Source organism: Pristiophorus japonicus, unplaced genomic scaffold, assembly GCF_044704955.1.
Source record: "Pristiophorus japonicus isolate sPriJap1 unplaced genomic scaffold, sPriJap1.hap1 HAP1_SCAFFOLD_134, whole genome shotgun sequence".
In the NCBI taxonomy this organism is placed as follows: Eukaryota; Metazoa; Chordata; class Chondrichthyes; family Pristiophoridae; genus Pristiophorus; species Pristiophorus japonicus.
The window spans coordinates 74,597-135,544 of record NW_027251008.1 but is presented as its reverse complement, the minus strand read 5'-3'; the positions used below and the strand labels follow the sequence as shown (position 1 = coordinate 135,544).

General features: G+C 47.5%; 2 non-coding genes across 2 annotated transcripts; both read left to right on the top strand.

Annotated features, from left to right (window-relative positions):
- Nucleotides 1–22,251: 22,251 nt before the first annotated feature.
- trnai-uau (transfer RNA isoleucine (anticodon UAU)) lies at nt 22,252–22,346 on the top strand. Its single transcript has 2 exons — nt 22,252–22,289; nt 22,311–22,346. It is a non-coding gene; the product is annotated as a tRNA-Ile (tRNA).
- A 22,237-nt stretch (nt 22,347–44,583) lies between these two features.
- Nucleotides 44,584–44,657, top strand: trnaf-gaa (transfer RNA phenylalanine (anticodon GAA)). The gene has a single exon. It is a non-coding gene; the product is annotated as a tRNA-Phe (tRNA).
- The last annotated feature ends 16,291 nt before the right edge of the window (nt 44,658–60,948 follow it).

The window sequence follows — 60,948 nt, the reverse complement described above, 5'->3', positions numbered from 1 at the left end:
CTTTCCTTCCCACAGAGCCTTCCAGTGCAAGCGCAGGAGAAGCAACACGTGGCCATTTTCTCCTCCCGTCCCACAGTCCAGGCCAGTATAGGTGAAACAACCACTTACTTGCACTTCTTTCAACATAGTATTCCTTATCGACTGCAATCTCCTCTACATTGGGGCGACCAGGCACATATTATGTGAGCAATTTACCGAGCAGCTCATTTCAGTCCGCAACAAGAACCCCAAGCTTTCGGTCGTCTGTCTCGTCCTCCTACACTGTTCCCATGAAGCTCAACGTAAGTTCGAGGAACAGCAGCTCATCTTTCCATTAGGCACTTTACAGCCTTCCGGGCTCAACGTTGAATTCAACAATTTCATAATTCTAACCACTGCTCCCATTTTCTCGGACAGTAGCTGTTAGTAATGATGTTGCTATTCTCTCTTACCCTTTCTCTAGACGCATATTATTTTTCTTGAAGTGTCCCTTTATCATGCCCTTTCGGTTTTGTCATGAAATCATTTCTGCTTTCCACCATGTGACAGGATTTCCTTTTCGCTCTTTCCTGCCCTCCACCTCTCCCTGCTTAAGTACGTGCTTAAAATCTGTTACACCTCCAACTTCTGACAGTTTTGATGAAATATCATCGATGTGAAACATTATCTCTGTTTCTGACTTCACTAATGCTGCGTGTCTTGTTGTATATGTTCAGCAATTTCTGTTTGCATTTCCTATTCCCAGCATCCCCAGTATGTTGCTTCAGAAAAAGTAACATCAGTGCTATGGATGAGAGGTTTTGTTATCAAGTGGTGATGAGGCGATCCTGTCAAACCGGAAAGAGCGGGTTCAACCTCTGTCTGCGCTTTCAAAGAAGTCCCCGTCGATCTCCTGTTGTTACGAGCAGTCCATAATTATCTCAAATAGTAATAGATCAACAGGTTCACTGACCCGGGAGTTTGAAAAGCCATTGAATGTTTCTGAGTCCGTTAATGTTCCCAATCTTTTGGTAAATGTATTCATCTGAAGTCACGTGCAGAACATTATTATCCGTTTCCCACAGGACTAAAAGAACCACACCGATGTAGAGGATGATTATCCGAGAATGAGAGAGTACTGAAGGAGACTTTTCGGCCCATCATGATTGAGCCGGCTTTGTGAAAATGCTATCCAATCGGACCCACTTTCCACATAGCCCTGCAATTGGTTCCCAGCAAATGTTACCCAATTCACGTTTGATGGCAAGCATTTCAAGAAAATGTCATAATTCGCTACAATGTACATTAATTGAAGGAATAATAACACCAAACTAAAAATGTTCAAACCGTGGTTAACAAAAGAAATGAAAGATATAATTAGATTCAACGAAGAGATTTATAATATTGCCAAAATAGTAGTAAGCCTGAGCATAAGGGAGTTTTGAGAATTTAAAAAGCTGTGTGCTGTCAATCCCGGATCACGCTGTGTCTGTTTAAAAACGATCTATTGTCAGCCCTGAACCTTTCTTTGACTGTGTAAATGGGACGTGCTATCAGTCCTGGATCATTATGTGTGTGTGTAAAAGGGACGTGCTCTCAGTCCGGGATCATTCTGTGCCTGTGTAAAAGGGATATTCTCTTAGTCCAGGATCATTCTGTGTGTGTGTAACAGGGATATATTCTTTGGACTGGGTCATGCTGTGTGTGTGTAAAAGGGATATTTTCTCAGTCCAGGATCATTCTGTGTCTGTGTAAAAGGGACGTGCTCTCAGTCCTGGTTCATTCTGTGTTTGTGTAAAAGGGATGTGCACTTAGTCCCGGATCAATCTGTGTGTGTGTAAAAGGAATGTGCTATCTGACCTGGATCATTATGTGTTTTTGTCTGTATCAAAGGAGCGTGATTACAGTTCTGATTACCGAATATTTAAGATTATGTGATCGAAAGCGCATTTGGATTACCTGCGTGTGTGCGGACCCACTTTGCAATTCTTCTGTTCTGTAATTCAATATATGTTTATCTTTACGTGAAACACTTTTTGTCATAATAGTGGCCCTGAAAAAGTTCACAATTCTCTTCACACAAATGCATATCATTACGTCATTGCATTTCATAGTATGGAAGGAGGCCATTCCGGCCCATCGTGACCACGTTTGCCGAACAGGAGCTATCCAGCCTCATCCCAATTTCCAGCTCTTGTTCCGTACTCTTGAAGGTAACGGCACTTTAAGTGCAAATCCAGGTACTTTTTGAAACCTGGGCAGGGTATCTGCCTCGACCATCCTTTCAGCGGTGTGTTACAGATCCCTCTGGGTGAAAGATTTTCTTCACAAATCACCTCTAAACCTCCGACCAATTACAATAAATCTTTGCCTCATATTTGTTGACCGCACTGCTAATGGAAATAGGTCCGACCTAACACCTCTGTCTAGGCCCCTAGTAATTATATTTCCATGATTACCGTCTCCTCTCAGCCTCCTCTGTTCCAAAGAAAACTAACTCACCCTGTCTAATCTTTCCTCATAGCTCAAATTCTCAGGTCCAGGCAACATTCTCGTAAATTTCCCTCTGTATCCTCTCCAATGCAATTACATAATTCCTGTAATGTGCTGACACAGTACTCTACCTCTGGCCTAACTAGTGTTGTATAGAGATGAAGCATAAACCCCCTGCTCTTAAATAATGTGCAATGGCTGATAAAAGCAAGTATTCCATATGTCTTATCAACCACATTATCAACCTGGCCTGCAACGTTCCGTTACACTTCTTAGTGTCCTACAATTTATTTTGTATTCTCTTGCCATTTTTTCTCTTTAAGTATATATTAATAATTTGAGACATGTCATGAGCTGAGTGTAGAAAGCTAGGTAAAAAAAGGTGTATTAGAAATGAATTTTCAGGTGATTGACAAAGAGCCACATACATCAAATATTTAACAAAATACCAAAGAGGATGGGACTGGACCCACGCGTGCAGAACACAATGGATTCATAGTCCCCCGCGTTATCAAGTCGGCCACCGAGTGCCGCAACACGATCAGCCATCTCGTTTACTGATTTTTACATCCGAACAGAACTCCCTTGCGAAAACAAGCCTTCGCCGCTTGTCCTGCCCGTGCACCCAAATCGACAATATTCAAAAAATCTACAATCAGCTTCTGTAAGCAAAGGGCCTTCCGTTACGTCAGGTGAGGGAATGTCAGAAATGGTCGGTTTTGAGACAGATTCAGAACGGAGAAAGACATGTTTCGCCCGGTGAGTTAAATGACCATGACAGGACTTCGTTACTATTGAAGTAAATCACCTTATTCATTCTGCCTCGCGCCAGTGCCATCACCAGAAAAACTGTTGCGGGGAGAATTATGAGCAAAATAAAGGAGGGTTATTGATTATGGAAGGCAGAAAAGGTGGGAGAAGATGTTGGTTTGAAGGAGTAAATAAGTTCAACTGCTATAAACGTAATATCTGTTTCATTTAGTAAGGATAAATGTTTCGCTGTGTTCTATCAGCAGGTGTAGAAGTGAATAAAAGATATAAAGCGAGATGTGTCGTGAATCGGATTCAAACCGAGGTTGCTGCAGCCACAACACAGCATACTAATCACTTTTCGATCACGGCGCCACACACCAGCTGCCACAGCTTTCTTCTGACTGCAGCAAAGTTACACACGGCGGTGGTCAGGAAATATGTAGTTTATGTGATTAAGCAAATTCAACCCCGCCAGAAATTATAGCAGCGTTGATATGCGACCAAGGCCCCGCACCATCTCGGGCCTTACTCCAGAATGGGAACTAGTGCAACCCCAGTTACGTTTAAAATGATTGCAGCTATATCACATGGCAAGAAACTCACCCTTTGTGAACCATGAAGACAGTAATTGCCAGCCCCGCTGTGAGGCAAACCGAGAATCTTTGTTTACTCGACAGGCGCTTTGACTAGATAAGCCACGGAGTGAAACCACGCCTTTGAACTATCGCCTCCACTCACTCATATCTATCAGCTACCTGTCACTTCCATTTGGAGTTTGAGTCTCTTTTTTATTTAAGCTTCTGCCTTATCTATTCATGTGTGCCAATGCTGCCTGTATCTCTCGCTGCATTTATCTCGATGACAATCTGTGCATTGATTCTGAATGGATACCTATGTTTGCCTCTAACATGAAATAAATGAAGGACTCAGACAATTCCTCCTCTGATACTAGGGACCTAAAAAGCCAAAATTTATAACAAGATACTGTTTATTGTGATCCAGAAAATACAATATTCCATCTGGAACGATTTAGATTAAATTCTGTGCGATCGAGATTATGACACACCATTATAGCAACCATTTTAAACAAATAGAGAATGAACCCGGACAGACGGCTCATCCCCTTAACAGGGGAAACAGAATGAATAAAACACAGATCATTACGTAAAACTCAGCAGATTTTGCAGATTCTGTGGATGAAAAACTCGGTTTCACGTTCTGTCGGATAACCATTCCGATATTTTAGGAAAAAGTTACAGATTATAGATTTATTCAACAAAATTAGCGCCTGTAAAAAACACGCAGCGAGAAAGGACAAAAGTGAACGTCTTTGATACAGTGGAATGCAGGATCGATTAAATAATGAATGGCATAATGGGGAATTGGCAAAGTGTGTGGGAATCGGCTAATAAGGTAACAAACGATGGTCTAGAGGAGGTGTTAGTGGGAACACCAGAACCATTACCAGACTATGATTATGATACAATATGTTGAACCTAATGTTAAGGCCAGAAGACTATAACATGCCAAAAATATTGGGTGTCAACGTCTTTTAATCAGACCACGCAACATGGCCAGCCCGGATTGATTTTCTGTCCGGTTTGTATTCGGCAATCAAGAGATTAATTCAAAAGACAGCTTCTCACATTTTTTCAGCTCGAGAGAAAGAGGATGCACTCACATTCAGAGCAGAGGTGGACATTGACGCTTAATGTATGCTTATTCCAATTGAGGTGAGTTCATGCGTCCAGACAGGAAGATATACTGATCAAGTATTGGCCGGAACCAAACACGGGTTTAGGTTATCCAACGAGACACAGAGTCGAGTACCTTTGAGGTACTTTAACTTTACTCAGATGGGTGAGTTTCACTTTGCTCTGGGATATGGACGCTTTGGGAATATCGGCGCAAAATCACACGTTTTAACATGAAATATTTCTGTTTTCTCACGTCGACCGGCTGTGAGAAGCGGAATATTGAGTTGAAAATGGCGGGGCTGGTCCGGGATTTAGACCCAGGTCCTCTCACATTTCAAATGTGTCCAATCCAAAGCGAGAATCATAATCCTATACCAACGAGCCGCCGACAGAAAAGAAGGGATCTCTCAGATTCTGACAGTAGTGAGAAATGACATTCGGCCCATCGTGCTTGCGCTGTCGCTCAGAGACCTATCTAATTAGTCCCTCTCGCCAAAGTTCTACAAGTATTATCCCTTTGACGAATATATTATTAATTTGAGACATGACATGACATGAGCAAAGTGCAGCATTGTCAGTGAAAGGGGAATTTGGCAATGAGGTTAATTGTGATTGACAAAACAACCACGGTGGGCAAAGCTGTAACACAATAACGACGAGGCTGGGATTCGAACCCATGCGTGCAGAGCACAATGGATCAGCAGTCTATCAACTTAACGTCTCGGCTACATCTTCTCTTTTTCAGAGCACTGTCAATCAGTCAATCTCCTGCGTTTTGTATGCAAAGAGAAATAATGTGCAAGAAAGTCCACTTTGCAGCTTGCTCTGCCCGTGCAACTAGATCGACAATGATGAAAACGTGCCATTAGATTCTTAAAGCAAACAGCCTTCCTTTACTTCAGGTGAGTGACTGGAAGAGATGGTTGGTTTTTCGGCAGAATCACAACAAAGAATATAATGTTTCACGCAGCGAACGAATTGACCGCAGTAGGACTTGAACCTACAATCATTCTGATAACGTCGAGGTTGTAATCGAAGTCAGACGCCTCATCCATTAGGGCACACGGACTCCACCATCAGCGCAAAATTTGGTATTGTGTAAATTTGGAGTGTTAAGTCCTGACTCATATGTACTGACTTCCACGAGACACATGCTGAAGTCAAGTTCACTCAGGACCTGCACCTTTAATTCACAGCTCTCCAGTGCCGCACTTGCCTGAGACCTCCCTTTATGTACCTCAGTGGGACAGGTATGGAGATTCTCCTGCAAGTGCACCCCTGGTGGTAAGGTATGCTTATTGTTACAGGTCATATCCAGTTACAATCATGTTTCGCATGGTAAGATACAGTTATATACAGCAATGTGAGATACTTGACATCAACCTCCCCCAAGTTCTTATTGCCTTTATGGATTCAGTCTCGGAGGTGGTCTACGCTCTCGCATGGAGTGTCTCAGTTGTGGTTCCGTTGTTTGCTTGGTGCCTGTGTTTTGTTCGATGTGATTGCTGTTATCTGGCCTGGGCTGTCTGTCTCGTTCGGTGTAATTGCTGGTATCTAGCCTGGGCTGTCTGTCTCGTTCGGTGTGATTGCTGGTATCTCACCTGGGCTGTCTGTTGAGACTGCCCTTTCCTCAGATTGTTCCACCTATCTGTCCACCAGGTGTGGTGTGAATTCCACATTGTAGTCTGCCTCTGGTATTTCAGTGAAATGAGTGAATCTACGTTTTACTTGGTCTACATGCCTCAGGTAGGTTTGGCCATTGTCCATTTGTACAACCAGTAGCCTGTTTCCCTCTTTGTCTGTCACTGTCCCTGCAAGCCATTTGGGAACCCGGCCATAGTTTAGCACGAACACTTTGTCCCCTATCTAATTCCACCCCCCTCTCGAATTTCGTTCATGGTACTCAGTTAGCTTTCGACGCTTAGCCTCAACACTTTCATGCATGACTGGGACGATTAACGAGAGCCTGGTCTTTAAGGTTCGTTTCATCAATAGTTGCGCGGGGGGAACCCCAGTCAACGAATGTGGACGAGATCTGTATGCCAGCAGCAGTCGCGACAGGCGCGTCTGCAGCGTGGGACCTTGGATTCTGAGCATGCCTTCTTTAATGATTTGCATTGCTCGCTCCACCTGGCCTTTGGAGGCCGGCTTGAAAGGTGTCGTCTTAACGTGATTTATACCGTGGTCAACTATAACTCGTGAAAATCAGCACTGGTGAAGCACGGACCATTATCACTGACCAATATGTAGGAATGCCGTGCATTGCAAACATGGCTCTAATGCTCTCCACAGTGGTGGAGGTGCTGCTCGTTTTTAAAATGGTGCATTCGATCCATATTGAAAATGCATCAACGACCACGGTTTGGTTGGCTAGGGACAGGGGCTTAGGGGGGGAATCCCTGGGGGCATTACTGAGTTGGGCACTAATGGTGCACCGATGGACGCAGAGCTCCAAGTCCGCGTCAATGTCAGGCCACCAGTCATGAGATCTGGCTATGCTTTCATAAGGACAATCTCTGGGTGCTTGCAATGGAGCTCCTGGTAAAATGCCTCCCTACCTCGTAAGGGCATAACTAGTTGTCCGGCCCACATCAGGCAGTCTGGCTGTAGTGAGAGTTCATGCATGCACCTATGGAAGTGTTTGACCTTCTTGGGGCAGCCATCGCGAGCCTCTGCCCAGTCACCGGTTAAAATTCATCTTTTAATTAGAGATACCGTGGGGTCGCTCCTCGTCCAGGCTCTGATTTGGTGAGCCGTCATGGGTGAACCTGTGGATTCAAAGCCATTGATTGTCATGACCGTCTCAGAGTCATTGTTCGTCGGAACCGTCTGTGGTCGCCAGGTGTCGCCTGCTAAGCGCATCGGCACAGTTGTCTGTGCCTGGTCTGTGCCTTATCGTGTAGTCGTAAGCCATCCGCTGAATGCGCGCCGACGCATTGGCTGCCTTGCACTCGGATAGGAGGGACGTGAGAGATTTGTGGTCAGTTTCTAACGCAAACTTGGCCCCGAATGATATTGCTGCATCTTTTTGACACCATACACGTACGTAAATGCCTCCTTCTCAAACATACCGTACCCGCGCTCTGCCCGCGAAAGTGACCTGGTGACATAAGCAACGGGCTGCATTTTACCCGCATCATTGACGTGCTGTAAAGCGCAACCGACCCCGTATGCTGACGGATCACACATAAGGATTAATTTTTACCGAGGTCAAAAAAGGCTAAAACGCTCTTGGAACATAGGAGGTTGCATGTCTTATTGAAGGCACGTTCTTGGGCGTCCCCCCAAAACCAATCGCACCCCTTTCTGAGTAGCACGTGGAGAGGCTCCAGCAGCGTGCTCAGGTTCTGCATAAAGTTCCCAAAGTAATTGAGCTGCCTGGAGAAAGGCACGCAGTTCCGAGACATTCCAGGGTCTGGGTGCCAGGTGAATCGCTTCGGTTTTAGATTCCGTTGGGAGGATTCAATCAGCGGCAATCCTTCTGCCAAAAAATTCAACCTCAGGCGCGAGAATCAGACAAGTGGATTTCTTAACTCTTAGGCCTACCCAATCCAATCGACCGAGTATTCCCTCAAGATTACGGAGATGAGAGTCGGTGTCCCTGCCCGTGATGAGTATGGTATCTTGAAACACAACCATCCCCGGGATAGACTTGAGCAGACTCTCCATGTAGCGCTGGAATATAGCAGCCGCCGACCTGATGCCAAATGGGCATCGATTGTAACTAAAAAGGCCTCGATGTGTGTTGATGGTGGTGAGTAGCTGAGACTCTTCAGTCAGTTCTTGCATCGTATATGCAGATGTGAGGTCAAGTACGAGAAAGGTTTTCCTCCAGCCAATGTGGCAAACAGGTCCTCTGCTCTGGGCAGCGGGTATTGATCCTGTAGAGAGACTCTGTTTATGGTAGACTTGCAATCCCCACCGATTTGCACGGATCCATCAGACTTCATGAATGGGATGATGGGGCTTGCCCAGTAGCTGAATTCCACGGGAGAAATTATGTCTTCCCGCAGAAGCCGGGCCAGTTCGGTTTCTCACTTTCCCTCATCACGTATAGGTCCTTAGTTTGGTGTTGATCTTTGTGAGTTTTGGTCTGTTGCTTTTGTGCGGCCACAGCTGTTTAAATTTTTGAACGCTCATGAGGGATTGACTGGCCCCCGTGTCCAGTTCCATGTTGACGGGTATCCCGTTGAGTAGAACCCTCATCATAATTGGAGGCGTCTTGGTCTAAGAACAGTGGACATTGATCGTGTTAACCCGCTGTATCTCGGCATCCCGTGCACTATTCCAACCATCTTCTGGTCCGCTTTTCAACCCTTCCGATTCGTACAGCAGCCGAACGGCTGTTCTTCTGCAAATGCGAGTCAGATGCCATGTGTAGTTGCAGTTTCTGCAAACGGCATGCTGAAATCGACACACCCTGGTTGGGTGCCTTCCCCCACATCTCCAACACAGACCGCTTCCATTAATTCCGAAGGATGTACTGCGTCTGGCTGATCTCCCTTGAGCTTCTCTCAATCTGCTGTTGATTGTTCGCATTGTGGGTTGATGAGGTGTGATCGGCCGTTCATGTGGCCCTTGATTTTGATGGCTTCTGGCGCCACTGCCTGCTGTTGAAGGCATGCTCTCCTGCCTTTGACTGTGTGTGGGGGTAGTGGGTTGTTTCACAATGTGAATCCCTTGTTCCGATGCCTAGTTGGTTGTCATACCCGAAGTATAGATCAGCCTCGTTTCTTCTTCGCATGCCAAGAACATCCGTGCGATCAGTGCTGCTGCCTTTAGATTCCAGTTCTTAGTGTCTATAAGCTTTCAGAATATGCCTGCGTGGCCTATTCCTTCAATAAAAAAGTCTCTCAATACTTATCTCCTTAGTTAATCGGGGAACTCACATGAACTAGCAGCCTCCGAAGTTCCACCACGAAGTAGGATATGCTTTGGCCCACACAGCGTCTGTAGTTGTAGAACCTGTGTCTGGGAATGTGTAGGCTACTCGCTGGCTTCATATGGTCTCTCACCAATGCGCTCAACTCCTCAAACGACTTGCTTGCTGGTTTCTTGGGTGCCAGCAGTCTTTCATTAAAGCATATGTTTTCGATCCACAGCTGGTCAGGAGATGGGCTCTTGTCTTGTCTGCCTTATCTTCGCCCAGCCAGTTGGTAATCGGGCAACAACGTAACAAAGGATGGTCCAGAGGAGATTTTCGTGGAACAGCAGAACCATTTCCAGAAAATGGGAACGATGCTTATGATCCGATCCGATACGTTGAACATAATGTTGAGGTCAGAAGCCTATAACATGCCTGCAATAGATGGTTCAACGGCTTTTAGTCAGACTGGGCAGCTTGGCGACCCCGGATTGATTCCCTGTCCGCTTTGAATTCGGCAGCCAAGTGACTAATTCAAAACCCAGCTTCTCACATCTTTTCAACTCTAGAAAAACAGGACGCACTCATATTCAGGGCAGATTTGGAGATTGAGGCTGAATGTATGCTTATCCCAGTTGAGGTGAGGTTATGCGTACTGACAGGATTATACACTTATCAAGTATGGGCCGGACCAAACACGGGTTCAGGGTATCCAACGAGACACAGAGGTGAGTACCTCTCAGATACGTTAACTTTACACAGTTGGGTGAGTTTCACTTTGCTCTAGAATTTGGACGCTGTGGGATCATCGGCACAAAATCACACGTTTTAATGTGAAATATTTTTATTTTCTCTCATGTCGACCGGCTGTGTGAAGCGGAATTTTGAGTAAAAACTAGCGGGGCTCGTACAGGATTAGTACCTGGGATCTCTCGCATTTCAAATGTGATCATCCCTCAGCGACAATCAGACACCAACTAGAACGAGCCGCCGACAGTGAAGGCATTAGCTCTCAGATTCTGACGGTATTGAGAAAAGATATTCGGCACACCGTGCGCGTGCTGTGCTCCAGAACTATCTAATTAGTCCCCCTCTCCATAGTCCTACAAATGTCATACCTTTGACGAATATATTATTAATTTGAGATATGACATTAGCAAACTGCTGCATTCTTGTTAGCGAAAGAGGAATTTGGCGATGAGGTTAAATGTGTTTGACAAACGACCAGCGGGGGGTGGGTCAAAGTTGTAACACAACAACGACGAGGATGGGATTACGAACCCATGCGTGCAGAACACAACGGATTTGTAGTAGATCGCCTTAACCTCTCGGCAACCTCGTCTTTTACTTACCGAAGCGTCAGCCATTCAATTTCACGCTTTTTGTATGCAAACATAAATAAAGTGCAAGAAAATCCACTTCAAAGCTTCCTCTACCCGTGAAACCAGATGCACAATGATGAATACGTGCGATTAGATTCATAAAGCAATTGTCCGAGATGGTTGTTTTTTCGGCAGAAACCCAGCAAAGAATATCAAATTTCACAGAGCAGTCTAATTGACCACGGCAGGACTCAAACCTGCAATCTTCTGATAACTTTACGATTAAGCCACGCCGTCTCTGCCATTTGCGCCAAATGTGCTGTTGATTACATTGGGAGCAACTTCGGGCAAACTGCTATATAAAGGAGTGGATTTCGAAAAAGATCAGCATATTTCGAGTAAATGAACAGATGCACTGCGATTTGGGTGCGCACCGTCGCAGGCAACCCCATTTGGAATAGAACAGTTTAACAATTCGGTCACTGCAGCTGAAATCACACTCCTTCTAAACAATACAACATGATCCAGGATTATGAGAAAATCTGTTTTAAAGGGACAGATTGATCCTGGACTGACAGCAAATCGGTTCAGACAGACACAAACTGATCCGTGACCTCTCGCATTTCCACTGTGAAAATCACAAAGAGAGAACCATATCCCTGGACCAACGAGCCGCCGACAGTAAAGTGCGTAACCCATTCGATATCAAAAGGAATTAGGAGTTCCTCTAACAGAGGGGTAAGGAGCTCCTGAAACAGAGGGATAAGGAGCTCTTGAAACAAAGGAATTAGGAGCTCCTGCAACAGAGGGATAAGGAGCTCCTGAAATAGAGGGATAAGGAGCTCCTGCAACAGAGGGATAAGGAGCTCCTGAAACAGAGTGATAAGGAGCTCTTAAAATAGAGGGATAAGGAGCTTCAGAAAAAGAGGCATAAGGAGCTCAGAAACAGAGGGATAAGGGACGCATGAAACAGAGGTATAAGGAGCTCCTGAAACAGAAGAATTAGGAGCTACTGTAACAGAGGGATAAGGAGCTCCTGAAACAGGCATAAGGAGCTCCTGAATCAGAGAAATTAGGCGCTCCTGCAACAGAGGGGTAAGGAGCTTCTGACACAAAGGAATTAGGACCTCCTGCAACAGAGGGATAAGGAGCTCCTGAAACAGTGGGATAAGTAGCTCCTGAAACAGAGGGACAATGAGCTCCTGAAACAGAGGGATAAGGAGCTGCTGAAACAGAGGAATTAGGAGCTCGTGAAACAGTGTGATAAGGAGCTCCTGAAACAGTGGGATAAAGAGCACCTGAAACAGTGGGATAAGGAGCTCCTGCAACAGTGGGATAAGTAGCTCCTGCAACAAAGGGACAACGAGCTCCAGAAACAGTGGAATAAGGAGCTCCTGAAACAGAGGGATAAGGAGCTGCTGAAACAGAGGAATTAGGAGCTCCTGCAACAGTGGGAAAAGGAGCTCCTGAAACAGTGGGATAAAGAGCTCCTGAAACAGAGGGTTAAGGAGCTCCAGAAACAGAGCGATAAGGAGCTCCAGAAACAGAGGGATAAGGAGCTACAGAAACAGAGGGATAAGGAGCTCCAGAAACAGAGGGATAAGGAGCTCCAGAAACAGAGCGATAAGGAGCTCCAGAAACAGAGGGATAAGGAGCTCCAGAAACAGAGGGATAAGGAGCTCCAGAAAGAGAGGGATAAGGAGCTCCAGAAACAGAGCGATAAGGAGCTCCAGAAACAGAGGGATAAGGAGCTCCAGAAACAGAGGGATAAGGAGTTCCAGAAACAGAGGGAAAAGGAGCTCCAGAAACAGAGGGATAAGGAACTCATGAAAAATAGGGATAAGGAGCACCATAAACAGAGCGATAAGGAGCTCCAGAAACAGAGGGATAAGGAGCTCCAGAAACAGAGGGATAAGGAGCTCCAGAAACAGAGGGATAAGGAACTCATGAAACAGAGGGATAAGGAACTCATGAAACAGAGGGATAAGGAGCTCCAGAAACAGAGGGATAAGGAGCTCCAGAAACAGAGCGATAAGGAGCTCCAGAAACAGAGGGATAAGGAGCTCCAGAAACAGAGGGATAAGGAGTTCCAGAAACAGAGGGAAAAGGAGCTCCAGAAACAGAGGGATAAGGAACTCATGAAAAAGAGTGATAAGGAGCACCAGAAACAGAGCGATAAGGAGCTCCAGAAACAGAGGGATAAGGAGCTCCAGAAACAGAGGGATAAGGAGCTCCAGAAACAGAGGGATAAGGAACTCATGAAACAGAGGGATAAGGAACTCATGAAACAGAGGGATAAGGAGCTCCAGAAACAGAGTGATAGGGAGCTCCAGAAACAGAGGGATAAGGAACTCCTGAAACAGAGGGATAAGGAGCTCCAGAAACAGAGCGATAAGGAGCTCCAGAAACAGAGGGATAAGGAACTCATGAAACATAGGGATAAGTATCTCCAGAAACAGAGTGATAGGGAAATACTGAAACAGAGGGATAAGGAGCTCCTGAAACAGAGTGACAGGGAGCTCCTGAACCAGAGGGATAATGAGCACCTGAAAGAGCGGGATAAGGAGCTCCTGAAACAGAGGGATAAGGAGCTCCAGAAACAGAGCGATAAGAAGCTCCAGAAACAGAGTGATAAGGAACTCATGAAACATAGAGATAAGGATCTCCAGAAACAGAGTGATAGGGAGCTCCTGAAACAGAGGGATAAGGAGCTCCTGAAACAGAGTGATAGGGAGCTCCTGAAACAGAGGGATAAGGAGCTCCTGAAACAGAGGGATAAGGAGCTCCTGAAACAGAGGGATAAGGAGCTCCTGAAACAGGGGAATTTGGAACTCCTGAAAGAGAGGAATAAGGAGCTCCTGAAACAGAGGGATAAGGAGCTCCTGAAACAGAGGGATAAGGAGCTCCAGAAACAGAAGGATAAGGAGCTCCTGAAACAGAGGGATTAGGCGCTCCTGAAACATGGGGATTTCAGAGCGTCGGCGAAGGGATTTTATGAGTTTCACAAACAGGAGCATTTGGTGTTCAAAAGACAGGTGAATTATGACCACCAAAAACAGGGTGATTAGGAAAGATTTCTGTACTTGCACCCGTAAATATCATTGTCAGGTACAGTTTCTAACTATAATGTACTCTGATCCATCTTTCTTAGGGTCAATGTGGAAGAACTTACACTTCGCCACAGGGACCTATATCTACACAGTTATTTTCGCAAACACTTAATTAATGTCTCTTTGCAACTTTATGTTCCACGACACTATTTGCAGTGCCAGTTACATTGTTATTCACTAAAATTGGACGAGAGAGCGGGACTGGAAACAGTCTCCCCGTTTTTTTACTTTCTCTGTCTTCTCACGTCTGTCTTTCTTTCTGTCTCCCCATCGGTTTCCAAAACTCTCTCGCCCAACATTTCACTCCACCGTCTTTCTCGCCACTTGTGTAACCCCCGTATGTCTTTCTCTGTGCACCTCCCGCCTGTCTCTCCATCTGACTTACCACTGTCTTTTTCTTTCGTCTGCTGTTATCTCTATTTCTGTCTCCCCTTCTGTGCCCATCAGTCTCTCCCCCTCCATCCCTCTCCCGTCTGTCTCTCGAGTCTGTCCCTTGCAGTTCTCCGTCCGTCTGGCCGCGCAGTCTGTCCACCTATTTCTCTCTCTGTCTGTCTCTGTTGTTACCTCCCTGTCTCCCACCTGTTTAACTTCGTCGTTTGCACCCTCTCTGTCTCCCCATTCTGGCTCTCCCTCTCCATATCTTTCCTGCTTGCCTGTGTCTGTCTGATCCTTCTGTTCTATTTCTGTCTTCCCCGTTTCCCTCTGCTGTATCTCTCTCCCCTTCTACATCCTCCCGTCTGTCTCCCAACATCAGCCTCGCCCACTCTGTCTCCTTCTTTTACATTTCCAGTAGGACTATCTCCACCACAAGGTCTGTCGCTCTCTCTCTATCACCTCCTGTGTGTGTGTCACTCTCTGTACCTCCCTCTGTATCTCCTTCCTCTATATCGCCCGTCTTTCTCTCACCCTCTGTTGTCCGCTCTGGCTTACCAGTTTGCCTGCTCCCGTCTGGCACCGTCTCTGCCTTTGCCTTTGTAACATATCATCTATCTACCACAGTCTGTCGCAATCCACCATTCTTCCAGTCAATCTCTATCCCAACACACCCAATGTGTTGCTCTCTCTTCTCTGTCTCTCGCTCCCCCAGCTCTTTTTCTTTGTCTATCGCGTCGTTTTCTCCCTGTCTCTCCGTGTCTGATTTCTGCCGATTTCTATCCCACGTCTGTCCCATTCTAACCCGCCTCACGTGTACTCACTTCTGCATCAAACCCGTCTGTCCCTGTCTATCCACAGCGGTCTCCCCATCTCGCACTCTCTCTGTCACCCCCAAATGTTTATCTCTCTTTGCTCCGCCGATCTGTCTGTCCGTCTCACTCTGTGTCTCGGCCTTCTCGTTCTCTCCCTCTTTCTCCCCACGTCTGTCTCCCTATCTTTCTCACTCCGTTTGACCCATCCATTACCCCATCGACTGCCTCTGTCTAGATATCTCTCTCTTTCCCTGTCTCCAACGTGTTTTTTTGAATTAATTCAGAATTTTGGGCATCGCTACTAAGGCCTTCCTTCCTTATTTGTCCTTCTGAAACTGCCCCGGAGAAGGTGGTGGTGAGCCAACTATTTGAACCGCTGCAGTCTGTGTGGTTAAGTTACTCCCACAATGCTGACATTGTCGCAGCGGTTTGATTCAACTGAGTGTCTCGCTGGGCCATTGTAGAGGGCATTGAAGTGTCAACCACATTGCTGTGCATTTGGAGTCACGTCTCGCCCAGAGCAGGAAAAGACAGTATATTTCATCCTTTAAAGGACATTAGTGAACCAGCTGGATTGGTGCGACGATCCAGTAGTATCAAGGTCAGTTTTGATACTAGCTTTTTAAATCCAGATTGATGTAATTAACTGAACCTAAATTCCTCAGCTGTGGTGGCAGGATTTGAACTTACATCTCGGGACCTTTAGTCCAGGCCACTGGATTAGTTCAGTAACATTCCCACTCTGCTACCGGAAGGTTTCTCTCGTTCTCTCTCTCGGTCTGTCTCCGCCTTCCTTCTCCCCCACCTGCCTCTCTCTGTCTTGCCATCTGCCTTTTTCCACCGCCTGTCTCCATCCCTCTATCTTCCTCCCCACGCCCCTACCCTTATCTGTCTCTCTATCTGATCCCCCGTATGTCTCTCTCATTCTCCCTCCTCTTCTGTCTTTCTGGTCTTGTCTCTTCTGTATGCCTCTCTCTCTGTCTCTGTCTCCTCATCTGTCTGCCTTTGCTGTCTGCCCCATCTGTATCTCTCGCCGACTCGCCCTGTTGGCCCCGATTGTTTCAACCAATTCTCCATTTCTCTGTCCCTTACACTTCTGTCTCACCCCCTCTCTCTCTCACTTACTGCGTCACCCCACCGGCTCTCTCTCTCTCTCTCTCACTCTCTATCCCAGCCCAATCTGTTATCTTTCTGGCTAACACACTTCTGCCTCCCCTCTCTGCCAATTACTGTCCCCTTCCAGCATTCACCCCTGTCTGCCCCTGTCTATCGCTCTCTGTCTGCCTTCCGTCAGTCTTCCCTTTCTGCCTCCCCTGTCTGTCAAGCACTTCCCACTTCCACCATTCACCCCCGTCTGCCCCTCTCTGTCGCTCTCTGTCTGCGTTCCGTCAATTTTTCCTGTCTGTCACGCACTGCCCCCTTCCATTATTCTCCCACTTCTGACTACACCCTTCTGTCTTCCACGTCTATCTCTCTCTTTGTCTCCCACCATATCTCTCAGCCCCCCAGTTTGTCTCCAACCTTTTCTCACCCTGTCGGTCTATCAAGCCGCCCCCTCCCCTCAGTATTGTCTCTCTCTATAACCCCCACCATAATTAACTCACTCTTTCACCCCTCCCCCTCTTCTGTCGCTCTGTCTCTTTCAAAATCCGTCTGTCTCGCATTCTGTCTCTCCGGACTGTCTCCTCTCCATCACAACCCCCTGTCTGTCTCTCTCTTTCTCTGACATGCACATAACTGTCTCCCCCTGCCTGTTCATCTCTCTGTCACGTTTAGCAGGCGTAAGATTTTGAAGGAGATCTTCGAGGCAAGAGTTGGGCAAATAGCGCAAATCTCCGACCGCAAAGACCCTTCTCACGGGGATGCGTTGGATCTGTCAAAAGCCATTTTGATTGTCCCAGTGCCGATTTTCGGCACATGCACATCGCGCTCTGAGAAGCACACTTGAGGGGCCTCGACGGGTGCGTGCTGACAAGTTATCAATGGCGATTGCAATAATTATTCATCTTTCACAAGAGTTATGAAATTAATTTAACAAGCTTCATTTTAATTTAATAAATCCCGGAACGGGCATCGAACCTGTGCCGACCAGGAGAGAGCGCAGCATCCTAACCACTAGGTGGCGCTCACAGGGTGAGTAAACGTTGAGGCCGAGAACTCGTGAGCCAGTCAGACGGCCTCTGTGAGAATCTTCAAAGCAGAATGTTCAAAGTAAACTAGTCGCAACAGCATTGAACTGCAATTTTAACAAAACAGCCAAAGCCTGTGTATTGCCCTGGCACACATGCCGGAAATTTAACGGCGCAATTTAACCGTTTTGAAGATTGAATGTCTTTTGGAACTGGCTCGTTTTGTTAACTGTGAAACATATGATTTATCTTAAAGACTTGGATATTTTATTGCAGTCTTCTGCTGTTGCGACTTTACAAGAACAACAACATCAATTTAGCTCCCAGATTGATGTGCGGTATCCAGATTGGTTTCAATACCCGCAAACTGGCGCACTGGGATTACATCGGGCAGTATCTGGATTGCATTGTTGACGCTTCACGTCAATGACATTTAAACACAACCTCGTCATCAGAAATCTTTCCAGAGATGCTGCCTGAATATATCTAACATTTTCTGATGTCATTTCAGATTTACAGGCTTCGCAGTACTTTGCTTTTGAAACTAAAACGTTATGTAATTTGACATCATTGAGGATTCGAATGTCAGGGCATTTATTCAACGGCAAACTTGAGATGTGCGTGGTGTGTATCCTCCCTGCTGTCAGGTACAGAACATCACTGAGTGGTGAGGAACATTTCGAGGTGTGAAGGGGATCAGAATAACCCTGATCTATGTGCTAACCAAGACATAAGGAGATAAGGGGATGAGTTCCTACAGTCAGAGTTTCAGGTGTAATTGAGGAAAATAATGAGCAGGACCACAAAGGTATTCCATGGATTAATCCCAGTGCCCCGCGCTATTGAGTTTAGAAGAAACGGTGCACGAGGTTGGGCTGCAGAAACCTGGGACATTGGGACCAGTTCTGGCGCAGGACGGACCTGTTACAGTAGGTCGGGTTGGACATCAACAGAGCTTGGACCAAAGTACTCGCGGGAAGATTAACTTCTGGGTCCGGAGAGAGATTGAACTAATTTGGCAGTGGATTTGTGTATCAGGATGAAACATCTGTAGATGGTGTAATTTTGCAATGTATACCCAAGTCCAGATGATTAGTATATATCAAATATAGCAAATAGATGTTAACAAATATGATGTGATTGGGATTACGGAGACGTGGCTCCAGGATGATCAGGGCTGGGAACTCAACATTCAGGGGTATTCAACATTCAGGAAGGATAGAATAAAAGGAAAAGGAGGTGGGGTAGCATTGCTGGTTAAAGAGGAGATTAATGCAATAGTTAGGAAAGACATTAGCTTGGATGATGTGGAATCTATATGGGTAGAGCTGCAGAACACCAAAGGGCAAAAAACGTTAGTAGGAGTTGTGTACAGACCTCCAAACAGTAATAGGGATGTTGGGGAGGGCATCAAACAGGAAATTAGGGGTGCATGCAATAAAGGTGCAGCAGTTATAATGGGTGACTTTAATATGCACATAGATTGGGCTAGCCAAACTGGAAGCAATACGGTGGAGGAGGATTTCCTGGAGTGCATAAGGGATGGTTTTCTAGACCAATATGTTGAGGAACCAACTAGGGGGGAGGCCATCTTAGACTGGGTGTTGTGTAATGAGAGAGGATTAATTAGCAATCTCATTGTGCGAGGCCCCTTGGGGAAGAGTGACCATAATATGGTGGAATTCTGCATTAGGATGGAGAATGAAACAGTAATTTCAGAGACCATGGTCCAGAACTTAAAGAAGGGTATCCTTTGAAGGTATGAGGCGTGAATTGGCTAGGATAGATTGGCGAATGATACTTAGGGGGTTGACTGTGGATGGGCAATGGCAGACATTTAGAGACCGCATGGATGAAGTACAACAATTGTACATTCCTGTCTGGCGTAAAAATAAAAAGGGGAAGGTGGCTCAACCGTGGCTATCTAGGGAAATCAGGGATAGTATTAAAGCCAAGGAAGTGGCATACAAATTGGCCAGAAATAGCAGCGAACCTGGGGACTGGGAGAAATTTAGAACTCAGCAGAGGAGGACAAAGGGTTTTATTAGGACAGGAAAAATGGAGTACGAGAAGAAGCTTGCAGGGAACATTAAGGCGGATTGCAAAAGTTTCTATAGGTATGTAAAGAGAAAAAGGTTGGTGAAGACAAACGTAGGTCCCCTGCAGTCAGAATCAGGGGAAGTCATAACGGGGAGCAAAGAAATGGCGGATCAATTGAACAAGTACTTTGGTTCGGTATTCACTAAGGAGGATACAAACAACCTTCCGGATATAAAAGGGGTCAGAGGGTCTAGTAAGGAAGAGGAACTGAGGGAAATCTTTATTAGTCGGGAAATTGTGTTGGGGAAATTGATGGGATTGAAGGCCGATAAATCCCCAGGGCCTGATGGACTGCATCCTAGAGTACTTAAGGAGGTGGCCTTGGAAATAGCGGATGCATTGACAGTCATTTTCCAACATTCCATTGACTCTGGATCAGTTCCTATGGAGTGGAGGGTAGCCAATGTAACCCCACTTTTTAAAAAAGGAGGGAGAGAGAAAACAGTGAATTATAGACCGGTCAGCCTGACCTCAGTAGTGGGTAAAGTGATGGAATCAATTATTAAGGATGTCATAGCAGTGCATCTGGAAAATGGTGACATGATAGGTCCAAGTCAGCATGGATTTGTGAAAGGGAAATCATGCTTGACAAATCTTCTGGAATTTTTTGAGGATGTTTCCAGTAAAGTGGACAAGGGAGAACCAGTTGATGTGGTATATTTGGACTTTCAGAAGGCTTTCGACAAGGTCCCACACAAGAGATTAATGTGCAAAGTTAAAGCACATGGGATTGGGGGTAGTGTGCTGACGTGGATTGAGAACTGGTTGTCAGACAGGAAGCAAAGAGTAGGAGTAAACGGGTACTTTTCAGAATGGCAGGCAGTGACTAGTGGAGTGCCGCAAGGTTCTGTGCTGGGGCCCCAGCTGTTTACATTGTACATTAATGATTTAGACGAGGGGATTAAATGCAGTATCTCCAAATTTGCGGATGATACTAAGTTGGGTGGCAGTGTGAGCTGCGAGGAGGATGCTATTAGGCTGCAGAGTGACTTGGATAGGTTAGGTGAGTGGGCAAATGCATGGCAGATGAAGTATAATGTGGATAAATGTGAGGTTATCCACTTTGGTGGTAAAAACAGAGAGACAGACTATTATCTGAATGGTGACAGATTAGGAAAAGGGAAGGTGCAACGAGACCTGGGTGTCATGGTACATCAGTCATTGAAGGTTGGCATGCAGGTACAGCAGGCGGTTAAGAAAGCAAATGGCATGTTGGCCTTCATAGCGAGGGGATTTGAATACAGGGGCAGGGAGGTGTTGCTACAGTTGTACAGGGCCTTGGTGAGGCCACACCTGGAGTATTGTGTACAGTTTTGGTCTCCTAACTTGAGGAAGGACATTCTTGCTATTGAGGGAGTGCAGCGAAGGTTCACCAGACTGATTCCCGGGATGGCGGGACTGACCTATCAAGAAAGATTGGATCAATTGGGATTGTATTCACTGGAGTTCAGAAGAATGAGAGGGGACCTCATAGAAACGTTTAAAATTCTGACGGGTTTAGACAGGTTAGATGCAGAAAGAATGTTCCCAATGTTGGGGAAGTCCAGAACCAGGGGTCACAGTCTGAGGATAAGGGGTAAGCCATTTAGGACCGAGATGAGGAGAAACTTCTTCACCCAGAGAGTGGTGAACCTGTGGAATTCTCTACCACAGAAAGTAGTTGAGGCCAATTCACTAAATATATTCAAAAGGGAGTTAGATGAAGTCCTTACTACTCGGGGGATCAAGGGTTATGGCGAGAAAGCAGGAAGGGGGTACTGAAGTTTCATGTTCAGCCATGAACTCATTGAATGGCGGTGCAGGCTAGAAGGGCTGAATGGCCTGCTCCGGCACCTATTTTCTATGTTTCTATGTTTCTATGAACGTGGCCTCAGACAGCGCATTTCAGCCCATCCATGCGAAACGATTTCCCACTGCCCGAACAAACCTTCCCTTACACCGAGCACAACAGGCAAAACAGGTACAGCAGAATTTGCTGAGGACCGCAGAGAGCAAAATGTTCTTTGATCAGCGATAGTTCTAAATATATTTTAATGTCTCTATGTTAAGTAGCAATTTGTTCTGTGGGATATACATATATTTTGTACATCTGTGTTCGTTTACGTATTTGAAAGCAACAACGTTATTTATAATTGAATTGTGGAGCACCTGTGTGTGTTATATATGTATATTCTGTGTCTATCTTTGTATCTATGTTACTTGTAAACACCTCGCAAATAAACGTAAATACAATTGCAGCACAGAGATTCTTGGAGATAAATTCAGAAAGAAAACAGAGATAAAAACAAATACATTTATAAAAACGCAATGATATACGCAAATAATTTGATTATCAAGGTTCCACACAAATGTATTTACAAGTCACAGATAGATGCACAAATATATTTTAAATTTCCCGCAAGGACATCCAAATTCATTAGAAATAACAAAACATTACACACAAAAATAAAACACATCTATGGCGAAAATCTATGGAGTCTCAATAATTGAAGGCTTCTTGCAGAGATCCGGCACAGACACGATGGGATGAATAGTTTCCTTCTGTGCTGAATGATTCGATGATTCTTTGTTTTCTTTCTTGCAAGACAGGTGGAACAGGCAGATGCATGATGGGAGCACTGAAACAGCAAAACCTGCAGCTCTAGTGGCGCAATTGGTTAGCGTGCGGTACTTATATGACAGTATCAAACACAAGAAATGCCGAGGTTGTGAGTTCGAGACTCACCGAGAGCAGCCGATGCTTTTGCATGTGACATTTGTACATTTCAGAGTGTGAGGCCGTTTTCTTTTTATCCATCTCTCTTGTCTCTTCTCCATGTTCTCTGGTGCTGTCTGTGTCTCTTGCTGCGGTCATCATAGTGTCAATCTGTGGGTTATTTCTGAATGAATACCCGTGCCTGTTCCCGACATGAAATAAATGAGGGGATCAAACAATTCCTCATCTGACACTAGGGAATTAATGAGCCAACATTTATAACAAGATATAGTTTATTGTAAATTTAACACCGATATAGGTTCAATTGTGTAAAAAACCAAACTATGATCAGAACGTGTTTCCAATAAGCTGCCTTTTAATGTATTGTCGCAAGCGCTACCATTGTCGCTCAAAGAGTTTCATAATTAATCAACATAAAAATCAAGCAATGAAACGGTAGAGAGGGTTCTAAGACTGTCGAATGCCCCTGCCCAGAGCAACATTTAAAACAAGGTTTAAAAACTGGCAGCGTGTAGGAGGAAGGGAAGAGAGGAAAGAGAGCCACAGAAAGGCCACGGGAGTTTCCGAAGCTTAGGGAGCTTTTTTCTGACCACAGCATAGTTGGGCATGGCACAGATATTGTTGCTGTTAAATATGAATAAAATGCAATGTTTGTTTGCAGGTCTTTCTATTTCTTACCTGCTACATTCATAGAAAAATAGAAACAGGAGGTGGATATTCAGCCATTCAATCATGCTCCGCATTTTAACTAACTATGTCATAACTCCATTTGCCTGCGATGATTCCAGGGAACATTATGACGGATTGCAAAAGTTTCTATAGATATGAAAAGAGAAAAAGGTTAGTAAAGACAAACGTAGGTCACCTGCAGTCAGAATCAGGGGAATTCATAACGGGGAACAAAGAAATGGCGGACCAATTGAACAAGTACTTTGGTTCAGTATTCACTAAGGAGGACACAAACAACCTTCCCGATATAAAAGTGGTCAGAGTATCTAATAAGGAGGAGGAACTGAGGGAAATCATTATTAGTCGGGATATTGTGTTGGGGAAATCGATGGGATTGAAGGCCGATAAATTCCCAGGGCCTGATGGACTGCATCCCAGAGTACTTAAGGAAATGGCCTTCGAAATAGCCAATGCATTGACAGTCATTTTCCAAAATTCCATTGATTCTGGATCAGTTCCTATGGAGGGGAGGGTAGCCAATGTAACCCCACTTTTAAAAAAGGAGGGAGAGAGAAAACAGGGAATTATAGAAGGTCAGCCTGACATCGGTAGTGGGTAAAATGATGGAATCAATTATTAAGCATGTACTAGCAGCGCATTTGGAAAGAGGTGACATGATAGGTCCAAGTCAGCATGGATTTGTGAAAGGGAAATCATGCTTGACAAATCTTCTGGAATTTTTTGAGGATGTTTCCAGTGGAGTGGACAAGGGAGAACCAGTTGATGTGGTATATTTGGTCTTTCAGAAGGGTTTCGACAAGGTCCCACACAAGAGATTAATGTGCAAAGTTAAAGCACAAGGGATTGGGGGTAGTGTGCTGACATGGATTGAGAACTGGTTGTCAGACAGGAAGCAAAGAGTAGGAGTAAATGGGTACTTTTCAGAATGGCAGGCAGTGACTAGTGGGGAACCTCAAGGTTCTGTGCTGTGGCCCCAGCTGTTTACACTGTACATAAATGATTTAGATGAGGGAATTAAATGTAGTATCTCTAAATTTGCGGATGACACTAAGTTGGGTGGCAGTGCGAGCTGCGAGGAGGATGCTATGAGGCTGCAGAGCGACATGGATAGGTTAGGTGAGTGGGCAAATGCATGGCAGATGAAGTATAATGTGGATAAAAATGAGGATATCCACTTTGGTGGTAAAAGCAGAGAGACAGACTGTTATCTGAATGGTGACAGATTCGGATAAGTGGAGGTGCAACGGGACCTGGGTGTCATGAAGGTTGGAATGCAGGTGCAGCAGGCGGTTCAGAAAGCAAATGGCATGTTGGCCTTCATAGCGAGGGGATTTGAGTACAGGGGCAGGGAGGTGTTGCTGCAGTTTAACAGGGCCTTGGTAGGCCACACCTGGAGTATTGTGTACAGTTTTGGTCTCCTAACCTGAGGAAGGACATTGTTGCTATTGAGAGAGTGCAGCGAAGGTTCACCAGACTGATTCCCATCAATGTGGGACTGACCTATCAAGAAAGACTGGGTCAACTGGGCTTGTATTCACTGGAGTTCAGAAGAATGCGAGGGGACCTCTTAGGAAACTTTAAAATTCTGATGGGTTTACACAGGTTAGATGCAGGAAGAATGTTCCCTATGTTGGCGAAGTCCAGAACCAGGGGACACAGTCTAAGGAGAAGGGGTAAGCCATTTAAGACCGAGATGAGGAGAAACATCTTCACCCAGAGAGTGGTGAACCTGTGGAATTCTCTACCACAGAAAGTTGTTGAGGCCAATTCACTAAATATATTCAAAAATGAGTTTGATAAAGTCCTTACTACTAGGGGATCAAGGGGTATGGCGAGAAAGCAGGAATGGAGTACTGATGTTGCATGTCCAGCCATGAACTCATTTAATGGCGGTGCAGGCCAGATGGGCCGAATGGCCTATTCCTGCACCTATTTTCTATGTTTCTATGTTTCTATAAGTCTTCGTATCATTGCCTAACAAAAATCTATCATTGTGAAACTTGAAAATGTCAATTACCCCCAGCCACGATAGATTTTTAGGGGAGGAATTATAAGACAGGTGGAATAGGCAGCTGTATGATGGAAGCATTAATACCACACAGCATCCGCACACATGCAGAGGTGGACTCGGATAGCACGCAGTACTTATATGATCATATCAGCCCCGGAATAGTCGATGTTGTGAGTTCGAGCCTCACCTAAAACAACTGATAATTTTGCTTGTAACATTTCCACAGGAATCGAAGGTACAATTGCTGTATCCCAAAACGTTATCTACATATTCACTGTTTTATTCCAGCACTTATTTTCCTCATGCTAACAATATTGCAACGGAGGATGAGAATTGTAATAATTTATGGGATGGAGTGGAGGCGTTTTGACATTTAATGAAGAACTCTGATGTAAAGAATAATGTGCCGGAAACACACTCGATTTCACAGAGATGATATGTAAACGCATTGGTTATCTCCACATAATTCCTGCACCATATTCAACAGAAACAAGGATTTCGTTAATAATGTTGTGCTCAATGTTGCAATGGCTCGTGCATTGGACTTCTCGCTGATTCTGTTCGATAGAAACATTCAAACTTGTCGATTCGAGTCCTATCAAAGTCCAATCGTAAATTAATTGAATGGTTACCGCAAAGCAGGAGGCCATTCGTCCCATCGAGAGCGTGCCAGCTCTCAGCTAGTCCCAATCCCCCGTCCTTTCCCCATAGCCCTGCAACAGGGTTGGCTGATTCCGAGGCTGGAAAGTGAAAGTCTGCAGCACACCGAAACTGTCTGTGATAGCCGGAAGGTTCAATGTTTTGGGCCTGATATACACTCAAGTTTACCTGCTCGCCACAACACTGTTTAAAGCTCCATTCATTGCTTGAATAAATAAGAGCTCCAGCTGCGGGCTACATTTCCCTCTCTCAGAGCCTGAGAGATCGCCAGGGAGCGAAGCACGTTTAAACTGTCGCCCAATTATCTTTTAAGCTTTTACAACATTTCAAGAGAGCAAAAGGATTTCCGCTCAAGATGCAATGACCTTTTCTGTTATTGCCTTCGCATTCATCTTTCTATCTCTCCCTATCTCTGCCTCTTGTATTTCTCTGCTTTTCGCTGATTAAGTTCTCAGGCTTCAATGGACGGCCTGGGCTGATCTAACCTGCAAAAAGGGCAGGAATGGGTAAAGAAAGACGTGGACTATAGGACAGAATGGTGTAAATTCGGGGCAAATATCTTCACAGATATGTCCCTTCACGCTCACAGTGAAATAAAGCAGCACCGATTATAGATGTCTTAATGTAGAGTGTACATTATGAGGATAGCGAGACAGACGACAATATAAAGCTATTAATGCTGCAAAATTTATTTCATAATACAGGTCACATATTCAAAATTACTTTTGTAAACACATTCCAATATTGTTGACTAGGAATTGTCAGCAATGCTCGCACGGCAGTTGGATGCCTGTGTCCAATTGGAAAGCTGTCAGAAAGAACATGCAGAACATTGACTTTCTGCTGAGCAGACCACGAGCCTCCTTCTTGAAAATGGTTCTCCAGTCCCGCTAAGAGGTGATTAAGCATCATGAGAGTTGGATGGGACTGTGCCCACTTTATAGCAGGACCTGTAGGGGGCATTTTCCGTTCCTTAAAGAACAGTAATGACTCAGTTTCAGATTTTGCTGCAGAGTTTGCTCGCACCAATCGCAATTCGGCCCAAGGATGAGCCGAGCCGATCACGTGGAGTTAATACAATTCCTCCAGTCAGTAAATTCAGTTGGCATATCAAGAAAATATAAGAAATCACCTTGACTTGGTCAGTGAGTGCGCAGCTTTATGGATAAGGTATATTTTCAGGAAATTACAGTTTTTTTGGAGATTTAGATTCAAAGCTTAATTTATGTAATATTCAATCAAATGCTTGGAAGGTTTATCAGCAACAAACGCTCAACATAGTAAATGCGCACAATCGATGAGCAGTCCATCGCCTTAACCTCTCGGCTGCCATCTAGCACAACTTAGCTATTCCATTTCAGGCTTTTTGCATCCATACAGAAATACGCTGCAAAACGTCCCCTTCACGACCTGTCCTGCCCATATCGAAAATGTCGAAAATGTACAATCAGCTTCTGTAAGCAAACGACCTTCAGTTACGACAGGATGGTAGTGAAATGTCTCCTCAAAAGATGAGGTGCGGGCCCCTTTTAATTAGACCAGGCAGCTGGACACGCCGTTTTAAAACCGACCAATGCAGAACTCTCTACAGTTTGACCACATTCGGCGTACTGTGTGCAATTCTGGTCGCCATATTATGAAAGAAGATAAGCAAGGCACTGGATAGGGTGCGGAGAAGATGGTATACTATCAGGAAAGAATCGACAGGCTCAATTTATTTTGTCGTGAAACAAGAAGTCTGAGTGGTGAACTAATAGAGCTCCTTAATATCTTGAAAGGTTTTGATAGACTAGTTACACAGTGTTTTTACTTGTGGGGAAGAGTATTACTAGAGACCATCAATATAAGAAAAATCAGCAACAAATCAAATTGGGCATTAAGAAGAATCTTCTTTCGCCAGAGAGTAGTAAGAATTTAAAACTCGCTACCACCAGAGTGGTTGAATGAAATGTTATAGATGCATGTAAGGAGCGGTCGAATAAACATATGAAGGAGAGCTGAATGTAGGGCTATGCTGATAGTGCTGGATGCGGAAAGAGGGGTGAATGCTCCAGTGGACCACAAAGGTCGATATTGACAGGTTGGTCCTAATAGCCTGTTTTGCATTGAATATCCTATGTAATCGTATTATTTCGACACCCATGAGTCCAATTCAAAAGCCAACTTCTCACAACTTTTAGACCTGGAGGAAATAACACTGATTAATATTCCTGGCTAAGGGTGTTTCAAGATTGATGCTACTTAAAATCGATCTCATTGACGAAGCTTTAAGGCATCTGCCGTAATTTCTCTTTTATGTGGCTCGTTTTCAGCGGTATTTGATTTGTCTTAAGCTTTCGTGGAGCGCCCTGTGACGTCTTAAAGGCGCTACATAAATGCAAGTTGTTATTGTTTTAATATTTGCATCATTGCCTCCCTGTTTATGGTTTCAAAGAAAACGTGCTAGTTCAGAAGGCATGCGGCATATTTACCTTTATTAGCCGAGGTATATTGTACAAGAGCAGTGAAGTTATGCTAGAGTTATATAAAATATTATATGGGCAATAACTAGAATACTGCATACACATCATTACAGGAACGATGCAATTGCGCTAGAGAGGGTGCAAAAGAGATTTACGAGGATGTTGACTGGACTGGAAAATTTTACCTATGAGTAATGATTCGATCGGCTGGGTTTTATTCCATTGGAATATAGGCAGCTGAGGGGAATCATTATTGATGTGTTCAAAATTATGAGGGGCCGAGAGAGAGTGGATAGGAAGGACCTATTTTTCTGAGCAGAATGGTCAACAACGAGGGAACATCGATTTAAAATCATTGGTAGCAAGTTTAGAGGGGATTTGACTGGAAATGTCTTCAACCAGAGCAAGTTGGGAGTCTGGAACTCACTGCCTGAAAGTGTGGTAGAGGCGGAAACCCAAACCACATTTAAAACGCGCTTGGATTTGCATTGAAGTGCAATAACCTACAGGGCTACAGCCCAAAAGCTGGAACACGGGATTCCGCTGGAAAGCTCTTTGTTGGCCGACGTTGAACGGATGGGTCGAAATATCCATCTTCCGTGCTGTAAATAACTATGATTCTATGATTCAGTTCCAAGCGAGGATCTAACTACAGGTAAGCCAGACGTGGAGACTTTATGGGTAGAATTGAGAGAAAGTAAAGGATTTAAGACAATAGTAGGAGTTGTGTATAGGCCCTCCACTCGCAGCTGTGAAGTACTAGAATATATAAATGTTGAGATTAGACAAGCGTGTAGTCAAGACAGTGTGGTTTTAATAGAGGACTTACATTTTCATATGTATTGGGATAATCTGACTAGCACCTGTTAGAAAAATTGTCAATTTATTGAGTGTATTCCGGGCTAGTTCTTCAACAATATGTTCCATCACAAACAAGGGGCATTACAATTTACATTTAGTAATGAGTAACGAGCAGGATTTATTCAACAGCCTAAGGGTAAGTGAAAATGTAATTAATAGCGATCAAAACATGATCGACTTCAACGTAACATTTGACAGGGAGAAACGAGAAAAAATCAGTACCATTCCAGATTTCGGTAAGACCGACTTCAAGGGGCTGAGACAGGGACTGTCCACAATAAACTGGGAAAATCTGTTAATGGATAGAATGATATGAGGTGTTAAAATAATTAAAAGTGCTACAGAATCAGGGTATACCCCTGGGGGCCAATAAAAATAGGCATGGACGATAAGGGGCCACATTAAACTAAAGTAAAAGCATACACAAATATAAAAAATAGCACAGATCCTGGTGAATGGGAAAGCAACAAAGAAAATCAAAGGGGCAGAAAGCAGATAGTAAGTTCTACAAAGAGGGAGTAAGAACATAACCGACTGGTGAAATGAACAGACACATAGCAGATGTAAGTTAACACAGAGAAGTGTGAAGTGATACACTTTGATGTGATGATGAGAGGCAACATGAAATAATGTTACAATTTTAACGGGCCCAGATTTATACATGAACATTTAAATCCCCTATTAAGCATCTGCCTCTGGAGATCAATTATCCCAAAACCGGTCAGAATGCTCTCCCTGTTTTGTATGAACCAGCTCTAAATCGTACACTTCTAAAGAGGGGGCAGGATCTGGAAAACATGGGAACTTTTCCTTTTTTAATAGCCGAATAGAGTATAAAAACAAGGAAGTTATGCCAAGCAATTATAAAACACTTATGAGGTCTTAGCTGGAATATTGCGTTCAGTTGTGGGCAACACGCTGTAGGGAAGACGTCAAGCCCTTGGAGAGGGTGCAGAATAGATTTACTAGAATACTGCCAGAGTTGGGGACCTCATTTATACGAAGAAAGTGGAGAAGCTGGGATTTTTCTCCTTAGGATAGAAAACGTTAATTGGCGATTTATGACATTAGTTCAAAATTATGAAGTGTTTTGATAGTTAAAATGGAAAAAGCTTTAGAATGTCACATTTAATGTGATACAATCTCAATAGCCGCCGAACCTATGATCTTCAATTTATGAAACCGAAGACTAACCACTTGGCCACCGCACTCTCATCAACTGTATGACTTGCGTCACATTGCTAGCGAATTGCACATCATTTCAATTAGGTTGTTCAAGCACAGATGCATATACAAATAAATGAAGTGGGATTGCTGAACGGGCAAATGATTAGCGTCATTTAGATGAAACTATCATAAAACATTTCATAACATCATGCATTACCGATGGAGCGTACTTGGACCATCGTACTCTTGAACGAGCTATCCAATTAGTCCCAGATCTTTCCACAACGCCCTGCAAAATGAGCCTCTTCAAGCATTTATCCAATTCCATTTTGTTGGTTACTAATGAATCTGCAGAGCTACGGGGAAGTGACAGGGAGTTGAGACTAACTGAGAGTCAGCATGAGCTCGACCGGCCGAATTGCCTTCGTCCATGCTGTAACAATTTTATGAATCGATGACTCTATGACTCACCACCCTGTCAGGCAGTGCATTACAGATCACCACACTCACAGCTTTAAAACAAACAATTCTCCTCCACTTCCATGTGTTTCCTCTGTTCTCCTCTGGCTTTTTCCTGGACTGGATAGATTTGGTTGTGGGGAAAGATTGGGGTTGTTTTCGTCGGAACAGATGAGGAGAATTGGTGACATAATTGAGGTGTATAATGTTATGAGGGGCCGGGATAAGAAACACATATGCCCCTGAGCAGAGACGTCAATAATCAGGGGGCATAGATTTAAAATAATTGGTAAACGAATTACACGGGAGTCGAGGAGAAATTTTTTCGCCCAGAATGAATTTGGGTCTGGAACTCACTGACTGAAAAGGTGTTCGAGACACAATCCCTCATCACATTTCAGCAGTAATTGCAGATGGATTGAATGACCCTAATCTGCAACAGATCAAGAGCTGGGACGTGGGATTAGGCTGGATTGCTCTTTCGATTGGCGGAGACAGGATGGGCCGAATGCCCTCCTTCTCTGCGGCAAATTTCTATAATTCTATGATTCTAAGAGGTGGGGGAATGCTCTTTCGTGTCCTGCACATATCTGTATCACACCATCGATGGGATCTTGCCCATCCCTAATTGCGTTCGAGAAGTTAGTGATGAACAAACTTCGTGGACCACTGCAGTACTTGGATATGCACTTGATGGCTACGGTCCAAGAGCTAGAAATTGAATTTGGCAGGGTAGTGCTTTGTCCACCAGCAAGGATGAGATGAGCTAAATGGTTTTCTTCTGTGCTGTAAATTGCTATGGTTCTATGATTATGTCACTGAGGTGATGGTACTACGAATGTGCTGCTCAGTAGAAGGTGTTCCAAGATTTTGATCCAGCCACAATAGTGGAGAGGCGATATATTTTATGGTTCATTTTCTGAGGATTTGATACTCGAGCTGTAAAATACAATCTTCAGCAATCATGCCCACTTCTGACCTTATGATGGTGGGCAGGTTATTAATGAAGCAGGTAATGATGAACTCCTGCAGCGATATCCTGGGCTGAGATGATTGGCGTCGAACAACCACAACCATCTTCTTTTAGGCTAGGTATGTCTCCAGTAGTGGAGATTAACCCCGCAATAACTTCACCTTTAGAAACTTCCTTGATGCAGCATTCGGTTAAATGCTGCTTTGATGTCAACGACAATCACTCTCGCTTCATTTTAGAATTAATCACTTTTGGCCATATTTGGACCAAGTCTGTAATGATGTCTGGAGGCTGGCGGTCCTGCTGGAATTCAAACTGAGCAACGGCGAGCAACTGGGTCATTCTATGTTCCTGAAAGATGCTACGGAATGCAAGCCCGTGCTTTTACTGTTTGAAAACAGCGTACAGTTGCATGATGTATATTTGAAGGATCACATGGGTCATCGACCTGAAATCTTACTCTTCCCACAGACCCTACCAGGGCTTCAAAACATGGCACGTTTTAAACTGTCAGTGTTAAAAAAATGTTTCATTCGATATTTCTTAAAGATTAAGAAGGCACAACAGGCAGCCATATATCCCCGTTTGCAGATGATGCAAATATTGGTGATATAGTAAGTTACTTAGGCGTTACTTGTAAAGATATATTGATAGATTAAGTGAATGGATGATTCAGTGGCAGATAGTTTCCAAACAGGTAATTGTGTGGTCATCCATTTTAGATCACATAGTTTAGATCCGAGTACGAATTAAATGGAGCACAGCTCGGAGGGATGGAGTTCCAAAGTGGTTTGGAGTCCTCGTGCCCATCCCGCTAACGTGCAGTAGCAAGTTACAAATATATTCGAAACAACTAATGGCATGTTCGGCTTTATAACAAGGGGTTGGACTATAAAGCAGTGCAAGTTTTTCTTCAACTGTACAGAGAAGTAGTTAGACTATATCTGGAGTACTCTAAGTTATAAAATATAATAGGTCATAGAAGTTTACAGCATGGAAGGAGGCTATTCCGGCCCATCCTGTCCGTGCCACGGTTATCCAGCCTAATCCCACTTTCGAGCTCTAGGTCCATAACCCTGCATGTTATGGCACTTCAGTTGCATATCCAAATATTTTTAAAGGTGCTAAAGCTTTCTGCCTCTACCACCTTTTCAGGTATTGCGTTTTAGACAACCACAACTCTCTGCCTGTGAAAGTTTCCCATCTAATCTCCTGTAAACCTTCTACAATTATTATAAATGTATGCCCCCTGGTTGTTGAGCCCTCTGCTAAGGGAAATAATCCGTTTCTCTCCATTATATCTAGTCCCTTTATGGGCACGGCCCCTTAGAAATTATAGATTGGACGTGGAAGGTGCACAGTTCATATTCACGAGAATGTTACCAGGGTGCCACAAGTTAAATTATGAGGTGAGGATACATAAACTAGGTCTATACCCCCTGGAATATAGAAGGTTAAGTGTTGATTTCATTGAGGTTTTTAAGGTTTTGAAAAGAATTGATAAGATAGATAGAGATAAAGATTTTTTCACCGTTCGTGTGGCAGTTTACGACAAGGGGACATAATGTTAAAATCAGAGACATGCCATTCTGTAGAGAAGTTAAGAAAATCTTCTTCACGCAAAGGGTGGTGGATTTATCTTCTACAAAAAGCAGGATATGCAATCTCAAATAAAACTGGTCATTTTAGATCGATAGTTTTACCTAGACACTGGTTTTCATGATGTGGAGCCAATGCAGATGGATCGAGTTAAGATAGAGCTCAGCCAAGAATTAATGGAATGGCCAATAGGTACAAGGGGCGGAATGGCGTAATCCTGTTCCTATGTTTAGTCAATTGGCAGAACACCTATTATAATGAGCGAAACGTTGTCGTGAAGTGTGAATTATAAATATATGATGTGCAGAGATTATGCACCGCTTCCACGCTTTCAAAACAAACAAGCATTAAGTCTAATTGGCAAACCAGTTGGTTGAACATTTACTTGGAGTGGGTTGGAACACACGCAGACACACATCAGTTGGATTTTAATTCCAACACCTTAACAACTCAGCCATCCTGGTGATGAACACGCTGCTGTGCAGTGCTTGAAAATTCGTCACATCACTTGCAGACTCAAAATTTAGTTTTCAGCGCTGAGCAAACTACACATCTGCATACTCTGCAAACGTGGGAGGATATATACCTGGTGTTTAACTGTGGATGGTGAAAATCTGAATCTCAAAAGCACAGCACTTAGGCAAATAACGCATTGAACTGATCGCCCATAACTCGACAACAAACCCCCTTGCTTTAACCCACAGAACATGTAATCTTCCCGTCAACACTGAACATTTTTGAATGAATAATGTTAAAATCCACGTCAACCACCCAGTATCAGCAAGCTCAGATTGAAGCAGCGCTTAAAGGGATAACTCATAAGCTGCGGAGTAAATTGATGTGGGGAGTTATGGAAAGTGTAACAGAGGGAAAGTTATATTAGGACGGATAAACAAATCCCCAATGAGAAAAGCTTACAGAAATTCACTGCAACTGAGTTAGACATAAAGCGAGACTGATAGATGAAAAAAAAGTCATACTCAGAGAGAAATATAATGAATCATAGAGAGAGAAAAAGTGAAAAAGTACATTAAATGTCGGAAAATCCCTGCGGGCACGGCCGAGAATTAAAACAGTGAACTGAGGTTTTCAGAAGCATAAAATTACACACTTGCCCCAGAGCCCTGCAAACTGTTCGCCATCAATTATTTACCCAATTCTCTTCTAGAGGTGGTCACCCTGCAGCTTAGGAGTGTGCAGGTAGAGCGGGAGTGGTTGACCAGAAGACATAGAAACATAGAAACATAGAATAAGGTGCAGGAGAAGGTCATTCGGCCCTTCGAGCGTGCACCGCCGTTCAATGGCTGATCATTCCATCAGTACCTCGTTCCTGCTTAATCTCCATACGCTTTGAACCCCTTAGCCATAAGGGTCACATCTAACTCCCTCTTGAATATATCCACTGAACTGGCATCAACAAATCTCTGCGGCAGGAAATTCCATAGATTAACAACTCGCTGAGTGAAGAAGTTTCTCCTCATCTCAGTCCTATAAGGCCTTCCCCTTATCCTAAGACTATGTCCCCTGGTTCTAGACTCACCCAATATCGGGAACATTCTCGCCGCATCTAACCTGTCCAGTCCCGTCAGAATCTTTCATGTTTCTATGAGAACCCCTCTCATCCTTCTAAACTCCAGTGAATGAAGTTCACGTTGATCCAGTTCCTCTACATATGGCAGTCCAGCCATGCCTGGAATTAATCTTGTGAACCTTCGCTGCACTGGCTCAATAGCAAGAACGTCCTTCCTCAGATTAGGAGAACAAAACTGAACAGAATATTCCCGGTGAGGACCCATTAAGACCTGCAAAACTGCAATAAGACCTCCCAGCTCCTATACTCAAATCCCCGAGCTATGAAGTCCAACATTCCATTTGCCTTCTTCACAGCCTGTTGTACCAGCATGCCAACCTTCAATGACTGATGAGCCATGACACCCAGGGCTCATTGCACCTCCCCTTTTCCTATTGTGCCACAATTCAGATAATATTCTGCCTTCGTGTTTTTGCCCCCAAAAATGTATAACCTCAAATTTATCCACATTATACTGCATCTGCCATGCATTTTACCACTGACCTAACCTGTCCAAGTCAACCTGCAGCCTCTTATCATCCCCCTCACAACACACACCGCCATCCTGTTCAGTGTCACCTGCAAACTTGGAGATATTACACTCAATTCCTTCATCCAAATCGTTAATGTATATTTTAAAGAGCCGGGGTCCCAACATTGAGCCCTGTGGCACTCAACCAGTCACTGCCTGCTATTCTGAAAAGGGCCCGTTCATCTCGACTCTCTGCTTCCTGTCTGCCGACCAGTTCTCTGTCCACGTCAGTGCATTACCCCGAATACCATGTGCTTTGATTTTGCACACCAATCTCCTGCGCGGGACCTTGTCAAAACCTTTTCTAAGTCGAAATACACCACGTTCACTGTTTCTCGTTTGTCTACTCAGCTAGTTACATCCTCCAAAAATTCCAGAAGATTCGTCAAGCATAATTTCGCTTTCATAAATCCATGCTGACTTGGACCGATCCTGTCACTGCTTTCCAAATGTGCTGCTATTTCTTCCTTAATGATTGATTCCAACATTTTCCCCACTACTGAAGTCAGGCTAACCAGTGTCTAATTACCCGTTTACTCTCTCCATCCTTTTTTTAATAAGTGGTGTTACATTTGCTACCCTCCAGTCCATAGGAACTGATCCAGATTCTATAGATTGTTGGAAAATGATCACCAATGCATCCACTATTTCTTGGACTACTTCCTTAAGTACCCTGGAATGCAGACTATCAGGCCCCGGGGATTTATCAGCATTCGATTCCATCAATTTCCCGAACACAGTGTCCTGCCTGAGAAGGATATATTTCAGTTCCTCCTTCTCACTAGACCGACTGTCCCCTAGTACATTCGCGAGGTTATTTGTGTCTTCCTTCGTGAAGACAGAACCGAAGTATTTGTTCAATTGGTCTGCCATTTCTTTGTTCCCCTTTTATAAACTCACCTGAATCCTACTGCAAGGTACCTACTTTTGTCTTCACTAATCTTTTTCTCTTCACATATTTGTAGAAGCTTTTGCAGTCAGTATTTTGTTCCCTGCAATCTTCCTCTCGTACACTATTTTCCCCCTCTTAATTAAACCCTTAGTCCTCCTATATTGAATTCTAAATTTCTCCCATTCCTCAGGTTTGTTACATATTTTATCTAATGTATTTGCGTCTTCCTTGCTTTTAACACTATCCTTAATTTCCCTTTTTAGCCACGGTCGAGCCACCTTCCCCGTTTTATTCTTACTCCAGTCAGAGATGTACTGAATAGGAGCACGAGGCAGTTAGTGATCGAGCCCCCGCGTCCATCTCGCTAGTCAACAGGTATTACCTTATGAGTACTTATCAGGCCGGTGCTGTTTTGGCTTGTTTTTCCTACCAGTGCTGATATTAGAGCAGCTGATAAGGAGGGCGAGAGTTGGAGACGGAGGACCAGACACCAGGCCAACCAGTTGCAGACAAAGATAGAGGGGTGCGAAAACAAGAGGTGACGTCACAGCCAAGTGGATAAGTGGTTGGATGTTCGACTGGTAAGTATAACTCTCTTTTAGACTGAATTTTAGATTGGTTTATTTGGCAGCGAACTATTAAGTAGCTGTTTGGTGGTTAAGTAAATTTTAGTAAGTAAATTAATTTAAAGGTTAAGTTACGGCAGTAGAGCTCGGACCCGTGTCATGCTCCTCCTGTGCTAGGTAGGAAGTCAGGCCTGGCTACTATGTATGCGGGAAGTGTGTCCAGATGCAGCTCCTGACAGACCACATGACGGCACTGGAGCGGCGATGGACTCACTCTGGAGAATGCGCGATGCTGAGAATTTTGTGGATAGCACATTTCGTGAGTTGGTCACATCGCAGGTAAGGTTTGGACAGATAGTGATTTGGTGATCAAGAGACAAGGCAATAGCAGGAAGGTAGTGCAGGAGTCCCCTGTGGTCATCTCCCACCAAAACAGATATACCGTTTTGGATACTGTCGGGGGAGATGTCTTGCAAGGGAAAGGCACCCTGGTGCAAGGGTCAAGGATATCTCGGAGCGGCTGCAGAGCATTCCGGAGAGGGAGGGTGAACAGCCAGTTGTCGCGGCACATGTAGGTACCAAGATATAGGTAAGAAGTGGGAAGAGGTCCTACAAGCTGAATTTAGGGAGCTAAGAGTTAAATTAAAAAGTAGGACCTCAAAGGTAGTAATCTCTGGATTGCTACCAGTGCCACGTTCTAATCAGAGTAGAGGGAGCAGGATAGTTAGAATAAATACGTGGCTTGAGCAGTGGTGCAAGAGGGAGGGATTCAAATTCCTGGGACGGCATCACGTGAATGACATTTAATCACGACCCCGTCATCAGAAATCTTTGCAGAGATGCTGCCTGACTGGCTGAGTATATCCAACATTTTCTGATTTAATTTCAGATTGACAGGATTCGCATTCCTTTGCTTTTGAAACTAAAAAGTGACATAAGTTAACGTCATTGGGGATTCGAAATTTAGTACCTTTCTGCAACGGCAAACGTGAGTCATACGTGGTGTGTATCCTCCCTGCTGCCAGCTAAAGAACATCACTGAGTGGGTGCAAAACATTTTTCGGGGTGAAGGGGAGCAGCATAAGCCGTTATCTATGTACTAACCAATGACATAAGGAAACAAGGGGATGAGTTCCTCCAGTCAGAGTTTCAGGTGCAATTGAGGAAATTAATGAGCAGGACCACAAAGGTATTCTATGGATTATTCCCAGTGCCCCGCGCTATTGAGTTTAGAAGTAGCAACGTGCATCTGGATAAACGGTGCACAAAGTTGGACTACTGAATCCTGGGGCATTGGGACCAGTTCTGGCGGAGGAGGGACCTGTTGCAGTAGGTCCCGTTGTACATCCACAGAGATTGGACCAAATTCGTCGTGGGAAGTTAAACAACTGGGGCTGGTGAGTGGTTGAACTAATTTGGCAGTGGATTTGTGTACCAGGCTGAAACATCTGTCGATGTTGTAATTATGCCTTTATACATAAGTCCAGATGATTACTAGATATCAAATATAGCAGTGAACGTGGCCTCAGACAGCGCATTTCAGCCCATCCTTGTGAAACGATATACCACGGCACAGCCAAACTTTCCCTTACACCGAGCATATGCACAGGAAACACAGGCACAGCAGAATTTGCTGAACACTGTAGGTAGTAAAATGTTCTTTGATCATTGATAGCTCTAAATATATTTTGGTGTCTCTGTGTTAATTTATAATTTGTTCTGTAGGATATAAATATATTTTGTATATCTGTGTCAGTGTTTATGTATATGAATACTACAACGTTATTCATAATAGTATTATGGATAAACTGTGCTTGTTATTAATGTATTTACTGTGTATATATTTGTATCTATGTTACTTGTAAACACCTCGCAAATAAACGTAAATATAATTATAGCATCGAGATACTTGGAGATAAATTCATAAAGAAAACAGACATAAAAACAAATACATTTATAATAACATAGAGATGAACACAAATAATTTGATTATCAAGGTTCCACACAATTTTATTTACATCTCACAGATAGATGCACAAATATATTTATACATTTCCTGCATGGACATCCAAATTCATGAGAAATAACAAAACATTACACCCAAAAATAAAACACGTCTATGGCGAAAATTTATGGAGTCTCAATAACTGAAGGCTTCATGCAGAGAACCGGCACAGACACGATGGGATGAAAAGCTTCCTTCTGTGCTGAATGATTCGATGAATCGTGTTCTTCTTGCTTGTATGATGGGAACACCGAGATCACAAATTGTGCAGATACCGTGGCGCAATTGGTTAGCGTGCCGTACTTCTATGAAATTACGGGCCCGGGAAATGCAGAGGTTGTGAGTTCGAGCCTCACCTACAGCAGCCAATGCTCTTATTTGTGATGTTTGTACTTTTCAGAGTCTGTGGCTGTTTTTGTATTTATCCATCTCTCTTGTCGATTCCGCCATATGCCCCGCTGCTGTCTGTCACTCTCACTGCGGTCACCTCAGTGACAATCTGTGGGTTATTTCTGAATGAATACCCGTGTCTATTCCCGACATGAAATAAATGAGTGCATCAAGCAGTTCGTCATCTGACACTACGGAACTAATGAGCCAACATTTATAACAAGATATAGTTTATTGTCAAAATAACAGTCCATCTAACAGAATAGGTTCAATTCTGTACAAAACCAAACTATGATCACAACGTGTTTCCAAAAAGCCGCTTTTTATTACGTTGTCGCAAGCACTACCATTGTAGCTCAAGGAGTTTCTTAATTAATAAACATAGAAATTAAACAATGAAACGGTAGAGATGGTTCTGAGACTGTAGAATGCCCTTCCCAGAGCAACGTTTAAAACAAGGTTTAAAAACTGGCAGCGTGCAGGAGGAAGGGAATAGCGGAAAGAGAGCCACAGAAAAGCCAGGGAAGTTTAGGGAGTTTTTCTATGACCACAACATAATTGCGCACAGCACGGATATTGTTGCTGTTAAATATGAATAAAATGCAACGTTTGTTTGCAGCTCTTTCTGTCTCTGTCACTTTTAACTGACTAATTCTTAATTCCATTTGCCTGCGATGATTCCATAAATGTTTGTATCCTTGCCCAACAAAAATCGATCAATGTGAATCTTCAAAATATCAATTGACCCTCAGCCTCGATAGATTTTTCGGGGAGGAATTATAAGACAGGTGGAACAGGCAGCTGCATAATGGGAGCATTAATACCACACAGCATCCACACGCACTTCCAGCGATGGAATCGGATAGGGCGCAGTACTTATATGGTAGTGCAAGCCCCGGAGAAAAGCTGAAGTTGTGAGTTCGGGCCTCACCAAGAACAGTTGATGGCTTTCCTTATGACATTTCCACAGGAATCGAAGGTACAATTGAGATATCCCCAAACGTTATCGACATATTCGCGGTTTTATTCCAGCACTTAGTTTCCTCTTGCTAACAATATTGCAACGGAGGATTAGAGTTATACTTATTTTTGGGATGGAGTGGAGGCGTTTTGACATTTAATCAGTAATTCTGATGTAAAGAATAATGTGACGGAAACACACTCGATTTCAAATAGAAGATATCTTAACGCATTGGTTATCTCTACTTAATTACTGCATCACATTCAACAGAAACAAGGATTTTCCTGAACATTTCGCTAAAAATATTGTGCTCAGTGTTGCAATGACTCGTGCATTAGAATTCTCGCTGATTCTGTTCTATAGAAACATTTAAACTTGTCGATTCAAGTCCTATCAAAGTCCAAATAAGAATTAATAGAATGGTTACCGCACAGCAGGAGGCCATTCGCCCCATCGAGAGCGTGCCAGCTCTCAGCTAGTCACACTCCCCTTTCCTTTCCCCATCGGACAGTGTTGGCTGGTTCCGAGGCTGGAAAGTAAAATGTTGCAGCAAACTGCAACTGTCTGCGATAGCCGGAAGATTTATTGTTTTGGGCCTGAAATCCACTCAGCCTGAAAACCTGCTCGCCGCTACACTGGTTAAAGCTCCATTCAGTGTTCGAATAAATAATAACTCTAGCTGCCGTGCTGCAATTCCCTCTCTTAGAACCTGAGAGATCCGCCAGGGAGGAAGGCACGTTTAAGCTGTCACCCAATTTTCTTTTACGCTTTTCAACATTTCAAGTGAGCAAAAGGTTTTCCCCTCAATCTGCAATTATCTTTTCTGTTATTATCGTCGCATGCATCTTTCTATCTCTCCCTATATCTGTCTCTTGTATTTCTCTAGTTTTCGCTGACTGACTTCTCAGGCTTCAATGGACGGCCTGGGCTGATCTAACCTGCAACGAGGGCAGAATTGGATAATGAAAGACCTGGACTATAGGACAGGAATGGTGTAAATCCGGTGCAAATATCTTCACAGATAAGTTCCTTCGCGCTCGCAGTGAAATAAAGCAGCACCAATTACAGTTTTCTTCAGGTAGAGTGTAACTTTAAGGATGCCGAGACAGACGATAATATTGAGCTATTAATGCTGCAAAATCTTATTTGATAATACAGGTCGCTTATTCAAAACTAGCTTTGTGAAGACATTCGAATATTGTTGACTTGGAATAGGCAGCAGTGCTCGCACGGCAGTTGGATGCCTGTGTCCAGTTGGAAAGCTGTCTGAAAGAACATGCAGAACATTGACTTTCTGCTGAGCAGACCATGAGCCTCCTTTTCGAACATAATTCTCCAGTCCCGCTGAGAGGGGATTAAGCATCATGAGAGCGGGATGGGACTGTGTCCAAATGTAAAATAGGAATGTAGGGGTCATTCACCCTTCCTTAAAGAACAGTAATGTTTCAGTTCTAATTTTTGTTGCAGAATTTTCTCACCCCACTCTCAATTCGGCCCAGGGATGAGCCGAGACGGTCACGTGGAGTTAATACAATTCCTCCAGTCAGTTAATTCAGTTGGCATATCAAGAAAAAATAAGAAATCACCGTGACTTAGTCAGTGAGCGCGCAGCACAATGGATAAGGTGTTTATTTATGGTATGTACCATAATGTTATCACGAAATTGCAGTTTTGAGGAGATTTGGATTCAAAGCCTAATTTATGTAATATTCAGTCAAATGCTTGGAAGGTTTATCAGCAACAAACGCTTAACACAGTAAATGAGCACAATCCATTAGCAGTCCATCGCCTTTAATCTCATCTGCCATCTGGGACAACTCAGCTATTCCATTTCAGGCGTTTTGCATTCATACAGAAATACGTGGCAACAAGTGCCCATCACGACGTGTCCTGCCCGTGCACCCAGATCGACAATGTTTAAAATGTACAATCAGCTTCTGTAAGCAAATGGCTTTCAGTTACTACAGGATGCCCGTGAAATGTCTCCTCAAAAGATGAAGTGCGGGCCCCTTTAATTGTGACCGGACAGCCTGACCACGCCATTTTAAAACCGACCAATGCAGAACACTCTACAGTTCGACCACATTAGGCGTACTGTGTGCAATTCTGGTCGCCATATTAAAAAGAAGATAGCAAGGCACTGGATAGGGGCAGAGCAGATGGTATACTATCAGGAAAGAATCCACAGGCTCAATTTATTTTGTCGTGAAATGAGAAATCTAAGGGATGACCTAATAGAGCTCTTTAATATCTTGAAAGGTTTTGTTAGAATAGATACAGAGTGTTTCCACTTGCAGGGAAGAGTATTACTAGAGATCATCAGTGTAAGAAAAATCAGCAACAAATCAAATTGGGAATTAAGAAGAAACTTCTTTTCGCAGAGAGTGGTCAGAATGTAAAAGTCGCTATCACCAGAGTTGTTGAATCTAATATTATAGATGCATGTAAGGAGCGGTTAGATAAATATATGAGGGAGAACTGAATGGAGGGATATGCTGATAGTGCTGGATGCGGAAAGAGGGGAGGATGCTCCAGTGGTTCACAAACGTCGATATTGACAGGTTGGGCTGACTAGCCTATTTTTGCACTGACTATCCTATCTAATCATATGAATTCGACACCCATGAGTCCAATCAAAAGCCAACTTCTCACAACTTTCAGACCTAGAGGAAATGACACTGATTAATACTCCTGATTAAGGGTGTTTCAAAAAGATGTCAAGATTGATGCTCCTTAAAACCTACCTCATTGACCAAGCTTTTGAGCATCTGCCGTAATTTATCTTTTATGTGGTTCAGTGTCAGCATAATTTGATTTGTCTTAAGATTTCGCGGAGCGCCCTGTAACGTCTTACTATGTTAAAGGCGCTATATAAATGCTGGTTGTTGTTGTGTTAATATTTACATCATTGTCTCCCTGTTTCAGGTTTCAAAGAAAACGTGCTAGTTGAGAAGCATGTACGGCCTAGTTCCCCGAGTTCAAGATGCTCCAGATAGAGAAAAAAAATCTCAGCATTTAAACTGCCAGTCCCCTTGAGAATCGTGTATGTTTTACTAAGAGCACCTCTCATTCTTCTGAACTCCAGAGTTTATGGACCCATGCTACACAATCTTTCAACATAAGACAGCTCTCTTATCACAGGAATCAATACAGTGACTCCAAGGCAAATATATCCTTCCTTAGATAAGGAGATCAAAATGCCCAGTTGTTGCTAGACTTCCATACACTTACACTCCAACACGCTTACAATATTGCCCTCCTTATTACCTGCATGCTAGCATTCTGTGTTTCTTGCATGAGGCCACCCACATCTTTCTGAACACCACCATAAACGTTTCCCACAGTTTCAAAAATATTCTGTATTTTATTATTTCTACCATAACCTCTCATTTTCCTACACCATACTCCATATTCTACCTTACTACCCACTCAGGAAGTCTATCTATCTTCTCCTCACAGCTCACTATCCCACCTATCATTGTATCGGCAGCAAAAGTGGATACATTACATTCGGTCCCTTCATTCAGTCATTAATATAGATTGTAAATAGCTGAGGCTGCAGCACTGTTCTTTGCGGCACTCCACCATTTAGAGCCTGCCAACCAGAAAAAATCCCGTTTATCCCTGCACTCTGTTTGCTATCCGTTAACTAGTCCTCTATCCATGCAAATACATCATCTCCAAACCAATCATTCCTTAACTTGTGCAACAACGTTTTATGTGGCACCTTATTGAACGCCTTTTAGATATCCAACTGTACTACATCCAGTGGTTCTCCTTTATCTACCCTTCCAGTTACATCCTTAAAAACTCTAATAAATATGTCAAACATGATTTCCCTTTCATAAAACTATGTTGACTGCCGAATCATGTTATGATATGATGTTCTTATTGGTACTGCAAAAATCGCCAGCAGACTCTACCCTTTGTCTATGATTGGTCCGCTTGGGGGATACACCAAATCCTGAAGTTCCGGAATGTGTAACTTGAACCGCACATCCCAAGGTACCACTGACTTTGCAAATTATAACTCGAAGTACTTTGACTTCCGTAAGCGAAAGAGGACAGAGCACCCAAGAAGTCAGGAAGGGCCAGCCAAAGTTCCTTACCCCAGTCCAAGCACATCCCTCCTCAGCCGAAGTGCCTTACCACAGTCCAAGTGGAAGCCAACCCAGCTGACGTGCCTTACACGAGGCCAAGTGCATCCCTCTACCAGCCGAAGTACGTTATCCCATTCCACGTGCATGCCTACTCCAGCCGTTGCAGATTGGAAAACTGCAAATGTAATGCCCCTAATCAAAAAAGGAGGCAGACAAAAAGCAGGAAACTTTAGACCAGTTAGCTTAACATCTGTGGGTGGGAAAACATTGGAGTCCATTATTAAAGGAGCAGTAGCAAGACATTTGGAAAAGCAAAATTCGGTCTGGCAGAGTCAAATTTCGGTCTGTCAGAATCCGCCCGAAAAAGCTCAGTTGGGAGAGCGTTAGACTGAAGATCTAAAGTTCCCTGATTCAATCCCGGGTTTTGGCAATATCTGGTGATTTTGCGTTTCCGATATTTTAATGGGAGAAGCTAGTTTTCTATCGAGACAGTGCTTGAGGGATGGGCTGTTCAGCGGTTGCGTGATACTAATTTCTATGTTTCTATAAATGGATTCCTTACTACTAGGGGAATCAAGGGGTATGGTGAGAAAGCAGGAATGGGGTACTGAAGTTGCATGTTCAGCCATGAACTCATTGAATGGCGGTGCAGGCTAGAAGGGCCGAATGGCCTACTCCTGCACCTATTTTCTATGTTTCTATGTTTCTAACATGGATTTAAGAAGGGGATGTCATGTTTGAGAACTTTGCTGGAGTTCTTTGAGGATGTAACAAACAGGGTGGATAAAGGGGAACAAATGGATGTGGACTTCCAGAAGGCATTTGACAAGGTGCCACAGAAAAGGTTATTGCACAAGATAAAAGTTCACATGGTTGTAGTTAAAATGTTTGCATGGATATCGGATTGGCTAACTAACAGAGAACAGAGAGTCGGGAGAAATTGTTCTTTCTCTGGTTGGCAACCAGTAATCAGTGGGGTGCTGCAGGGATCATTGCTGGGATCCCAACTATTTATCATCTATATTAACGACTTGGAACAATGACTGTGTGTAACGCAGCCAATTTTGCTGATGATACAAAGTTGGGAGGAAAAGCAATGTGTGAGGACGACACAAAAAATCTGCAAAAGGACATAGATAGGCTAAGTGAGTGGGCAAAAAATTGGCAGATGGAGTATAATTTTGGAAAGCGTGAGGTCATGCACTTTGGCAGAAAAAAATCAAAGTGCAAGTTATTACTTAAATGAAGAAAGATTGTAAAGAGCCGCAGTACAGCGGGACCTGGGGGTACTTGTGCCTGAAATAAAAAATGACAGCATGCAGGTAAAACAGTGATCAGGAAGGCCAATGGTATCTTTATTGCAAAGGGAATGGATTATAAAAGCAAGGAAGTCTTACTACAGTTATATAAGGTATTGGTGAGGCCACACTTGGAAAACAGAGATGAGGAGAAATTTCTTCTCTCAGAGGTTTGCAAGTCTGCGGGATTTGCTGCCTCAGAGAGCTGCGGAAGCTGGGACATTGAATACATTCATCAGAAATAGAGAGTTTCTTAAACGATGGAGCATAAGCGGTTATGGGGAGCGGACGGGGAAGTGGAGCTGAGTCCATGATCAGGTCAGCGATGATCTTATTGAATGGTGGAGAAAGCTCGAGGGGCCGTATGACCTACTCCTGCTCATATTTCTTATGTTCTAGGTGCCTTGCCCAGTCCACGTGCATGCCTCCCTCAGCCGAAGTGCCTTATCCCAGTCCAAGTGCATGCCTCTCTGAGCAAAAATGCCTTATCCCAGTCCGTGCATGCGTTACCCAGCTGAAGTATCTGACCCCATTCCAAGTACATCCCTCTCGCAGCTGAAGTGCTTTACACAAACGCAAGTGCGTCCTTGACATCCGCCCCCTTCCCCAGGTTTATTGGGTATCCTGTAAATATTGACAGTCGTGATTTCTGGATATCAACCGCTCCAACGATGTTCCTTGTAGGGACTTGGAATAACGTGATCCGTCTTCCCCCAAACCCATGTCTCTGTATCTCAGCGTCAGCCACTCTCACTCTCCTTCCAGCCTCTCTCACTCTCCCCCCAGCCTCTCACGCTCCCCCAAGACTCTCTCACTCTCCCACAGCCTATCTCACTCGCCGCCGCTTCTCTCACCCTCCCCCAGCGCCTTTCACCCTTCCCCCAGACTCTCTCACTCACCCCGGCCTCCCCCACTTCCCAAGCCTCTCTCACTATCCCCCAGCAATTCCCACTTCCCCTAGCCTCTCTCATGCTCCCCCAGCATCTCGCACTCCTCCCAGGCTCTCTCACTCTTCCCCTGCGTCTCTCACTCTTCCCCAACCTCTCTCACTCTCCTCCTGACTCTCTCACTCTCCTCCCAGCGTCTCTCTCTCTTCCCCGAGTCACTCACTCTCCCTCAGCTACTCTAAGTCCCACATATCTCACTCTCCTCTCATCCTCTCCCCGCCACCCCAGTCTCTCACTGTCTCCGAGCCGCTCGCAGTCTCCCACAGCTTCTCTCACTCCCCCAGCATCTCACTCTCCCAGGTAATCGCACTCTCCACAGCTTCTCTCACTCCCCCATCCTCACTCAGACTCATCGCAGCGTTTCTCACGACCACCAGCCTCTCTCACTCCCCCACAGCCCCTCTCAATTCCTCAGTCTCTCACAACCCCCAGCCTCTCCCTCTCCATCCCAGCCTCTCTCACTTCCCCAGTCTCTCTCTCTCTCCCCCAGTCTCTCCCACTCCCCCCAGCCTCACTTACTCTTCGCCCAGCCTCACACTCTCCCCCAACCTCTCTCACTCCTTTCAGCCTCTCTCACTCAACACAGACTCTCTCATTCCCCCAGCTTCTACTCTCCCAAAGCCTCTGTCACACTCACCAGCCTCTCCCTCTCACCCCAATCTCTCTCATTCTCCCCCCAGCCTCACTGACTCTCCCTCAATTTCTTTCACACTTTACTGACCTATCTCTCTCTTCTCCCAGCATCACTCACTCTCCCCCAAACTCTCTCACTCCCTCCAGCCTCTCTCATTCCCCCCGGCATCTAACGCTCCTCGAGCCTCTCTCACTCTCTCCCAGCCTCTCTCTCCCTTAGCCTCTCTAACTCTTCACACATCCTCTCTCATCATCTTCCAGCCTCTCTCACTTTTTCCCCAGACTCAATCAATGACCCCGAGCCTCTCTCACTCCCTCCAGCCTCTCCAAATCCCCTCAGCCTCTCCCTCTCCCCCAGCCTCTCTCGTTCTCCCCTCGGCCTCTCATTTCTCCCCCCAGCCTCTCTCACTCCCGCCAGCCTATCACTCTCACCCCCCAGCCGCTCTCCCTCTCCACCGACGTCGCTCACTCTCCCCCAGCCTTTCTCACTCGCCCCAGCCTTTCTGTCTCTCTCCGCAATCTATCTCACTCTCCTCCAGCATTTCTCACTCTTCCGCCAGACTCAATCAATGTCCCTGAGCCTCTCTCACTCCCTCTACCCTTTCTAACTCCCCTCAGCGTCACCCTCTCCCCCAGCCTTTCTCACTCTCCCCCCGCCTCTCTCACTCGCCCCAGCCTTTCACTCTCCTCCCAACCTCGCTCTCTCCCCCTCAAGTCTCTCACTAACCCCCCAGCCTCTCTCGCTCCTCCCAGACTCTCTCATTCTCCCCAGCCTCTCTCTATGTCCCCCAGTCTCTCACACTCCTCTCAAACTCTCTCTCTCCTCCCCAGTCTCTCACTCTCCCTGCAGCCTCTCACGCTCCCCCAGACTCTCTCACTCTCTACAGACTCTCTCTCTCTGTCCCCCAGTCTCTCACACTCCTCCCAATCTCTCTCTCCCCCCGCCCCCCTACCCCGCATTCTCTCACTTTCCCTGTCAGCCTCTCTCGCTCCGCCCTGTCTCTCTCACTCGCCCCAGACTCTCTTACTCCACCCAGACTCTCTCACTCTTTACCAGTCTCTCTCCCTCTCCTCCAGCCTCTCTCTCTCCCCAGCCTATTTCACTGTCCCTCAGCCTCTCTCTCTCCCCCACCCCACAATCTCTCACTCTCCTCCCATCCTCTCGCTACTCCTCAGTCTCTCACTGTCCCCAGCCTCTCTTTCAATCCCCCCAGTATCTCACATTCCCCCAGCCTCTGAGTCTCTCCCTGCCTCTGTCACTCTCCGCAGTCTCTCTCTCGCCTCCCAATCTCGTGCAATATCCACCCAGTCTCTCTCACTCTCCCGCAGCCTGTCACCCTCTTCCCTCAGCCTCTCTCTGCCCCACCAATCTCTCACTCTCCTCCCATCCTCTATCTCTCCCACCCAGCATATTTCACTCCCCCAGCCGCTCTCTACTTCCCGAGCCACTGTCACTCTACCCCAGCCTCTCTCTCGCCGCCAGCCTCTCTCACTCTCCACAGTTTCTCTTACTCACCCGAGCCAATCTAACTATCCACCAGCCACTCTTACACTCCACCAGCATCGACCAATCCCCCCAGCCTCTCCCACTCCCCACAGCCTATCACTGCCCCCCTAACCTCTCTCCCACTCCACTGGCCTCTCTCACACTCACTATTTCTCACTCGACACAGTCTCCCTGTCTCCCCAATTGCTCTCACTCTCTCCCAGCCTCTCTCACTCTCCCCAAGCCACTAATCTTCCCACAGCCTTTCTCAGACTACCCAAACTCTCTGAATCTCCTGCAGCCTCTCTCACACTCACCCATCCTCTCTGATTCTCCTCCCTCCTGTCTCAGTCTTCGCCCAGACTCACTCAACCCCCCCAGCCTCTCTCATTCCCTCCAGCCTCTCTCACTCCACTCAGCCTCTCCCTCTCCCCCAGCCTCTCTCACTCTCGCCTTGCCTCTCTCACTCACGTCCAGCCTCTCACTCTCCACCAACTTTTCTCACTCTTCCCACAGCCTCACTCACTGTCTCCCCAGCCTCTCTCTCTCCCCCTAGTCGCTCTCACACTCACCCAGCCTCTCTCAATCACCCCTGCCTCTCCCTCCCACCAATCTCTCCCACTCTCCCCACAAGCTCTCTCACACTCCCCCCAGCCTCTCACACTCTCCCAGACTCTCGCGCTTCCCCAGCCTCTCTCACTTCCCTCCTCAGCCTCTCTCCACGCCCTCTAATCTCTCACACTTCTCCAGCCTCTCTCACTCTCCTCCCAGCTTCTCTCTCTACACAAGCCGCTTTCAATCTCCCTCAGCCTCTCTCCCCGCCCCCCAATCTCTCACTCTATTTCCATCCTCTCTCTCTCCACAAGTCTTTAACTGTCTCCCAGCCACTCTCATTCTTCCCAGCCTCTCTCACTCCCCCAACCTTTCTCACTCCCTCCTGTCTCTCTCACTCTCACCCCCCCTCTCTCTCCCCTCAGCCTATTTCATCAGCACAGTTTTTCTCAGTCTCCCCCATCCTCTCTATCAATTCCCCCAATCTCTCTAATTCCCCAAACCTCTCTCTCTTCCCCCAGTATCTCTCCCTCGGCCCCCACCCTCTCTCACTCCCCCAGCCTCTCTTACTCCCCGCAGCCTCTCCCTCTGGCCCTCAGCCTCACTTACTCTGCCCCCAACTTCACACTCTCCCCAGCCTCTCTCACTTCCTCCATCCTCTCTCCCTCGCCCGAGACTCTCTCATCACCCTAGCCTCTCCCTCTCCCCCAGCCTCTCTCAATCCTTCCAGTCTCTCTAACCCTTACCCAGCCTCCCTCTCACCTCAGTCTCTCTCATCACCCCTGCTTCTCTCAGTCTCTCCCAGCCTCTCTATCAACCCCCCCAGTCACTTTCATTCCCCCCAACATCTCACTCTCCCCCAGTCGCTCTGACCCTCCCCCAGGCGCTCACACTCTTCTCCAGTCTCTCTCACGCTCCCTCAGCCTCTCTCACTCTCTCCACCTCACTCACTCTCTCACCAGCCTCTCTCTCTGTCCCCCAGTCTCTCACGCTCCTCCCAACCTCTCTCTCTCTCCCCCCCTCAAGTCTCTCAATTTCCCCCGAGCCTCTTTCGCTCCACCCAGACTCTCTGCCTCGCCTTAGACTCCCTTACTCCCCCCAGCCTCTCTCACTCTTTACCAGTCGCTCTCCCTCTCCTCCAGCCTCTCTCACTCTCTTCCCAGACTCTCTCTCTCCCTAGCCTCTTTCACTCTCCCTGAGCCTCTCTCTCCCCCCCACCCAATCTCTCACTCTCCTCCCATCCTCTCGCTCCACCTCAGTCTCTTACTTTCCCCCAGCCTCTCTCTCCCCTCAGCCTCTCTCAGTCTCCCCTGCCTCTCTCACTCTCCCTCAGCCTCGCTATAAATCCCCCCAGTATATCCTTCCCCCATCCTCTGACTCTCCCCCTACCTCTGTCACTCTCCACTGTCTCTCTCTCGCCCCCCAATCTCGCTCAATCTCCACCCAATCTCTCTCAATCTCCCGCAGCCATTCTCACTCTTCCCCAAACCTCTCTCAATCTCCCCCAGCCTCACTCACACTCCCTAGCCTCTCTCACACTCCCCCAGCCTCTCACACTCCAATCCCCAGACTCCCTCCCTCCCCGCAGTCTCTCATTCTCCCCCAGCCTCTCTCACTCTTCACCAGTCTCTCTCACTCTCCTCCAGCCACTTTATCTTTCCTCCCAGCCTCTCGCTCTCCCTGCAGCGTCTCCTACTCTCCCTCAACCTCTCGTTCTCCCACCAATCTCTCACTCTCGTCCCATCCTCTCTCTCTCCCCCAGTCTCTCACTGTTCCCCAGCCTCTCTCTCCGTCTCCCCAGCCTCTCCCACTACCCCAGCCCCTCTCACTCCGCCAGCCTCTCTCATTCTCCCCCAATCTCTCCCATGCTCCCCAGCCACTCTCCGTATCCCCCAGCCCGTCCCGCTCGTTCACCATGCACCTCTCACTCTCACCCAGCCCGTTTCACTCCCCGCAGTCTCTCTCACTCGCCCCAGCATCTCCCTTTCCCCTCCTGCCTCTCTCACTCCCCACAGTCTCTCCATCCCCCGCCCAGCCTCACGTACCCTTCCCCCAGCCGTGCACTCTCATCCAGCCTCTGTCACTCCCACCAGTCTCTCTCACACTCCTCCCCCAGCCTTTTTCACAATCCAGCAGCCACTCCCACGCTCCACCAGCGTCTCGCAATCCCAGCAGCCTCTCTCACTCCCTCCAGCCTATCACTCTACCCCCTGCCAGCCTCTCTCACACTCCACCGGCATCTCTCACACATTCCTTTTTGACTCATACCAGCCTCTCTCTCTCCCCCAATTTCTCTCACTCTTCCCCAGTCTCTCTCACTCTCCTCCAGCCTCTCTCACTCTCCTCCCAGCTTCTCTCTCCCCCCAGCCTCTATCACTGTCCCACAGCCTCTCCCCCGTCTCACAATCTCTCACTCTCCTCCCATCCTCTCTCTCTCTCCCCCAGTCTCTCACTGTCCCCCAGCCACTCTCACACTCCCCCACCCGCTCTCACACACCCCAGTCTCTCTCATTCACCTCCAGCTTCTCTCACTCCCCAGCCTCTCAAACTCCCCCAGCCGCTCTCACATTCTCCCCGACTCTCTCTCACCCCACAGCCTCGCTCACTCTCCACCAACCGCTTTCACGCCCCCCAGTCTCTCTCAACCCCCCCCCCCCAGCCTCTCCCTCTACCCTGCAGCCTCTCTCACTCTCGCAGTCTCTCTCTCTCCCCGCAGCATCTCAATCTCTCCCAAGCCTCACTTACCCTTGCCACTGACTCACACTCTCCCCAAGACTCTCTCACTCCCTTCAGCCTCTCTCTGTCGCCCCAGACTCTCTCAGTCCCCCTAGCATCTCTCTCTGCCCACAACATCTCTGACTCCCTCCAGTCTCTCTCACTCTCCCACAGCTTCTCTCCCCTCTGCTTCTCTCTGTCTCCACAGCCTCTCTCACTCTCCCCCAGCATCTCACATTCTTCCCCATCTACTCTCACTCTTTCCCTAACCTCTCTCACTCTCCCCTTCCTTTCGCACTCTTCCTCAGCATCTCCCACTTTCCCCCCCGCCAGCCTCTCTCACTATGCCCGCATCCTCTCACACTCTCCCAGCATCTACCACTTCCCCCAGCCTGTCTCACTCCCCTCCCCAGCCTCTCTCTCTCCCCCAAATCTCTCACTCTCCGACCGGCCTCTCTCACTCTTCCCCAGTCTCTCTCACCCTCCTGCAACCTCTCTCGCTCTCCTCCCAGCCTCTCTGTCTCCCCACAGCCTCTCTCACTCTCCCTCTGTCTCTCTCAGCCCCACCAAGCTCTCACTCTCCTCCCATCCACTATCTCTCCCACCCAGCATTTTCCACTCCCCCAGTCTCTCTCTACTCCCCGAGCCACTCTCACCCTCCCCCCAGCCTCTCTCTCGCCCCCAGCCTCTCTCACTCTCCACAGTCTCTCTTACTCCTCCGAGCCACTCTCACTATCCACCAGCCCCTCTTGCACTCCACCAGCGTCACTCAATCCCCCCAGCCTCTCCCACTCCCCCCAGCCTATCATTGTCCCCCCTAACCTCTCTCCCACTCCACCGGCCTCTCTCACAGTCACTCTTTCTCACTCGACGCAGCCTCCATGTCTCCCCCAATTGCTCTCACTCTCCCCCAGCCTCTAACCTTCCAACAGCCTTTCTCACACTCCCCAAACTCTCTGACTCTCCTCCAGCCTCTCGCACACTCCCCCATCCTCTCTGACTCTCCTCCCTCCTCTCATAGTCTTCACCCAGACACAGTCAACGCCCCCAGCCGCTCTCAGTCCCCCAAGCATCTCTCACTCCACTCAGCTCTCCCTCTCCCCCAGCCTCTCTCACTTTCGCCTCGCCTCTCTCACTCACCTTCAGCCTCTCACTCTCCACCAGCTTTTCTCACTCTTCCCGCAGTCTCACTCACTCTCTACCCAAGCCTCTCTCTTTCCCCCCAGTCGCTCTCACACTCACCCAGCCTCTCTCAATCTCCCCTGCCTCTCCCTCCCACCAATCTCTCCCACTCTCCCCGCAAGCTCTCTCACACTCCCCGGAGCCTCTCACCCTCTCCCAGAGTCTCGCACTTCCCCCAGCCTCTCTCACTTCCATCCCAAGCCTCTCTCCCCGCCCTCTAATCTCTCACTCTCTTCCCATTCTCTTTCTCTCTCCACCAGTCTTTAACTGTCTCCCAGCCATTCTCATTCTTCCCCAGCCTCTCACTCCCCCAGCCTTTCTCACTCCCTCCTGTCTACCTCACTCTCATCAAGACTGTCTCTCCACTCAGCCTTTCTCAGCAGCAAAGCTTTTCTCAGTCTCCCCCTGCCTCTTTATCAATCCCCCAATCTCTCTAATTCCCCCAACCTCTCTCTCTTCCCCCAGCATCTCTCCCTCGGCCCCCAGCCTCTCTCACACGCCCAGCCTCTCTCACTCCTCCCAGCCTCACCCTCTGCCCCCAGCCTCAATTACTCTGCCCCCAGCCTCGCACTCTCCCCCAGCCTCTCTCACTCTCCCCCAACCTCTGCCACTCCCACCAGTCTCTCTCACTCTCCTCCCAGTCTCCCTTCATCCCTCCAATCTCTATCACTATCCACCAACCCCTCTCACGCTTCGCCAGCCTCACTCAATCCCCCTAGACTCTCCCACTCCCCTCAGCCTATCATTCTCCCCCCACCCTCTCTCCCACTCCAAAGGCTCCTCTCACTCTCCCCCATCCTTTTATCACGCCCCAGCCTCGCTCTCTCCCCAATTTCTCTCACTCTCTTCCAGCCTCATGACACTCACACAAACCTGTCACATTCTCACAGCATTTCCCACTCTCACCAAAATCTCTCACACTCCCCCATCCACACTCACTCTCCTCCAGCTTTTCTCACTCTTCCCGCAGACTCACTCAATCTCCCCCAGCTTCTCTAACTCCCTCGAGTCCCTCGCACTCCACTCAGCCTCTACTTCGCCACCAGCCTCTCACTCTCGCTCCGCCCCTCTCACTCGCCCCTGCCTCCCATTCACCCCCAGCATTTCTCACTCTTCCCGCAACCTCACTCACTCTCCCCCCAGCCTCTCTCCCTCCCCCAGCCACTCTCACTCTCACCTAGTCTCTCTCAATCGCCCAGCCTCTCTCTCCCAACAATCTCTCCCACTCTCCTCCGAGCCTTTCTCACACTCCCCCAACCTCTCACACTCCCCCAGATTCTTTCACTTGCTCCAGCCTCTCTCACTTCCCTCCCCAGTCTCTCACTCTCCCCCCGTCCTCTCTCCCTCTTCCCCAGTCTCTCTCTCTCCCCCCCAGCCTCTCTCAATCTCCTCCCAGCATCTCTGTCTTCCCCAGCCTCTTTCACTCTCCCTGAGCCTCTCTCCCCGTCTCCCAATCTCTCACTCTCTTCCCCCAGCCTCACACATCTCCCCCAGTCTCTCTCACTCCCTCCAGCCTCTCTCCCTCGCCCCAGCCTCTCTCACTCCCCCTAGCCTTTCCCTCTGCCCCCAGCCACTCTGACACCCTCTAGTCTCTCTCAATCTTCCACAGCCTCTCTCACCCCTCAGCCTCTCTCTGTCTCCCCAGCCTCTCTCAGTCTCCCACAGCCTCTCCGGCGATCCCCCCGTCTCTCTCATTCCCCCCAGTCTCTCGCTCTCGCCCGGCCTCTGTCACTCTCCCCAGCCTCTCACTCTCCCCGCAATCTCCTTCATTCTCCACCCAGGCTCTCTCACTCTCCCCCAGCCTCTAACACTCTTCCCCCAGCCACTCTCACTCTCCCCTAGCCTCTTTCACTCTCCCCATCCTCTCTCAATCTCCCCCAACATCTTCCACTCTCCACCCAGCATCTCTCACTCTGCCTGCAGCGTCTCCCACTCTCCCAGCCTCTCTTACTTTCCCCAGCTTCTCTCTCACCCCCAGTCTCTCACTCTCGCCCCGGTCTCTCTCACTCTTACCCAGTCTCTCTCACTCTATTCAAGCCTCTCTCAGTCTCCCCCAGCCTCTCTCAATTCCCCAGTCTTGGTCACTCTCCCGCAGCCAATTTCACTCACCCCAGCCACTCTCACTCCCCTTAGCCTCTCCCTCTCCCTCCAGCCTCTCTCACTCCCTCCAGTCTCTCTCACGCTCCCCCAGCCTCTCTCGCCCCTCAGCCTCTCTCAGGCTCACCAGACTCTCGCACTGTCCCCAGCCTCTCTGTCAATCCCCAGTCTCCCTCATTCTCCCAGCCTCTCACTGTCCCCCAGCCTCTGTCATTCTCCCCAGCCGATGTCTCTCGCCCCTATCTCTCTAATTCTCCGCACAGCCACACTCACTCTCCCCCGCCTCTCACACTCTTACCCTCAGCCTCTCTCACTCACCCCCAGCCTCTCTCTCGCCCCAGCCTCACTCACACTACCACAAGCCGCTCTTCCACCCCCAGCATTTCTCGCTCTTCCCCCAGCCTCTCTTACCCTCCCCCATCCTGTCACACTCACCCAGCCTCTCTCACTTCCGCCAGCCTCTCTAAACCTCCTTCCCAGCCGCTCTCTCCCCGCCCAATCTCTCAGTCTCTCCCCAACCTCTCTCGCTCTTCCCCGGACTCTCTCACTCTCCTCCAGCCTCTCTCACTCTCCTTCCAGCCTCTCACTCGCCCCAGCCTCTCTCACTCCCTCTCGCCTCTCACTCTCCCCCAGCCTCTGTCACTCCCACCAGTTTATCTCACCCTCCTTCCAGTCTCTCTCACTCTCCCCCCTGTCTCTATCACTATCCACCAACCGTGCTCACGCTACACCAGTTTCTCTCCAACCCCTCCAGCCACTTTCACTCCCCCCAGCCTATCACTCTCCCCCCGCCCCGCACAGCCTCTCTCCCACTCCACCAGCCTCTCTCATTCTACCCCATCCTTTCTCACTCGCCCCAGCCTCTCTCTCTCCCCCAATTTCTCTCACTCTCCCCCCAGCCTCTCTGACTCACCCCAAGCCTCTCACATTCCCATAGCCTTTCTCACTGTCCGTAAAATCTGTCACTTTCCTCCAGCCTCTCTCGCACTCCCCCATCCTCTCTCACTCTCCTTCAGCATGTCTCACTCTTCCCCAAGACTCACTTAATCTCCTCAGCCTCTCTCACTCCCTCCAGCCTCTCTCACTATCCTCGGCCTCTCCCTCTCTCCCAGTCTCTCTCTCTCTCGTCCCGCCTCTCTCACTCGTACCAGCCTCTCACTCTCCACCAGCATTTCTCAATCTTCACCCAGCCTAACTCACTCTTCCACCAACCTTTCTCACACCCCCCAGCCGCTCTCAGCTTCACCCTGCCTCTCTCAATCTCCCTAGTCTTTCTCTCCCACCAAATTCTCCCACTCTCCTGCCAGCCTCTCTCACACTCCCCCCAGCCTCTCATTCTCCCCCTCTCCCTTACTCCAGCCTCTCTTACTCACCTCCAGAACCTTTCTCTCTCCCGCCAGTCTCTCATTCTCCCCCCGGCCTCTTTCACTCTTCACCAGTCTCTCTCACTCTCCTCCAGCCTCTCTTACGCTCCTCCAAGCTTTTTTCTCTCCTCCCAGCATGTTTCATTCTGCTTCAGACTCTCTCCCCCGCAATCTTTCACTCTCCTCCCATCCTCTTTCTCTACCCCCTGCCCATTCTCTCACTGTCACCCAGCCTTTCTCTCCCCTCCAACCTCTCTGACTCCCCCAGCCTCTCGCACATGCTCAGCCTCTCTCACTCTCCCCCCAGCCACTCTCTCGCCCTCCAGCCTGTCTCACCCCCACCCCAGCCTCTAACAATCCCCACACTGTCTCGCTTACTCCAGCCTCTCTCACTCACCTCCCCAACATATCTCTCTCCCCCCAGTCTCTCACTATCCCCCGGCCACTCTCACTCATCCCCAGTCTCTCTCATTCGCCTCCAGCCTCTCTTACTCTCCTCCCAGCTTCTCTCTCTCACACCAGCCTATTTCACTTTCTCTCAGCCTCTCTCCCCGCAATCTATCACTCTTCTCCCATCCTCTCGCTCTCTCCCCCCAGTCTCTCACTGTCCCCCAGCCTGTCTATCCCTCTCCCCAAGCCGCTACACTCGTCCCCCATGCCTCTCTCAATCTCCTCCAGCCCCTTTCACTCCCTCCACTCTCTCTCACTCACCCCAGCATCTCCCTTTCCCCTCCTGCCTCTCTCACTCCCCACAGTTTTTCTCTCTCCCCACAGCCTCTCCCTCTCCCCCATAGACTCAATTACTCTTCCACCAGCCGCAAACTCTCCAAAGACTCTCTCACGCCCTCCAGCCTCTCAACCTCTCCCTAGCCTCTCTCACTCCCCCGAGCCTCTCCCTCTCCCCCAGCTTCTGTCACTCCCACCAGTATGTCTTACTCTCCTTCCACTCTCTCTCACTCCCCCCAGTCTCGATCACTATCCCCCAGCCTCTCCACGATTCCACCAGCCTCTCTTACTCATCCCATCCTTTCGAACTCGCCCCAGCCTCTCTCTCCCCCCAATTTCTCTCACTCTCCCCCCAGCTTCTCTGAATCTCCCCCAAGCCTTTCACATTCCTATAGTCTTTCTCACTCTTCCTACAATCTCTCACTCACTCCAGCCTCTCTCACTCTCCTCAGCCTCCCCCTCACTCCCAGCCCCTCTCTCTTTCGCCCCGCCTCTCTCACACGCCCCAGCCTCTCACTCTCCCCAAGCATTTCTCACTCTTCCCCCAGCCTAACTCACTCTTCCCCAACCTCTCTCACAGCCTTCAGCCGCTCTCACTCTCACCCTGTCACTCTCAATGTCCCCAGTCTCTCTCTCCCACAAAATTCTCCCATTCTCCTCCCAGCCTCTCACAATCACCCAGACTCTCTCACTTCCCCCAGCCTCTCTCACTTACCTCCCCAACCTTTCTCTCACCACCCAGTCTCTCACTCTCCTCCAGCCTCTCTTACTCTCCTCCCAGCTTCTCTCTCTCCCCCCAGTCTGTTTCTCTCCCCCGCAATCTCTCTCTCTCCTCCCATCCTCTCTCTCGCCCTCCTCCGCAGTTTCTCACTGTCCCCCAGTCTCTCTCTCCCCTCCAACTTCTCTGACTCCCCCAGCCTCTCTCACACGCCCAGCCTCTCTCACTCTCCCCCCAGCCTCTCTCTCGTCCCCGCCTCTCTCTCTCTCCCCCAACCCCTCTCATTCGTCCCCATGCCTCTCTCAATCTCCCCCAGCCCCTTTCACTCCCCCAGTCTCTCTCACTCCGCGCAGATTCTCCCTCTCCTCCCAGCTTCTCGCATTCCCCCCAGTCTCTCTCTCTTTCCCCAGCCTCTCTCTCTGCCCCCAAGCCTCACTTACCCTTCCCCCAGACTCACACACTCACCCAGTCTCCCTCGCTTCCTCCAGCCTCTCTCCCTCGTCCTAGCCTCTCTCACTCACCCTAGCCTCTCCCTCACTCACAGCCTCTCTATTTCTCCCCCATCCAATCTCATTTCCGAGCCTATCTCACTTCCCCCAGGCTCTCTCAAACCCCTTCCCAGCCGGTCCCTCATCCCCAAGTCTCTCACTCGCCCCCTGCCCTATTTCACTCTCCCCCAGTCTGTCACACTCTCCTCCAGACGCTCTCACTCTCGTCGCATCCTCAATCTCCCCCCAGCCTATTTTACTCTCCCCCAGCATTTCTGTCTCATCCAGCCTCTCACTCCTCCAGCCCCTCTCACGCCCCAGCCTCTTTCACTCTCCCCACAGTTTCTCTTGTGCCCCCCAGTCTCTCTCACTCTCCCCAGCCCCTCACACTCATTCCCCAGACTCTCACATTCTCCTCAGCCCCTTTCACTCCCGCAAGTCTCTCTCACTCCCCCAGACTCTCTCTCTCCCCCCGCCTCACTCACTCCCCCAGTCTATCTCCAGCCTCACTTATTCTTCCCCCAGCCTCAAACTCTCCCCAGCCTCTCTCACTCCTCCTGCCTCTCTCCCTCGCCCCATCCTCTCTCACTCCCCCTAGCTTCTCCCTCTCCCGAGCCTCTGTCACTGCCACCAGTCTCTCTCACTTACTCCCAGCCTCGCTCTCCCCTCAGTCTCTCTCAGTCTTCCCAACCTCTCTCACTCTCCCGCAATCTCTCTGTCAATCCCCCAGTCTCTCTCATTTCCCTTAGCCTCTCACTCTCCCGCAGCCACTGTCACTCTCCACAGCCACTCTCCCTTTCCAGCCTCTCACAATCTTTTGCCCAGCTTCTCTCATTCTCCACAGGCCTCGGTCACTCTCCCGAGCATCGGCCACTCTCCCCAGCCTCTCTCACTCTCCCCCAGCCTCCCTCCCTCTCCCCTAGCCTCTCTCACGCCCTTTAGTCTCTTTCACTCTCCACCAGCTCCTCTGTCACCTCAGCCTCTCTCACTCTCCCTCAACCTCTCTCATTCTCCCCAGCCTCTCTCCCCCCTCAGCCTCACTTATCATGCCCCTGTCTATCTTACTCTCCTCGAGCCCCTCTCACTGCCGCAACCTCTCTCACTCTCCTCCCAGCCTCTCGCTTTCCACCAGCCTCTCTCTCTGTCCCCCAGTCTCTTAATCTCCTCCCAACCTCTCCTCTCTGTCTCCCACCCAGTGTCTCACTCTCGAGCCCAGCCTCTTTCTTCGCCCCAGGCTCTCTCTGTTCTCCAATCTCTCTCCCTCTCCCCCCCCCCAGCCTCTGTCACACTCCCCCAAGCCTCTCACATTCCCCCAGCCTTTCTCACTCTCACCAGCCTCAATCACTCTCCCCCAGCCTCTCTCATACATCCTCTTCCTCTCTCACATTCCCCCAGCCTTTCTCACTCTCACCAGCCTCAATCACATTCCCCCAGCCTTTCTCATACTTCCTCTTCCTCTCTCACTTTCCTCCAGCCTCTCTCACACTCCCCCATACTCTTGCACTCTCCTCCAGCCTCTCTCACTATTTCCCCAGCCTCACTCAATCTCCCCCTGCATCTCGCTCCCTCCAGCCTCGCACACGCCCTGCAGCTTCTCTCTCTCCTTCAGCCCCTCTCACTCGTTGCCCAACCTCACTCACTCACCCCAGCCCCTCTCACTCCCCCCAGTCTCACTCACTCCCCTAGCCTCTCACTCTCCCCCAGAATCTCACACTCCCCCAGTCTCTCTCTCTCACCCAGCATCTCTCACTGCCCCCTAGCCTTACTTATTCTTCCCCATCGTCAAACTCGTCCCAGCCTCTCTCACTCACTCCAGCCTCTCTCACTCTCCCCAAGCCTCTCTCTTCCCTCAGTCTCTCTCAGTCTCACCTGCCTTGCTGAGCCTTCCCCAGCCTCTCTGTCAATCCGAAATCTTCCTCCTTCCCCCAGAATCTCACTCTCCCCCAGCTCTGTCACTCTCCCCAGCCTCACTTTCTCGCCCCAATCTCTCTCATTCTCCGCGAGCCTCCACTCACTTTCCCACTGCCACTCACACTCTTCGCCCCAGCTTCTCTCACTCACCTCCAGCTTCTCACTCTCCGCCAGCATTTCTCACTCTTCCCCCAGCCTCATTCACTCTCCCCCAACCTCTCTCTACGCCCCGCAGCCGCTTTCACTCTACCCCAGCCTCTCTCATTCTCCACAGCCCTCTCTCCTACCAATCTCTCCCACTCTACCCCAAGCCACTCGCACTTCCCCCAGCCTCTCTCACTCCCCTCCCGAGCCTCTCTCTCTCCCCCAGTCTCTCCTTCATCCCCACCTCACTCGCTCTCCCCAGTCACTCTTAATCTCCTCCAGTCCTCTCTCTCCCTCCCAGTCTTTCACTTTCCCCTGCCTCTCTCACTCTCCTCCCATCCACTCTCTCTCCCACTCGACCAGTCTTGCATTGTCGCCCAGCCTCTCTTACTCTCCCCCAGCTTCTTTCACTCACTCAGACTCTCTCCCTCTTCCCCCAGCCTAACTCATGCCCCCAGCC